We start from the raw sequence: 67,421 nt of genomic DNA on the forward strand, positions 1-67,421 counted from the left end.
TCTTTGCCCCGCTGGATCCCGGCGGGAAGGGGCAGGAGCCCGTGGGGATTTTTCCCTTTGGATTCTCGGGGCTGGAGCGGCTCCAGGGCGGGGAAATGTCCCGGGGGAAGCGGGAGCGAACCCCGGAGCCGGAGAGTCCCAGGCTGAGGAGGGAATAAAAGAACTCCCTGAAAGAATTCCCAGAAATATCTGCCCGGAAGGATTCCCTGACAGAATTCCCCGGCATTCCCCAGGAGGGGCCGGTGGGGCAGGGTCGGGGGAGCCAGGGAAGGTCCCAGAACCGCTCCGAGCTCTGCCCTGCGACAGAATTTTACCAAAACGAGCAAAATCCCGAGTTTCGGGGCTCTGCCTCCGGCACGGGGACAACGTGGCACCGCCAGCCTCCAGCCCGGGCGGGCGCGAACCCAGCGGCTTTTTCCCGACCTTTGGAATCCTGGCCGCGCCTTTCCACTCCTGGACGCTTTTAATTAAAAACCAGCAAAAAACCCCGAGCTCTGCTGGGATTTGGCTCTCCCCGCCGCGTTCCCCCGCCCGGCCCGGCGGCTCCGAGGGCGCTGCCCGGGTATTTTTATCTCGGCGGCTCCTGCGGCCCCCGCGATAGCGGCGGAGCCCGGGCGGGGCGCGGGGCCGGCGGCCGCTGCCCGGGCACTGCCACCCTGCAATTGCCGGTCCCGGCTCCCAAAATTAGCGCGGGGGCCCCGCGCCCCGCCCGCTGCGGCCGGGGCCGGGCCGGGCACGGGGCGCGGCGGGGCCGGACCCCCCCGCCCGTCCCCGGCGTTATTTTGGGGACAATTCGGGCGTTTTTCTCACACAGAGCCTCGGCGCCGCGCTTGGCTTCGGGGGCAGAACGCTCCCCCAAGCGGCTCCGGTTACACAGCACCGGAGCGGTTACCGGGGGGCGGGCGGAACCCGGGTTTTTGTTGGTTTTTCCCGATTTGGCAACTTTTGGCAGCGGGGCGGGGGCGGCGGCGGGACCCGCGCGGAGCGCTCCCCCCGCCCCTCGGAAAGGGGGCGCGGCCTGGACTGGCCCCGCCCCCCAGCGGCGGGGAAGCTGCGCCGCCATTGGCCGCGCGGGCGATGACGTCGGCGCACTGCGGCGGCTCCGCGCGGCCCCGGTGGCGTCGCTTTAAAGGGGCCGCGCTCGCGGCAGCGGCGGCACCGGCCCCGAACCGGCCCCGGAGCGGCCTCGAGCCCGGGCTGCCCCCGCGCCGCCCCCGCGCACTCCGGCACCGGGGCGGACCGGGCGCTCCCGGCAGGTTCCGACCCGGTAAGGAGGCGAGAGGCGGCACCGCGGCGGTACCGGGAGATGCCGGATCCGCCACGGCTGCTGCCGGTACCGGTGGGTTTCTCCCCAGCTGGACCCTGCCGGGATCGGATGGTGCCGGTACCGGGGGTGCCGATACGATTGGACCCTGCCGGTACCGGGGCGGCTTCTGCCGGTACAGGGGGGTCCTGATTTGGTTGGACCCTGCCGGGACTGGGGCGGATAGTGCCGGTACCGGGGCGGTCCCCACACGGTTGGACCCTGCCGGTACCTCTGCGGCTGCTGCCGGTACCGGGAGGTGCCACCCGGGCACGGAGCGGCCGCGATTCAGCCCCGCCGGTACCGGGGGGAGCCGCGGAGCTCGGGGAGGGGCTGTGCCGGTACCGGAGCCGCAGCCGCAGCCGCTGCCGGCCCGGTGGCACCGGGCGAGAGGCCACGGCCGCGGCGGGATCCGGGATCCGCGATCCGGGGCTGGATCCCCCGAACCGCCGCGTTCCGGGGCCGAACCCGGGGCTGCGGTAACGCCGCGGATTCCCGGCAGGAAAAACAAACACCGGGAAAAGCCGGAGCAGCCCCGTCACCCGAGGTGACCTGGAAGGCTCTGCCCGTGCCCGTGCCCGGGAATTCACGGGGAAAGCGGAGCCCGGGAAGGGACGAGGGGACCCCGGGGCTGGCGGGACCCGCTCCGAGCGCTCCTTTCCGGGGATTCCCGTTAATTCCCGCATTTTCTCCTCTTTCGGGAGCCGGGGTTCGCCGCAGGTCGGGTTCCATTCCAGCGGCGGCGGGATCGTGTCCCGGTCCCGGTTCTCCCCTCGCGGCTTTTGGGGCAGAAGGGTTCTCCCCGCTCGGTTTCCCGGGAATTCTGCCCCGGAGCTGGAGTTCGCTCGAGGGCAGAAGCTGGGTTTGGGGTCGTTAAAATCCCGAAAATTTAACGCACCAAAATCGGCTTTGGGGTTAAAAACCTCCAAACCGGGCACGCTCAGAGAGCGCCGGGGCCAGGGCGCCGCTGCCCCGGGAATCCTCCCGGTATCCCGGCACTTCCAGGCGCGGCACTTCCCGGCTCCGGGAGCGGATCCCGGTCCCGGCTCCCCGCGGCCGCTCCTCTCCGGTGCCGGGGCGGGACCGAGCGCGGCGGGGCCGATTTCGGGGAAGCCGCGGGGACCAGGAGGGCGCGGGCGGCTCCGGCCCTTCCTCCCTCGGCGCTGGGGACAGAGATCCCCCAAACCCCGAAATCCGGGCCATGAACGGCGCCGGGAAAGGATTCCCAGCATTTCCCGGGCGTTTTCCGACCTCAGCCCAAACTCGGGGAGTTGAAACCTTTGTTCCTGAGCAACGATCCCGTTTGTTTTCCGTCCCTCCGGCTGCGCTTTTTTGGGGGGAAATGCGGCTGCTTCTCTTCCCGAGGGAGCCCCTTTTATTTGCGGAAAGGCGCTCCCGGCTGCTCCAGCCCGGCCCAAAATTCGGGATCCGCTCCCGCCGGGATTTTCTTTCCCTCTGCCCCATCCCAGACCAAAATTCGGGATCCGCTCCCGCTGGGGTTTCTTTACCCTCTGCCCCATCCTGCACCAAAATCTGGGATCCGCTCCCGCCGGGATTTCCATTCCCTCTGCCCCATTCCAGACCAAAATTCGGGATCCACTCCCGCCGGGATTTTCTTTCCCTCTGCCCCATCCCAGACCAAAATTTGGGATACTCTCCCTCCGGGGTTTCCTTTCCCTCTGCCCCATCCCAGACCAAAATTCGGGATCCTCTCCGGCCGGGATTTCCCCTCCCGCTGCCCCTCGGGGGCCGGCTGGCTGTGTCCGTGGATTCATTTAGGTCCGGCAGATTTCCTAAAGTGTTTTTTCCCCTCCCGTGGAAGCGGGATCAGGGGTGGAGCTGGGAATTGCAGACCCCGGGCTGGCTGAGCTCTGGTTTATTGGGGTGGGATTTCCTTTTTCACATCCCAAGGATTTGGGGTTTTGTGGGATGCCAGAAGCCCCACAGCCCTCAGAGGAATTCAATCCTGAAATAACCCGCCTGGGACTTAATCCCCAAATAACGCTGGCTCTGGTTTTGGGGCCTATTTTGATCCCATTCATCGTGGGTTTGGGGCCGTTTTTGGGACGGGTTTGGGGCCGTTTTTGGGGCGGGTTTGGGACAGTTTTGGGATGAGTTTGGGGCCGTTTTGGGGGCGGGTTTGGGGTGAGCAGCTCCTGCAGCCGCATCCTGGGGATGCTCCGAGCTCCTGCGGGGAGACGGGGCCGGGATTGTCCCGCTGCTCCCTGGATTCCCTGGATTCCCCAGAAATCCCATGGGAACCGTCCCGCTGGGCTCTGCCCTGCCCGGGGGGGACGGACACCGGGACAGGGAGGCTCGGGTTGAGTTTTCCAGGGGTTTGGAGCAGCGGGAGAGCCGGGAGGTGGGAATTGCTGCGGGAACGGTGCTGAAAGCCGGGCTGGTCCCGGAGCTGGGGATGAGCCCAAAGGGGCCCCGGGGGATCTGGCCCAGCTCGGGCCGGGTTTTGATGTCCAGCACAAATGTCCGGGAGAGGCGGCTCCGTGGGAGGGTGCCCAGGGGCTCTGTGTGACCTCACCCGCCCCAAAACCCCGAGCTCTGCCCCTGGGACCTTTCCCACCCCACAAACCCCAAACCCTCGGGCCCAGAGGAATTTTTTGGGGGCAGTTTCACTCCCGGTGCCCACGCTGCCCCCACAGCTCCTGGTCCGGTGTCCCCAGTGTCCCCCAGCCACCCCAGGGCTCTCTCCCTGAGGTTTCATCCCAAATTATTTCCTCGCTGCTAGCAGTGACCAAAATTCCAGTTCCTCTTTCCTGTTCAATCCCTAATTTTTTCCATCTCTCCCACTTTGGAAGCCGCTCCCAGCCTGGCTGTGCCATTGTTTGGCTCCGGATTCTGTCCGTAAATAAACCCTCAAGTTCTGATGGGCTTTTTTTAGCAGAGAAACACCCAGCGTGCGGTTCCAGGCCTCACAAAAAAGGGATTTTTCCAACATTTCCAGCCCAGGTTCCAGCCCCGGCTCCGTTTCCCTGCGCCAGGTGCCGCCGCAGCCGCGGGTTTTTATTCCAGCCGAGTCATGGGTCGTGTTCGTGCCCAAAATAGTCGGGAGCCGGGCTCCGATCCAGCCAAATCCCCCACAAATCACCTTCAGCCGCAGAACCCTCCTGCTCTGCTGCCAAATCCCCGGGATCCTCGCAGCCCCGCCTCCAATTCCCAGCGGGAATTCCCGAATTTCCAGCGGGCTCCGTGATTTTTGGGGAGGTTTCCCCTCGCCGTGGACCACCAGGGGTCGGCAGAATCCCGCTTTGGTCTCATCCCAGGGGAATCTCTCCTTCCAAAGGAAAACCCCAAATTAATTACGCTGGAAGAAAATCGAGGGGGTTTGGAGCAGGACCACTGCTCCCGGGTTGTTTTTTTTTTGCTATTCCCATTTTTTTTTCAGTTCCCAGGTTTTTTGCTATTCCCATTTTTTTTCCTGTTCCCAGGTTTTTTGCTATTCCCATTTTTTTTCCTGTTCCCAGGTTTTTTCCTATTCCCATTTTTTAATTTTTTCTGTTCCAGTTTTTTGTTGTTGTTGTTGTTGTTGTTGTTCCCGTTTTTTGTTGTTGCTGCTGCTCCCATTTTTTGGTTTTTTTTTTTTTTTTTTTTTTTTTTTTTTTTTTCCTCTTCCCGGGGTTTTTTGCTTTTTTGCTCTTCCCGGTTTTTTTTTTTGGTTCTTAATTTTCTTGCTGTTCCCTCGCTGCCCTCACGGGGAATCAGGAGGGATCAGAGGCTTTACACGGGCTCTGCTCTCCTTCAGTTCCCCCACCGTGGAACAGAAGCTTCCGAACTCGGGAATATCCAGGGAAAAGCCCCGGGATTCACGGAATTCCCTCTTTTCTGTGCCTTGCAGCCCTCGCCCCGGGGATGGTGCCAGCATGAGGAGGTGCTGCCAGGGCGTGGGGCTGCCATGCCTGTTTAAGGTCAGTGCCACTGTCCCTGCCAGCCCCCAGGGGACCTCGGCTCCCCGCAGTGCAGAATTCCACCCTGGAGCGGCCGGGAAGGGCTGAGGGGAGCAGGGGGTGCCAGGCCGGGCCGATTTTGGGTTCATGGGATGTCCTGAGCTGGGAGGGATCCCCCAGGATCGCCCAGCCCAGCTCCCGGCCCTGCAGGACGCCCCAAAATCCCACCCTGGGCATCCCTGGGGCCATGGGAATGGGGCCATTCCCTGGGGAGCCGTGCCCGTGCTTGTTCCACCGCCCGGGGGAGGAACTCGTCCCTAAAAATCCCACCTGACCCCCCTGGGCTGTCCCCCTGCTGTCCCAGAGTGGGCACAGGAGGAGCAGGCTGGGCTGTCCCCACCCTGTCCCAGCCCAGGTGTGCCGGGTCCAAGGTCGGCCTCGCTGATCCCGGAGCTCTTTCCCAAGGCCAGAAATTCCCTGATCCCAGGGACGCGCTGTCCCCGCTGTCCCCCGCTGTCCCCCACTGTCCCCCGCTGTCCCCGCTGTCCCCACTGTCCCGCACTGTCCCCGCTGTCCCCGCTGTCCCCCGCTGTCTGCCACTGTCCCCCACTGTCCCTGCTGTCCCCGCTGTCCCCGCTGTCCCCCACTGTCCCCCGCTGTCCCCCGCTGTCCCCCGCTGTCCCCTGCTGTCCCCAGTGTCCCCCGCTGTCCCCGCTGTCCCCCGCTGTCCCCCGCTGTCCCCACTTTCCCCCGCTGTCCCTGCTGTCCCCAGTGTCCCCCGCTGTCCCCACTGTCCCCCACTGTCCCGCACTGTCCCCGCTGTCCCCCGCTGTCCCCTGCTGTCCCCCACTGTCCCCCGCTGTCCCCGCTGTCCCCCGCTGTCCCCTGCTGTCCCCAGTGTCCCCCGCTGTCCCCGCTGTCCCCCGCTGTCCCCCCTGTCCCCCGCTGTCCCCCGCTGTCCCCTACTGTCCCCGCTGTCCCTGCTGTCCCCCGCTGTCCCCGCTCCCGGGGCGGCACAGTGACCTCCGGCCCGGATTAGCCCGGCAGGGCGATCCCTTTACGGGCAGGATGAGGGTTTAGGCCGGGCCTGGCAGCGGGGATTAACCCCTCCCGGCCCGGCTGGGCTCATCAGCCCGGGCTCAGGCAGCCCCGGGTGGGGCCGGCCCGGTGGCCTGGTGGTGGCCACCAGGTCCCGGTGCCAGCGGGGTTTGTCCTCCCTGGCAGGGACTGGGAACGGCTGGTGCCACCACACCCCAGCGACAGCGGGGTCTGTCCCAATGACAGCAGGTCTGTCTGTCCCACACCCCAATGACAGCGGGGTCTGTCTGTCCCACACCCCAGTGACAGCAGGGCCTGCCTCAGTGACAGTGGGGTCTGTCTGTCCCACACCCCAGTGACAGCGGGGTCTGTCTGTCCCACACTCCAATGACAGCGGGGGTCTGTCTGTCCCACACCCCAGTGACAGCGGGGTCTGTCCGTCCCACACCCCAGTGACAGCGGGGTCTGTCTGTCCCACACCCCAGTGACAGCGGGGTCTGTCTGTCCCACACCCCAATGACAGCGGGGTCTGTCTGTCCCACACCCCAATGACAGTGGGTCTGTCCATCCCACACCCCAGTGACAGCGGGGTCTGTCTGTCCGTCCGTCCCCCGCAGGGTGTGGGCATGGCTGGCGCGCGGCCGCCCCGGTTCCTGCTGGTGTTCGACTTCGACGAGACCATCGTGGACGAGAACAGCGACGACTCGGTGGTGCGGGGCCGGGCGCTGCCCGAGGCGCTGCGGCAGAGCCCGCGCGGCGGCTCCTACAACGAGCACATGCAGCGCGTGCTGGCCTTCCTGGGCGAGCAGGGCGTGCGCCCCGCCGACCTCAGGGCCGTCTACGAGAACATCCCGCTGTCCCCCGGCATGGCCGAGCTCTTCCAGTTCCTCTCCAAGCACCACGAGCTCTTCGAGCTGGTGCTCATCTCCGACGCCAACACCTTCGGCATCGAGGCCAAGCTGCGGGCGGCCGGCGTGCGCTCGCTCTTCCGCAAGATCTTCAGCAACCCGGCCAGCTTCGACCGCCGCGGCGTCCTCACGCTGGGGCCCTACCACAGCCACAAGTGCCTCGAGTGCCCGGCCAACATGTGCAAGAGGAAGATCCTCGGCGAGTACCTGGCGGAGCGGGCGCGCGAGGACGTGGAGTTCCAGCGCGTCTTCTACGTGGGGGACGGCGCCAACGACTTCTGCCCCGCCGGGACTCTGACGGCGGCGGACGTGGCTTTCCCCAGGAAGGGCTACCCCATGCACAGGCTGATCCAGGAGAGCCAGGAGAAGCAGCCCGGGGCTTTCCAGGCCGCCGTGGTGCCGTGGGAGTCGGCGGTGGAGGTGGCGCGGTACCTGCAGGAGCTGCTCCGCAGGAAATGCTGAGGGACGCGGCCCCCCTGGGCTCCGCTGGCTCTGCCCCGCTCCCGGGCTGTTCTCCTGCCTCGCCCAGATCCGTTCCTGGCCAATGAAGCACTTTCTGCGGGCCCCTGGCCCTGCCCGGCCACGGAGCCACGGCCGCGGCCGGCCCCTGCGCCCTTTGCCGTCCTGACGGGGATTTTTGGTGCAGTTGTTGCTTCCTTTCCCTTTTGAGCTCGAAAGAGAATTCCTAAAAATCCAGCAGCCGGCTCCTCGTGGGCTGGGTACGTCCCTGCTCCTGCCATCCTCCCCCTGGCCCGCCTGGCCCTGGGCTCCTGATCCCACCGGGAATTCCGGCGGGGAAATCCCTGCTCCCTGGCCCCCCACACCCCACCCCAAGCCTTGCTCTGGGGTTCGCTGTCCCTGGGGGTTCATTTCATTTCATTCTCAGGATAAACTGTGCCGGGAGCACCAGGAGAGCTTTGGGAAGGGGGCAGAGCCTCTCCAGCCCCATCCCGCCGGGCACAGCAGCCGCATCGCCCGTGGGAGCAGGGCCCAGCCCCGCTCCTCTCCCGCGGTGTCCCCGCGGTGTCCCCGCGTCCCCTCCCTGCCCCGAGCCGCTTCCTGGATCGTGCGGGGCCCCTCCATCCCCAGGGAGGGTCAATTCCCCCTGACCTGGGCACCTGCGAGGTGCCACAATCCCCCCGGGGGACACTTCTGGCACCGGGTCCCCAGAGGCCAAACCCCCCCCGCCGTCCGTGTCCCCCTCCCCAGCGCAGTATTAATTACCCCTTCTAATTGCACTCTGCAGGGGCCACCTCCAGGACCCGCTGCTCTCTGGGGTTGGCTCCTCCTGGATTTATCCTGGGTTTATCCTGGGTTTATCCACAGCCTTAAGGGCGGCCCTGACCCCCCCCCAAAAAGCCCTCGGAACCCCAAACCCCAGCAGGAAATAACCAAAGCAGCCCTGAGTTGTTCCTCCTCCGTCCCACCCCCTCTCCCTCGTCCCTCCTCCTCCTGTTCGACTGTGTGGAACTCAAAGCCATGGAATTAAAGATACAAAATCCGTGTCGTAAAGACAGCGCTCCTGTATTGCAGGAAGCAGAGCGCAGGGCACGAGCCTGGCTGGGGAGCAGCTCCGAGCTGCACCCGAGTGTGGGTTCTGCTCCTTGGCAGGGTGGGGCCAGGGGGAGCAGGGGACGCCCTGGGGTGGGTTTTGGGGCTGGAGCATCCCTGGAGCGGCAGAGTGGGGTCGGGATGAGCAGGGGATGAGCAGGGCTGGGGCATCCCTGGAGCCCACGGGGACAGCAGGCTCTGCTCCGTGCCCAGGGTCCCGTTCTGGGCCGGGATCCAGGGCTGGGATCCAGGGCTGGGATCCAGGGCCAGGATCCAGGGCCGGGATCCAGAGCTGGGATCCAGGGCTGGGATCCAGGGCCGGGATCCAGGGCCGGGATCCAGAGCTGGGATCCAGAGCTGGGATCCAGAGCTGGCATCCAGGGCTGGCATCCAGGGCTGCCCCCCAGGATCAGCCCCCTCCCCGCCGCGTTCCCAGCTCCCTGTCCCAGCTCCAAACCCTCCCAAGGAGGCCCGGGGCAGGAGAGGGAACGTTCTGGAAGCTGTGCCAGCAGCGCCACCCGGCCCGGCTGCCATCCCCGGGCATTGCCAAAGCCGAAATCCCAAGGAAAGGCGAGGCGGGGCGGGCGCGGGGCTCACAGGGGCTGCACGTAGGCTCCGGGGAAGAGCCCGCGCCGCTGGCCCCGCACGCCCTCGCACCAGCCGTCCGGGAGGCGCCGGGTGACGAACAGCAGCGCGCCCGGCTCCAGCGACAGCTCCGTGTCCTTCTGCCGCGCGTACGGGAACAGGGCCACCGCTGCGGGACGGCGACACGCGGCACGTGGAGCCGCCGCCAGCGGCCACCGCACCGCCCGCCGTGCCGGGCAGGGGCTGGCCCGGGGGATCCAGGGGCTTTGGGACCCGCTGTGAGGGGGTTTGGGAGCCCTGTGCCTCTCCCCAGGGGGTTTGGGACCCGCTGTGAGGGGGTTTGGGAGCCCTGTGCCTCTCCCCAGGAGGTTTGGGACCCTCGTGCCTCTCTCCAGGGAGTTTGGGACCCCCTATACCCTTCTCCAGGGGGTTTGGGACCCCCTGTGCCTCTCTCCAGGGAGTTTGGGACCCCCTATACCCTTCTCCAGGGGGTTTGGGACCCCCTGTGCCTCTCTCCAGGGAGTTTAGGACCCTCTGTACATTCCTCCAGGGGTTTTGGGATATTCTGCACCTTTCTCCAAGGGGTTTAGGACCCTCTGTACGTTTCTCCAGGGGTTTTGGGATATTCTGCACCTTTCTCCAAGGGGTTTAGGACCCTCTGTACCTTTCTCCAGGTAGCTCTCCGGGGCCCACGGTGGGTCCTCTGCAGCTGGTGGCGGTGGCAGGTCCAGGTCCCCAAAGTCAGGCACAGCTGAGGGTGGTGGCAGCGGCTCGAGGTCATCGGGGGCTGCGGAAGCCCCGGAAGGGGTGAGGGATGAAGGGGCTCGCCACCCCCCAGAATGGACGGGGACGGGTCACCCGCTGCCCCCCGTGTCCCTGTCACCCCCCCGGAGCACTGAGCACTCACCTGGGGGCGGGAGGTGCGGTGGGGACACAGGCAGGTCCCCAGGGAGGGGTGGCGGAGGTGGGATGGCAGTGGCAGGCGGGGGTGGCGCCGGAGGGGACGGCGCCAGCAGCGGTGGCCCTGGCAGAGGTGGCGGGGCAGGAATCCCGTCCCCAGGAGCTGCCGGGGCCCCGCTGGAGCTGTGGGCGAGGAGCAGCAGTGTCACAGCGGGGGCTGGCTCTGTCCCCACCCTGAGCGCAGGCACTGTCCCGTGCCAGGACAAGGTGGCACCGTGTGGCACGAGACTCTGCAGCCGTGCAAACCCTTCCTCGCCGCGTGCCCCATTTCCTCCCACCCCGTGCCCCATTCCCCACCATTTCCCACCATTTCCCATCACTTCCCACCATTTATTTCCCACCATTTATTTCCCATCATTTCCCACAATTCCCCACCATTCCCCACCATTTCCCACCATTTCCCACCATTTCCCACCATTTCCCATCATTTCCCACCATTTCCCATCATTTATTCCCCACCATTTCCCACCATTTCCCATCATTTCCCACCATTTCCCATCATTTATTCCCCACCATTCCTCACCATTTCCCACCATTTCCCATCATTTCCCACCATTTCCCATCATTTATTCCCCACCATTTCCCACCATTTCCCATCATTTCCCACCATTTCCCATCATTTATTTCCCACCATTTCCCACCATTCCCCACAATTCCCCACCATTTCCCACCATTCCCCATCATTTCCCACCATTTCCCACCATTCCCCACCATTCCCCACCATTGGTTCCCCACCCTCCCCCCTCTCCCTAAGGGACCCCCTTGCTCGGGACACGAGCCCTGCCGGCGCAGCGGATCCCCCAAATCCCCGTATTTGCCCCCAAACGCCGAGCCCCAGGAGCTGCCCCGGTACCCGGGGGGCAGCGGGGAGGAGCTGCAGGAGCTGCTCGGGAGCTTCCCCACGGGAACCACGGGCGGCTGCACGGGCTCGGGGACACGGCTGCTCCTCCTGCGGGGACGGGATGGGATCGATGGGATCAATGGGATGGGATGGGATCAATGGGATGGGATCCATGGGATGGGATCCATGGGATGGGATCCATGGGATGGGAAGGGATCAATGGGATGGGATGGCATTGATGGGATGGCATGGGATCGATGGGACCAATGGAATGGGATCAATGGGATCAATGGGATCAATGGGATCAATGGGATCAATGGGATCAATGGGATGGGATTGATGGGATGGGATCAATGGGATGGGATGGGACGGGATTGATGGGATGGGATCCGTGGGATGGGATGGGATTGATGGGATCAATGGGACGGAATGGGATCGATGGGATCAGTGGGATCAATGGGATGGGACAGGATCAAGGGGATGGGATGGGATCGATAGGATCGATGGGGTGGGATGGGATCAATGGGATCAATGGGATCGATAGGATGGGATCAATGGGATCGATAGGATGGGATCAATGGGATTGGATGGGATTAATGGGATCAATGGGATCAATAGGATGGGATCAACGGGATCAATGGGTTGGGATGGGATCAGTGGGACTGGATGGGATGGGACAGGATGGGTTGGGATCAATGGGATCAATGGGATCAATGGGATGGGATGGGATCAATGGGATCAGTGGGATCAGTGGGATGGGATGGGACCCCGACAGAGCCCGCACCACGTGCCACCACCCCTCGGTGACACAGCAGGGCCACTCGCCACGGCCTGGCCTGTCTCACCCCAGCGTTCCCGCAGCCTGTGCCGAGGAGGATTTGGTGCTTTTCCGAGCCAGGGTGCCGGTGCGGGACAGCTGCGTGCTGGTGTCCTGCGGCACGGGGACACGGGGACATGGGGATACAGGGACACACGGACACGGGGACACGTGCAGGTGACATCCCTGCCCCGTGACCTCTGGGCACCCCAGGGCTGTGACATTCCCCCCGCAAGGGAAGCAGCCCCCGAGGCTCGGGGGAGCGAGCGGAAGGAGCCTCCGGGGCTGCGGGGGCGGCCACGAGGCAGCGGCACCGTGGGAACCGCGGGCACCGCGGCACCGCTTCCCCAGCCCTGCTGGGGCTGGGAGGCCTCTGAACCCCTCCCGTGGAGGTTTTCCGGAGTGGGGGAGGTTCTGTGGGGCTGAGAGGCCTCCGAACCCTCCCATGGGGGATTTCTGCAGTGGGGGAGGATCCATGGGGCTCCAAAAACCCATCCTGTGGGTGCCTTCTGGAGTGGGAAAGGATCAGAGGAGCTGCAAGGCTTCAGAGCCCTCCTGTGGGGGTTTTCTGCAGTGGGGAAGGATCTGTGGGGCTGTGAGGCCTCCAAAACCCTTTTGTGGGCAACCTTTCAGAGCTGGGTAAGGGTCCATGGGGCTCTGAGGCTTCCAAACCCATCCTGTGGGGTTTTCCAGAGCTGGGAAAGGCTCCGTGGGGTGCCACGCCCCCAGAGCTGAGTGAGCACGGACAGACCCCAGCGCTCCATGGAGGAGGGCTCTGAGCCACCCGTGCACCCCTCAGGGCAGCGCTGGGGACACTGGCGACACTGGGGACTGGGAAACGCCACCCAAGCCCCCCGTGGGACCCCTGGTGCTGACCTTGACCCCGTGGCCGATGTCGTCCAGCACGCTGAAGTTGAGGGGTTTCCTGTAATAGGGCTCCAGCACGGGGGGGTTTTGGGGGGCCACGATCTTCTGGTAGCTCAGGAACCTCTTGGTGACGGTCAGCGTGCCGATCTCGCGGCGCGCCACCTTCTCCTTGTGCATGTCCACGCTCTGCCGAAGTGACACTGTCCCCAAAGTCCCATCCCAGGCTCTCCCCCCTCCCCCGGGTGCCACCGTCCCTGCCAGCCCCGCGTCCCTGCCCGGGAGGGAGGGGATGGGGGATCAGGATTGCTACGGGGCAGCTCCTGCCGTGCCCCATCACAGCCCCGATGTCACCGCAGCAGCGGCGTCCCAAAGCAGGGAGTGGGGGACATGGCGCTGGGAGGGGGACGTGAGGGGCTCAGCCACCCCCCGAGGCCTCCGGGTCCTGTCCCCTCCCGTGGCTGGACAGGCTCCGGGTGGCTCCCAGGTGCCAGGAAGAGGCCGGGTGGCCACGGGACACTGCAGCAGTGTCCCCAAGCTCCGTGAGGACAAGGCCAGGCGCCGGCACGGGGACAATGTGGCAGCCAGGCCAACGCTCTGAGCTGCCGCTCGGAGATTCGGGGGCAGTTTGGGATTTGCAGGTGTGACGGGAAAACACCCCCGAGACCAATTCCTGCCCACCCCGGAGCTGGTTCTGCATTGCCACTGCACAGGGAGGGTCTCCAGCCCCTCGGAGCCGCCCAAAGCCCAAGGCCACCCCCCGGGACGGTCCCACCTGTGCCACGCAGGTGATGTCAGCCTCCACCTGGCGCAGCTGGGCCGCCTGCAGGTCCAGCAGGCGCAGGAAGGCGGTGGCCAGGCTGCTGACCTGGTAGGTGACACTGGCCAGGGACTGCGTGCTCAGAGCCATCGTCTCCTCCAGCGCCTTCCTCTTGTCGCCGGCCTGCAGGGGACAGCCGGCCGTGGGACGAGCCCCCCCCTGCCTGGCACCGCCACCGGAGGTGTTTCCTTCTGCTTTCCAAATGCTTCAGACTTCCCCCGGCTCCACCGCGCCGGCGGGCGGGTGAGAGGATCCAGGGATTCCCCGGGATTCCTGCCGGGAATGATGCCCCGGCAGGTCCGGAGGTCACGGAGTGCCCGGCTCAGCGTCCGGCCACCCCAGGGGACAGCCAGAGGAGCCACGTGTGGGACAGCTGGTGGTGGCAGCAGCCGAGCTGGGCTCTCAGCCGAGCTGGGGCTCTCAGCTCTCGGAACAGCTCAGCTCATTTCCCTTCGGTTCTGCCCCGCTGGCTCCGGGCCCTTCGGAGCCGCCTCGGGGCCGGCAGGGGCCACGGCCACGGCCCTGGTGGGGACACGGGGACCCCTGTCCCGCAGGGAGGGCCAGAGCGGGCATTTTCCTTCTGCCTTCATCTCCTAAGCTCCTGCCCCCGGCCCTCCGTGGGCCAGGCAGGGAGGAGGAGGAGGAGAAGGGATGCACCAGCAGAGCTTCACACTCGCCCTGCGTGTGCAGGCCCTGCCAGGTGCCACCTCCCAGCCCCTGTGACACGCTGCTGGCCCCAGCCCTCTCCCAAGGCTTCTCCAGCGGCACCGACCCCCTGGAGAACCCTCCCTCCACCCCAAACCGCCGCGAGAGCTGCTGGGGAGCAGAGGAGAACCCGAGGCACGGGCAAAACGCAGCACAGAGCGGCAGGGGCGGCCGGGCCGGGAGCCGGCGGGGATGCTCGGGCTCCCGGGACACAACTCCAGCAGCCACCCCGCGGGGCTGGCATCGCCCCCAGCCCAGCCCAGCCCGGCCCGGCCCGGCGCTGACCTGCAGGTAGTTGCTGTGGCAGTACTCGGCCACCCGCAGCAGGTTGCCGTGCTGCTCCCGCAGCCGCTGCCGGCCCGCGGGGATGTCGCTCTGCCGCAGCCGCTCCAGCTCCGACATCGCGCCGGGCTCCGCTCCCACTTCCTCCCCGCTGCCGCGTTTTGAAGCCGCTGCCGGTGCTGACGCAGGGCCCGCGGGCGCCGCGGTGTCCCCGTCCCCCACCAGGGACACCCCGCCCTGCCTGGGACAAGTGGGGGGCCGGCGGGGAGGAAGCCACGGGGTCCCGGCCGTGGGGACGGCTGTGGGGACAGCAGCCCCGGGCCGTGGCGGGGATGGCAGCGGGGAAGGATGTGAGTCACGGGGAACCGGGGCTGCAGGTCGGGGAGTGACCCCGAAAGGATCCCGACCCCGAAAGGATCCCGACCCCAGAAGGATCCCGAGCCCAACAACATCCTGACCCCCATCTCTGGCACCTGTGCCCACCACCCCCGAGCCAGCGCCGCCCTCCCGGGGCTGGGGCCGAGCCAGGCTCGGACACATCCAGGAATCCACGGAACTCTCGCTGCCTTTGGCTGCGCGCCTCGCCCGCCCGGTGAAGGCAAAGGGAAGGGAGTGTTCTTGGATGCTCCCGGTGCCAGGCGCCCCTCCCGGAACAGCCCCGTGCAGCCTCTCCCGGCGCTGGCAGCGCGCAGGGCACAGCGGGACGTGCACGGTGACCCCCGAGGTGCCCGGCCCGCCTCGCTGGCGACAGCGCGTCCTTCGCTAGGGACGTTTCACATCCCCGCAGGAAATTCCCACTTCCCCGGTGCTTGGAAAGTCCCTCCGGCCTCTCCTCGGCTCCTCCTCCACCCCCAGGTGCTTCCTTGGGGCCTCTCCGGCTCTGTCCCCAGCCCTGGGGCCGGGCCCTTCCTGAGCCCATCCCGAGGGAAATGATGGATTTCCTGCGGTCCCGCTCCTCGCAGCCCCGGCACCGGCACCGAGCTGCCCCCGGACCGCCCCTGGGCCTAGGACCCCTCCCGAACCGGGGGAAGCAGCCGTGATCCCCGGGGGTCAGTCCCGGGGTCAGTCCCAGCAGACAGTCCTGGGGGTCAGTCCTGGAGTCATTCCCAGGGGTCATTCCTGGCGGTCACTCCCAGGGGTCACTCCTGGGGTCACTCCCGGGGGTCACTCCCGGGGTCACTCCCATCGGTCACTCCCAGGGTCACTCCCGGGGGTCACTCCCGGGGTCACTCCCATCGGTCACTCCCAGGGTCACTCCCGGGGGTCACTCCCGGGGTCACTCCCGGGGTCAGTCCCAGTGGTCATTCCTGGGGTCACTCCCGGGGTCACTCCCAGGGGTCAGTCCTGGGGTCACTCCCAGGGTCACACCCGGGGTCACTCCCATCGGTCCCTCGCGGGGTCACTCCCGGGGTCACTCCCAGGGGTCAGTCCTGGGGCCACTCCCGGGGTCACTCCCGGGGTCACTCCCAGGGGTCACTCCCAGCGGTCACTCCCGGGGTCACTCCCTGCTCCGGGCAGGATCCGGACACAGGCCCGGCCGCCCAGGGCAGGGCCGGGGGGGCTCCCCGGCTGTCCCGGCCGGACCCCACCCACCCTCGTGGCCCGGCCCCTCCCCGGCCCGATTAGGCCGGGCTTTGGGGCTAATTCCCAACACCTGACCGGCTTAGGCTCCTGAGTCCATTATCAGCTTAGGAGCAAAGACATCTGCTGCCGGCCCTGGGGGCGCAGAGCCGCCGGAGCAGCCTCTCCTCTCCCCTCCATGGGGCTCTGAGCGGCCCCAGCGCGCACAGGGGCGGCCCCCGGCCCCCCAGGTGAGTGCCTCTGCTGCCTCCGGGGGAATCTGGGCACCAGCAGTTGCTTTCCCCCCGTTTTTGGGAGCTTTCGGGGCTGGCGGTGACCCCAGGGATGCCTGCGTGCCATGGGGGTTTTTGGGAACAAGAGATGGGTTTTCCCAAACCTCCACGGTCCCAAAAACGTTCAGGGGAGTGCAAATAACGGAGCTCAGGGCGATGGAGGAGCCGTGCTGTAAAAAGCTGGGGGAAATGAAAGCTGAGATGTGGTTTAGTTCCTTAGAAAAGCTGGGAAGATGTTCCTGGGCAGTGGTCGGGGACGCTGGGGGGGTCACAACCCCATTGGCACACAGCAGTAAATCCCAAAAATCAGCTGTCCCTCAGTTCCAGGGCACAATGGCTCAGGACATGACCGAGAAGGAGCTGCTGAAGATGGAGCTGGACCAGCTGAAGAAGGAGGTGAAGAACGAGAGGCAGATGGTGAGTTCCTCATTGCACCCACAGCAGCGCTGCCACCTGAGGGGGACTGTCCTTCCTGACGGCAAGGAAAAGGACCCCAGGCCCTGAAATCCACCCCCAAAACCCGGCAGGAGCACCCACAGTGCCCCTAAAAATCCCACAGTGCCTCCAAAGCCAGGCAGGAGCACCCACAGTGCCCCTAAAAATCCCACAGTGCCCCCAAAACCCAGCAGGAGCACCCACAGTGCCCCTAAAAAACCCACGCTGCCCCCAAAGCCAGGCAGGAGCACCCACAGTGCCCCTAAAAAACCCACAGTGCCCCCAAAGCCAGGCAGGAGCACCCAGTGTCCCTAAAAAACCCACGCTGCCCCCAAAGCCAGGCAGGAGCACCCGAAGCACCCACAGTGCCCCTAGAGCTCTGGGATGCTCTGGCACACGCCAGGGATTCTTTGGGACGCCCCAGGGATGGTTTTGGGACACCCCAGGGATTATTTGGGATGCTTCAGGGGCAGTTTAGGGACTCCCCAGGGATTATTTGGCACACCCCAGGGTTCGGTTTTGGGACTCCTCAGGGATTATTTGGGATGCCCCAGGGCTGGTTTGGTTTTGGGATGCCCCAGGGATGGTCCTGGCACACCCCAGGGATTATTTGGGACACGCTAGGGGCGGTTTAGGGACTCCTCAGGGATTATTTGGGATGCCCCAGGGCTGGTTTGGTTTTGGGATGCCCCAGGGATGGTCTTGGCACACCCCAGGGATTATTTGGAACACCCCAAGGCTGGTTTGGTTTTGGGATGCCCCAGGGATGGTCCTGGCACACCCCAGGGATTATTTGGCACACCCCAGGGTTCGGTTTTGGGACTCCTCAGGGATTATTTGGGATGCCCCAGGGCTGGTTTGGTTTTGGGATGCCCCAGGGATGGTCCTGGCACACCCCAGGGATTATTTGGGACACCCCAGGGCTGGTTTGGTTTTGGGATGCCCCAGGGATGGTCCTGGCACACCCCAGGGATTATTTGGCACACGCTAGGGGCGGTTTAGGGACTCCTCAGGGATTATTTGGGATGCCCCAGGGATGGTTTGGTTTTGGGATGCCCCAGGGATGGTCCTGGCACACCCCAGGGATTGTTTGGGACACCCCAGGGCTGGTTTGGTTTTGGGATGCCCCAGGGATGGTCCTGGCACACCCCAGGGATTATTTGGGACACGCTAGGGGCGGTTTAGGGACTCCTCAGGGATTATTTGGGATGCCCCAGGGCTGGTTTGGTTTTGGGATGCCCCAGGGATGGTCCTGGCACACCCCAGGGATTATTTGGGACACCCTAGGGGCGGTTTAGGGACTCCTCAGGGATTATTTGGGATGCCCCAGGGATGGTCCTGGCACACCCCAGGGTCGGTTTAGGGACGCCCCTCCCGGTGCCGGTGCCCCGCTCGCCCGTCGCGGCCCCGGGCGGGTCCCCGGGCGGGTCCCCGGGCGGATCCCCCCGCACTGGCAGCGTCTCGCCCCGGGCAGGTCTCCAAGACGGGCAAGGAGATCAAGGAGTACATCGAGTCCATGGCGGGCGAGGACCCGCTGCTCAAGGGCGTGCCCGAGGACAAGAACCCCTTCAAGGAGAAGGGGGGCTGCACCATCAGCTGACCCCCGTGCCCACCCCAGGACTGTCCTGCTTCCCCTCTAGTCTGGCCTCGGCCCCGGGCAGCCCAGAACCGAACCCTGGCGCAGCACAAAAGGAGAAAAAGAAGGGAAAACAAACCACTAAAAAAAAATAAATAAAAGGAAAAATAAAAATTAAAAACCCCCAAAAGCCCCACCCTCCCCCCCGCTGCCGCCCGGGGCGCCGCAGCTGAGCTTTGGTTTCCCACGAGCAAAATAATAATAATAATAAAAAAAAATTAAAAAAAAAAAGGCAAAACTTCTGCATTTTCAGCAGCGGGGGATGGGGGAAGCACCGAGCTGCGGCTGCTCCGAGCCTCGCAGGGATGCCAGCTTTGTCCTTTATCCCGAAGATTCCGGCTGGGATGGGCTGGGGAGGAGGGAGATGCCACCAGCACCGCCTCACTCTGGAAAACGCCTGGAAAACCGGCGTGTGACCGTGGAGTCACCTGCAGCCATCCCCCAGCTCCGCAGGGCTGCGGCCCCTGCTGCTCCCAGGGGTTTCTTTTGGGATAAATTTAATGCCCTGCTTGACAGAGAAAACCCCGAGGCACAGCCAGCTCCCGAATTCCGTGGGGTAGGTTTTGCTGTTCGGAGCCGTTTTGCTTTTTATTTTTTTTATTTTTTTTTAAATCCCTTCCCAGGATTTTTTTTTTTTTCTTCTTTCCCCCCCCCATTTAATCTTGAGGAAAAACTCCCCCAGAACTACCCCAAGACCATCGAGCCCAAAGGAGAGGCAGCAGCAGTTTGGATTTCGGAGTCCCTCGCGGCGCTGTCCCGCTCTCGCTCTCCTCCCAGCCGGGTTGAATCCCAAGGAAATCCCGCTGGATCCCACCTGGAGCGGTGCTTTCCTGCCTCTGGATCCCTGCTCAGCCTCGCCGCGGGGCAAAGGCGCTCCCGGCGCCCTAAAAACGGGAGGAGAAGACAGAAAAAAGTGGATTTTCCTCAAGCAGGGAGTGCCCAGTGCTGCCAGAAGCCCCTCCCCGCAACCCAAAGCCCCCCAAAATCGAGGTGGTTTTTTTTGTTCTTTCTCGCAGATGCTCAATAAACCCGCCAGCACCGCCACGGCCTCTGCTTCTTGCAGGAAATACTCTCCAAAAAGTAGAATTTGTGGGCTTTATTTCCGCTGCGAGGTGGATTTTATTCGCTAGAGCTGCACACATCACGGGCCCAAGAGCCAGCTCGTGACTGACATTATTCTTTTAATCCTCCCTCTTCCAACACCTTTGTCTTTTTGCCTTTAAAACCTGGCTGCACAGTGGGGCTGGATCCTGATTCTCGGAGGATTTTTTGATGGCTCTGCTGTTTTTATTTTTTATAATTTTTTTTTTTGGAGTGCAGAATCCTATGTTTTGATGGAGCTGGTGGGTTTTTTTTTTGGATGGAGCCGAACGTGAGATGCTCTGTAATTAATTTTGGGCGCACCCAAAGGTGCTGCTTCTTCTCCAAGACAATTTCAGGCTATTTAGGTAAAAAAAAAAAATTAAAAATCATAAATTCCTGTCATGGCCTTGAGGTGATCACACCCAGCGGAGCCTGAGCTGCCCCTAATCCGGGGCGATAACCGGGCCGCGGCCGGAGGGGATTGACCCGTTAATCGACGTTAAACGGCTGGGAACGTGCGTCAGAGCCGGCTAAGCCGCCTCTGAGGGGATTCGGGACAATGCCGGCCCTGCAGCGTCGTGAGGGCTCGCACCCGCCATGAGGGCTCGCACCCGCCATGAGGCCTCCGGGCTGCTGAGGGGGAGGCGGGCCACAGCGCGCTCCCAGCCAATAGCAACGCGGGATTGGCAGAGTGGCGTCCGCTCAGCCAATCAGCGGTGGAGAACGGAGGGCGCGAACCCGCTCCTGGGGGCTCGCTGAAGCGGGAGGCGGTACAAAGCAAGGTCTCGGCCAATAGAAACGCGATATTGAGAGTGACAGTAGATGGAGCCAATCAGCGGTGGGGAGCCGAGAGCGCGAAACCCCTCCGGGGGATACGGATTGCGGAAGAAGGGGGCGGTGCAAAAAGCGCTCTCAGCCAGTAAAAATAAGAGCTTGAGAGAGTGACAGACGGATCAGCCAATCAGCGATGGAAAACGGAGACGGCGAGTCTCCCCGGAGGGCTCCGGGCCTCGCCGGTGGAAGGCGGGGCGAAGCGCGAGGCCAGCCAATAGAAATATGGGATTGCCAGAGTGACATCCAGCTCAGCCAATCAGCGGCGGAAGACGGAAGTGCCCTCCGGCTTCCATCAGCCGCCTTTCTCCCGCGCCTGCGCCGTGAAGCGCGGGCGCCCCCGCACAAAATGGAGCTCGGCGGGCGCCGGTGCGGGCCCGGCGCTCCCGGTGCGGCCCCCGCGGCCTCTCACCCTCCTCCGGTCCTTTCCTCTGCCTTCCTCGGCCCCGGGGCGGCGGCGGCGGCGGGCAAAAAGAAACGCGAGGTCCCACCGAGATTTGAACTCGGATCGCTGGATTCAAAGTCCAGAGTGCTAACCATTACACCATGGGACCGCTGGATGTAGCGGGAGGCGCCGCGCGCCCTCCCTATCCCTCCGCCCGCGGGAAATAGTCCGCGCTCCCGCCGGCCGCGGGAATCCCGGGAATCCCGGGAATCCCGGGAACCCGCGGCATTCCCGGCCCTCAAAACCTCCTGAAGTCCCGGGACCGCCGCCGTCCCACCCTCTGGGCCAGCCCCCAGCTCCGCCGCTGGCGCCCTCGTGCCCGGCGCGCTGATTTCCGCCTTTATTTTTGAATTTTTTTTTTTTATTTTTAATTAATTTTTGGATTTTTTAACGTATTTCTGCCTTTATTCCTCTGGGGATTTCCCCTTATTTCTCCTCTTTTCTTTCTCTGTTTTCCTTTACTTCCCACTTTATTCATTTTCCACTTCATTTTCCATTTAATTCCTCTGTTTCTCCTCTACTCCCCCTTTCTTTATTTCCCTTTTATTTCTCCTTTTCCCACTCTATTTCCCACTCTATTTCCCTATTTTATTTATCTCTTTTCCCTTTATTTCCCTTTCCCCCTCCATTTCCCTTTATTTAATTTTCTATTTCTCCTTTAACTTTACCCCATTTACTTTTTTCATCTGCACTCCGTTTTCCCCTTAATTTCTCTTTCCCCCCCCCCATTTTCCTCTTTTTATTCCTTTTCCCCTCTAGTTCTTATTTCTTTTCCTCTTTATCCTCCATTCCCCCTTTTCTTCTTGCTTTCCCCTTATTTTTTCCCCTCTATTTCCCATTTTTCAAAGTTTTTTTCCTCTATTTCCCTTTATTTCTCTTCCATTTTCCCTCTATTCCTTAATTTCCCCTTTATTAATCCATTTTCCTTTTATTGCCTCCATTATTTCTCCTTCCCCTCCATTTTTTCTCTTTATTTTCCCCTCAGTTTCTTGGTTTTTTTCAATTTCTCCCTTTATTTTTCTGCCTCCCATTTTTTTCCTCTCTTCCCTTTATTCCTTCCTCCCCATTTCCCCTTTAATTTCCCCATTTCCCCTATTTATTTTCCTATTTCCCCTCTATTTTCTCCCTTTTAATTTTAAATATCCCCTTTATTTTTCATTTCCCCCTAATTCCCCAATTTTCCCCTTTCGTCCCTCCCCAGTCCCACAAATCCACACAAACACTTGGAATTTTTTTTTTTTTGTTTTTTTTTGCTTCTTTCTCTGCTTTTGCTCTTTTATTTTTCACAGCGAAACAGTGGAAATAAAGCGATTTGTGGCCGAAAAAAAAAGATTTAAAAAATAAGGAAAACCCTCCTCCCCGGAAAAGGAATGGAGCCCGCATCCATCCCAAATCCTGGGAAAAGGGAAGGACGTGCATCAGGAGAGGTAAGAGGAGGAAAAAAGGTGAAAACAACTCGAAAAAGAGGCAAAACAACATTCCAGAAATCACAATTTTTACCTAAAGAGCCTGAAATTTCCTGGGAAAAGCAGCACCTTTGGATGCTCCCAAAATTCAGCTCCACCCCCCTCCCCCCCTGCTGCCATCACACCCAAAAAAAAAACCAAAAAAAACCAAAAAAACCCAAGCCATTGGAAAAATAGAAAAAAAAAAAAAAATTATCAACTTGGATTCCCCCAGCCCTGCGGGGAGGCCGGAGCGGTGAGAGGCAAGGAGGAAAAATCCAAGGGAAAAAAAAAGAAAAAGAAAAAGAAAAATCGAGTATTAAAAATGAAAATAAAGACAAAAATAAAAATAAAATCGGTCACAGCCCGAATCTGGGACTGGTGAGGTCTGGAGCTTCCAAGGACTCAAAAACCACTTTCCTCGAGGGAAAGCAATCCCATAAATCCTACTTTTTTTTTTTTTTTTAATCCTATTTTTTTAATCCTATTTTTTTGTAAAAGAACGTTTTCTTTGGAAAAAGTGTAAATTTTAATTCTTTTTTTTTTCTTTTTTTTTTTTTTTTTTACTTTTTTTTTTTTTAACTTTTAAAAAAAAATTTTTAAGGTTTTTTTTTAATTTAATTTTCCTTTTCTCCCTAAAACTACGCCCGGGGAGTCGCCCCTACCTAGAGTCACCTATGGCTAAGAGGTAGATAAAAAAAACGGGATTGGTGGTGGATGAGGATTCGAGGATTCCAGCGGTCGTTCCCGGGATCATTCCTGGATTGTTCCCAGGATCATTCCTGGATTGTTCCTGGGATCATTCCTGGATTGTTCCCAGGATCATTCCTGGATTGTTCCCGGGATCATTCCTGGGTTGTTCCTGGGATTATTCCTGGATTGTTCCCAGGATTATTCCTGGATTGTTCCCGGGATCATTCCTGGGTTGTTCCCGGGATCATTCCTGGATTGTACCTGGGATTATTCCTGGATTGTTCCCAGGATTATTCCCGGGATCATTCCTGGAGTGTTCCTGGGGTCATTCCCAGGATCATTCCCAGATCCATCAGGGATCATTCCAGGATCATTTCTGGGGTTGTTCCTGGGATCATTCCTGGATCTTCCTGGAATTGTTCTCAGGATGATTCCAGGGATCATTCCCGGATTATTCTTGGATCATTCCAGGATCATTCCTGTGATCATTCCTGGATCGTTGCCGGGATAATTCCTGGATTGTTCCTGGGATCGTTCCCAGGATCATTCCTGGGGTTGTTCCTGGGATCATTCCTAGATCGTTCCCAGGATCGTTCCTGGAATCATGCCTGGAATCGTTCCCAGGATCATTCCTGGGATCATTCTAGGATCACTCCCAGGATCATTCCTGTGATCATTCCTGGGATTGTTCCCCGGATCATTCCAGGATCATTCCTGGAATCGTTCCCGGGATCATTCAAGGATCACTCCCGGGATTGTTCCTGGGATTGTTCTCAGGATCATTCCAGGGATCATTCCTGGATTATTCTCGGATCATTCCAGGATTGTTCCCAGGATTATTTCCAGGGTCATTCCTGGAATAGTTCCCGGGATCATTCCAGGGATTGTTCTCAGGATCATTCCCGGATTATTCTCGGATCATTCCTGGGATCCTTCCCGGATCGTTACAGGATCACTCCAGGGATCATTCCTGGATCGTTTCCGGCTCGGTGGGCGCTACTGCGCGTTCCAGACTCTTGGAATCATCTCCCGCTCCCCTCCCATTTCCCGGGATTTCACAGATCCCAAATCTGGAGCAGCGGGGTCCTGGGTTAAGGCTGAGTTTCCTCCTGGAATTCTGGACCCTGAGTGAGGCCGCATGCGCGTCCGAGGAGCCGATCGCAGATCCCTGAGGATGAATTCCTGCCCTGGTTCCGGTCGATCCTGCGGATTTCCTGGGATTTAATTTACCCTGAGAGGTGCTTCTGGCACAGGTCAAGGTTGGATTTCCTCCAGGAATTCCATGGAATTCTCCATCCCAAGTGAAGCCGGATGCGCGTCCAAGGTGCCGATGGATTTTGGGGCCGATCGCGGATCCCTGAGGATGAATTCCCGCCCTGGTTCTGGTCATTCCCGCAGATTTCCCAGGATCAGCTTTGAGAGAGGCGTTCCCTGCTCGGGATCAGCTCTTCCCACCTTGAAAATTCCCTCCCCCAAAAATTCATCCCATTCCCAGGATCTGGAAAACCATCCCAATGCTGGCATGCAGGAATTCATCCTGCTCCTGGGATCTGAAGGCATCCCAAAGCATCCATGAAATCATCCCACAAATACTCCACACATTCTGCCGGCGCATCCCAAAATCCTCATGGCTCAGGAGAACTTCCCAAACCCCTGGGGTCCATCAGAGCATTCCCAAAATCCTTCAGAACGTCCCAGCCTGGCTCATCCCATGATTTTTTTCCCATCTCATTCCATGATTTTGGCGGAACATCCCACCCGGCTCCAAGAGCTCCTGGGAATTCCTCTCCCACAAAAAAAACCCGGGAATTCCGGCCCGCGGATGAAGAGCTGGGATCGAGCAGGTGCTGGAGACTTTTCCAGGGGATTCTCGGGAATTCTCTCATCCCACCGCCCTCCTGGAGTGTTCCAGAGCCTTCCCCACAGCTCCCCCTCCTCCTCGGAGCGATCCCAAAATTCTGCCTCCAGCAGGAAGATCCCTGCAGCTCTGAGGTAGTTCCAGGTGTGTGATCCCAGCTGGAAGCACTTCCCCAAAAAAACCCCAAAAATCCAGGATGGAAGAGCCTCCAGATGGTTCCGGAATCTCCTCCGCCAGAAAACATGGGAAAAATCCAAATAAAGCTCGGAGAAAAGCTGGGTTAGGGAATGGGGGCTCTCCTCCCTGTGGGAATTCCCAAGGGAATTCCAGCCTGGATTGGCTTTTCCGAACCATTCTGAGGTTGATCCGCATGGAAAAATCCGACCAAGCTCCAGTGCCACCATTCCCAGAGCGAATCCAGAACCGAATCCCGGCCAAAATCCCAGGAAAAGCCTCCCGGGGTGTCGGGATCCAGCCGTGCCCTCCCGGGAATGAAGGGATTTCCCGGGATCCAGGAGATTCCATCCAGACGAAAAAAATGGTGACAGGAGAAAGAAAAAACCAAAGGAAATTGGGAATGAGCCAAAGAAATAAATCCAAACTAAAGGAAAATAAAAATCCACAATTTTCTGGGAAGATTCCCAGTGTCCCAAAAAATGGTGGGTGGAGCAGCAGGGACAAGGAGGGAAAACCTAAGGAATTAAATTAAGGAAAAGTCTTGGAGCAAATCCCATCCTGGCGTGATTTCCTGAAAACCCCAAAATCCCAAAAAACTTCGAGCTGGGAATTCAAAAAATCCCCTTTTTTTCCCTGGCATCGCTGAGCTTTTGCTTTTCCTCTTTTTTTTTTAGAATTTTTCCTTTTTTCAGCCCTAAAAAAAACCAACCCAACACCAAATCCCCGGGAATTCCCAGGAAATGGAAAATCCAGTGGGGAGGGAGTTCCTCTTCCAATATTTCTTCAGGATTTTCGCTCCGGTGGGATCCCGGGAATCCATCCCATGCCCTTCATCCCCATCCAGGCAATTCCAGAAAGTCAGAAGAGAAGAAAAATCTGCTGGGATTTGGGATCCTTTTTTCCCTGTTTTTCCGGCGGAAGGAGGCGCCGATCCCGTTAAATCCAAGTTTTCCCAAGGCTCATCCCGGCGATATTTTCCAGCGGTTCCAAGGTGGGAATTCCTTCCTGCTGATCCCAGCCCTGGGAATCCGGACATTCCTGGCACGGGGAAAGGGGTTTGCTCCTCCCAGCATCCCCAAATTCCTTTTCCATCTGCAAAATTCCTTTTCCATCCCACAATTCCTTTGCCCTCTTCCCAACCCTTCCTAATTCCATGGACAAGGGAATTCCAGGATCCCACCTTCCTGGAAGGGGGAAAAATCCCAAGGGATAAAACAATCCCAAATTATTCCGGCCGGAATGAAAACCCCCCGGAGCTGCTGGCGCCACTCATCCCCGGATTTCGCTTTTTTCTGAATTCCAAGTTGGATCCGTCTCATTCCCATTTTCCTGCTGGTTTTAGGGAATTTTTCCTTTTTTCCAATCCAGTCCGGATCCATCTCATTCCCATTTTCCTGCTGGTTTTGGGGAATTTTCCCTCTTTTTTCCATTCCATTCCAGATCCATCTGATTCCCATTTTCCTGTTGGTTTTAGGGAATTTCTCCTGGATTTTCCATTCCAGTCTGGATCCATCTCATTCCCATTTTCCTCCTGTTTTTAGGGAATTTCTCCTGGTTTTTCCATTCCAGTCCGGATCCGTCTCATTCCCATTTTCCTGCTGGTTTTGGGGGATTTCTCCTGGTTTTTCCATTCCAGCCAGATCCATCTCATTCCCACTTTCCTCCTTTTCCCAATTTTCCGGCTTTTTCCAGAGAAGAGCGGGAGTTGCTCTGAGGTCTCTTCCTTCCCACGGATCTCTTGGATATAAATTGAATTTCCCTCCGGGAATTCCCCGACGAAATTCCGACAGCGCTGACGGGACCCGGGAATGGGAAAAGGGTGGGAAAATCACCAAAGATTCCCTGAATTATTGGGATTTTAGGTCGAGATCTTCCCAGAGATCCCAGAGATTGGATTTGGGAACGGCTGTTCCTGGTTTTTAGCGCTGCCTTGGAATGGGGTGGGAAAAGTTTGGGATCCCCGAGGTTGGGATTCGCCGGGAAGTTTCAAGTATTCCAAATCGTTTTTCCCTGGCAAAAATTCCAAGGAAAACCAGGAAAACGACCCCGAGGGACGAGAGCTGCTGAGCCCAAATCCGGCTCCTTTCACCCCAAAATTTTTGGGAATAAAAGCTCAGCACTCCCCTCCCGCCGAAGTGGGGATCCCACATTCCCCAATCCCAAATATTATTGGCTCATTTGGGTTATTTTGGAATATTTTTTGCCGAACATTTCACCAAAAAATGGATTTTCCTGCAGGGCCAAAAAAAAGGGGGGGGGGAAAGGATTTTACCAAGAAAAATCGGGATTTCACCAAGCAAAAAAGTGGATTTCGGCAAGAAAAAATGGGATTTCACCATGAAAAATTGGGATTTCACCCCAACAATATGGAATTTCATCAAGAAAAAAAAAAAGATTTTTCCAAGAAAAATTGGGATTTCACCCAAAAAAAAGGGATTTCACCAGGAACAATCACCCTGTGATGGTTTTGGAGCAGGGAGAGGCCGATCCCTGCCCGGGCTCGGTCAGGAATTCTCCTCTCCCTCCTCCCTGTGCGTTTGTAGGGAATAAAAATTGGCTCCCACTTAACGAAGGAATTCATTAATTAATTACTCTCCCTCCTCTTCCATTTTTAAAAATTATTTTTAATATTTTTAAGCTTTTTTCCCCCTTTTTAAAAATTATTTTTTCCTTTTTTTAATAAATTTTCCTCTTTTTAAAATTACTTTTTTTTTCCTTTTTTCTAGATTATTTTTTCCTTTTAAAAATTATTTTTCATTTTAAAAACTTATTTTCCCTTTTTTAAAAAGAATTTTTTCCTTTCTTTTATTAACATTTTTAATTAATTTTCTTTAATTAATTTCTTCCTTTTATTAATTTTTTTTTCCCCCTCGGTAAAACGGAGGGGAAAAAAAATCTCTTTTAAAATAAAATTTTTTGTGGGTTTTTTTTTTGTTTGTTTGTTTTTTTCATTTTTTATTTTAAATTTCACAGCACCATAGTGGAGAAGATGGATGGACACCGCACCCCTGGAATTCCAGGAAGGTCGAGATCGCCTTGGGATTCTGGGATCTTTAGGAATTTTCTATCAAATATAGAAAAAAATCTCTTTATGGCTTCTGAGAGCACAAAAAAACCCTTTTTTTACCCCACTTTGCATAGAAAACGCTGCCCAGGAGTGGAAAAATTCCCAAAAAATCCACAGATTGGGCTGGATCCAATTGGGAAAATCCTTTCAGGCAGCGCCCGGGTTCAGGTTTGGTTTTTATTTCTTGAAATCCCCGGAAAAAATAAAGAATTTAATTTTTTTTTTTTTTTAACTGAAAAAAAAAATTTAAAATCAAACATTTTAAAAAAAGGAAAAAAAAAAGGAAAAAAAAATTCAAGTTTTTCCCACTGGGAAGATCAAATTTGGAATTTTCCCGGATTTTTTTGGAGAGCGACGATGCCTGAGAGCTGAAATTCCTCTGGGAAAGGGCACAAAAATTCCATAAAAATATCAAAAATAAGGAAGCTGCTGCCATCTTTTCCACTAGGTCCAGAATTCCCGGCGTTCTCTCCGGAACGCCCGGATTCTTCCGTTAAAAAAGGAAAAAAATTCCGAAAAATTATCTTTTTTTTTCTCTTTTTCATTAAAAAAATAAAATCTCCCCCGTTAGCACCTCTTATATAAAATATCAGCAAAAAGCCCCGAAAAAACCCCAAAATAAAGTGAAAACAACCCCAAAAAAATCAGAATATTCCGTAGCTGAGGTAATCACACCTGAGGTAGCTTTTTTTGAGCTTTTTTTGTGGTTTTTTTGTCATTCCCGGGGTTTTTTTTGTTGCCCTGGATTGGCAGAATTCCAGGGAATTCCCGCTGCCACCTTCCCTTCCCTAAATCTGCTTTTCCCGCTGTTCCAGGCGGTTTTTTGGGAGGATTTTCCCCCAGAATTCCCGGCTGGGAAGGGTTGGGCTCCGTTCAATCCACGGCAAAAGCGCCAGGGCCGGCTTTGTCCCGAATTCCCGAATTTCAGTCTCATCCCAATTTTCCTCCCATCACTCCCGGCCCTCAAAACTCATCCCAATTTCACTTTTTCTCTCCCAAATTCCCACTTTTTAACCTCATTTGGGAGCCCTTCCATCCTCCCTCTTCCTCAGAATTCATCCCAGTTTTGCTTTTTTCCCCAAATTCCCAATTTTCAGTCTTTTCTGGGAATCCTCCCATCACCCTTCTCCCTCAAAATTCATCCCAATTTCACTTTTTCCACATTTTGTCCCAAATTCCCACTTTTTCACATCGCCTGGGAACATCCCAACTTTCCTTCCACCATTCCTGTCCCTCCAAACTCATCCCAAATTTCCCTTCTTCTCCCAAATTCCCATTTTTTCCCGTCCCCTTGGGGTCATTCCCAGATTTTCCTCCAATTCCATCCCAATTTTCCTTTCCTGTCCTCCCCTTCTCATTTTGGGGGAAAACCCTGGAAAATCCCCAGTTTTGGGGCTGGAATCCCTGGAGCCCAGCCCTTGGCGGGAAGCGGCGGCTTCGGGCCCTTCCCAAAATCCCAAATCCTTCCAACCCCCGCGGAGTGCCAGGAATCCGCGCCCGCTGACATTCCTGAAATCCGCTTTTTACTCTCTTGGGAGCTGGGATTTTCCTGCAGAAATGAGGAATTTGGGGATTTTTTTTTTTCCTTAAATCAGGAAAAATCCCAAACATTTTTAGCCCCAATCTCAAATTTTTTGGGAATTTTTTCCCTGCTGGAGGGGTTTGGGAATGAGGAGCCCCAGATTTAAGTGGATTCAGAATTCCCGGGGGATTTTCCTGCTCTTTCCATTTCCCCCCAGTCCCTCCTGCATGGAATTCCCAAATTCTGATGATCGAGATGAGGAATTCTGTGGGTTTTTACCAAAAAACGGGGATTTTTTTCCCTTTTTCCTGTTTTTTTGGTCATTTTTTGGGTGGTTTTATTGCTGTTCCCGATGGGAAAAGACGAAGCTTTTCCCAGGATAAATTTTCCTCATCCTGAGGAAAGGTCAGCACCGCCACAGCAGGAATTTTCATGGGAAAAAAGAGGGGAAATTGGGAAAAATGAGAAAAAAAGAGGGGAAATTGGGAAAAATGAGGAAAGAATGAGGGGAAATGTCTCGTGTTCCATTCCCAATGGAATTCCCAATTCTCTTGGGGGTTGACATTCCCAATCCCTGTGGGAGTGATTCCCAGTCCCTGCGGATTCCCGATCCCTGTCCATTCCCGATCCCTGCGGATTCCTGATCCCTGCGGATTCCCTATCCGTGCGGATTCCCGATCTTTGCAGATTCCCGATCCCTGCTCATTCCCCATCCCTGTCCATTCCCGATCCCTGTCCATTCCCGATCCCTGTCTCCCTGCGGTTGCTGATTCCCAGGCACTCGGAGCCCGGCCTGGCCGTGCCGTGTCCTCGTTCTCCCGGGATTTGGGCTCCGGGGGGTCCCTATTTCCTCCGGGATTGGCTCTGGCTGCCCTGGCCCTTCTGGTGCTGCTGCTTCACCTGCGCCAGGATGTCCCGGATCTTGCGCTGAGCCATCTGGGAATGACAGCCAGGGATTCATGGAACGCCGCAATCCCACCCCAGGCTGCTCCCAGCCCCAGCCCAGCTTCCCTATCAAACCCCTTTTATTCCAAATTTCCACCCAAATCCAGTTCCTGTCCCGAGGTTCTCCCGGGATTTTTATGGGAATAACGGGTGGGATAACGACCAAGAATGTGCGGTCTGAGCAACCCCTGGAGCACCCCCAGAAAAGCCCTGGGGAACCCCTGGAGAACCTCTGGAGAAGCCCTGGATCACCCCAGGATCACCCCAGGATCACCCCTGGAGAACCTCTGGATCACCCATGATCACCCTGGGTCACCCCAGGATCACCCTGGATCAGCCAGGATCACCCCTGGAGAACCCCAGGATCATTCTGGATCACCCTGATCACCCCAAGATCACTCTGGATCACCCCAGGATCACCCCTGGATCACTCCAGGATCACCCTGGATCAGCCCAGGCCGTACCTGGCTGGCGTAGAAGTGCCCGATGATCTTGACGATGACCTGCTCGTTCTCGTCCGGGGTCTGCTCCCGCGGCACCACCACCTCGGCCGCCGTCAGGTTCTGCAGCTCGTTCACCTGCCGGGACACGCGGCGGGGATGAGCCCTCTGGAGAATCCCAGCCCTTCTCCCAGGAATTCTGTCCCCGTTCCCACTCACGGTCTTGCCGCCCTTGCCGATGACGCGGCCGGCAGCCGAGGCCGGCACGCGGATGTGCGTCTCCAGCTTCACCTCCTCCTTGGGCCCAAAGAAGTTCTCCTCCTTCAGCTTCCCATAAATCCTGCCCTGCGCCTGGAGAAGGACGAAGTTGGGAATGTCCCACCCCAAACTCCATCCCTGGATTTGGGATCCCGTAAAATCCCAGTTCTTTGGAATTCCAAACCCGTTTGGCCCCTGGGAAACCCGATCCTGGAATTACCCCACTGTGGATTGGGGTTCAGCTGGGGTCACCCCCTGCCCTCCCTGCCAGGGACACCCCGAAGTCCCCAAGGAGGTGACAGCAGTGACAACCTTGAACTGCGCCTCGGGCGGGCCGGTGATCACCACCATGCGCACCTTGGAGTCCGGCGTCTCCGGGGGCGCGATCTGCAACGGGATGGACACAGATGGACACGGGATGGACACAGATGGACATGGATGGACATGAGATGGAAAAGGGATGGACAAAGAATGGGCATGGGATGGACAGGGGATGGACACAGATGGACATGGATGGAGATGGGATGGACACGGGATGGACACAGGACGGACCTGGGATGGACACAGGACGGACCTGGGATGGACACGGGATGGAAATGGGACAGACATGGGATGGACACGGATGGAAATGGGACAGAGATGGGACGGACATGACGCTACAGCCCCGCCCGGGCTTCCCAGGGCTTTTCCTGGGAAAAACGGGACAGCTGGGGACAGAGGGCCACCCGAGGGCCACCGAGGGCCATCCCCACCTTGATGGAGGCGCTGGCGAAGCGCGAGAGCTGCTTGATGTGCTGGCCCTTCTTGCCGATGATGGCCCCGACCGCCTGCGCCGGGATGAACACGTGCACGGTCTCCTGCTCGGGAGGCTGCGGGACGGGATCGGGGCTGGGGTCACTGTCACCGTTTGGGGTCATTGCCACCATTTTATGGTCAGAGTCACTGTTTGGGGTCACTGCCACCGTTTGGGGTCAGTGTCGCCATTTGGGGTCACTGTCATTATTTTGGGGTCACTGTCGTTATTTTGGGGTCACTGTCACCATTTGGGGACAGTGTCATGTCCCCAGGCTGGGAGCGGGAGCTGCCAGGGGTCACCTGCCCATCCTGGGTGTTCCATCGGGAATGTCCCCGCTGGAATCGGGGTCACTGCCCATCCTGGGGGTTCCATCGGGAATGTCCCCGCTGGAATCGGGGTCACTGCCCATCCTGGGTGTTCCATCGGGAATGTCCCCGCTGGAATCGGGGTCACTGCCCATCCTGGGTGTTCCATCGGGAATGTCCCCGCTGGAATCGGGGTCACTGCCCATCCTGGGGGTTCCATCGGGAATGTCCCCGCTGGAATCGGGGTCACTGCCCATCCTGGGTGTTCCATCGGGAATGTCCCCGCTGGAATTGGGGTCACTGTCCATCCTGGGTGTTCCATCAGGAATGTCCCCGCTGGAATTGGGGTCACTGCCCATCCTGGGGGTTCCATCGGGAATGTCCCCGCTGGAATCCGGGTCACTGTCCATCCCGGGGGTTCCATTGGGAATGTCCCCACTGGAATCGGGGTCACTGCCCATCCCGGGGGTTCCATTGGGAATGTCCCCACTGGAATCGGGGTCACTGCCCATCCCGGGGGTTCCATCAGGAATGTCCCAGGGGTCACTGCCCATCCTGGAGGTTCCATCGGGAATGTCCCCACTGGAATCGGGGTCACTGCCCATCCCGGGGGTTCCATCGGGAATGTCCTGGGGGTCACTGTCCATCCCGGGGGTTCCATCGGGACCGGCCCCGCTGGAGTCAGGGTCACTCACCAGGAAGGAGCTATAGGGAGCGGCCCCGGAGACGCCACTCGGGGGCGGCGGCACCGCCGTGGAGGAGGCCGGGAAGAGCCCGACGGCAGCCAGGTTCAACCCGGGAATGAGGTGGGACTGCAGCTGAGGGCACCAAAATATGGGGTCAGGGATTGGGATTGAACCGAGGGCACCAAAATATGGGGTCAGGGATTGGGATTGCAATTGAGGGAACCAGAATATGGGATCAGGGGATTGAACTGAGGTGAGAAATAGGATTGGAGACGAGGGGGGATTGAACTGAGAGGAACCAAAATCTGGGATCAGGGGCGATTGAGATTGAACTGAGAGAAGAAATGGGATCAGGGTGAGAGGGGATTGAATTGAGGGGAGAAATGGGATCAGGGATGAGGCGGGATGGTGCCGGGGATGAGCGGGGCGCTGGTTTATGGGATCCCCGCCGGCCGGCCCCACTCACGCTCATGGCGGCCACGTCGTTCTCGTAGGCCTCGCGCACTTTCTTCATGATCTCCTGCTCGGCGCGGCAGCAGCTCTCGGGGCAGCCCTTCACCGTGATGGTGCGCTCGGGGTTGTACAGGGTCAGCTCCTGCAGCCTGGGGACACCGGCCATGGGGACAGCCGGGGCATGGGGACATGCCTGGGGGAGACGGGGACACGCCCAGGGGGAGAGGGACATGCCCAGGGGAGAGGGACACGCCCAGGGGGGACGGGGACACATCTGGTGGGAGGGGGACACACCTGGGGGGATGGGGACATGCCCCTGGGGACAGGGACACACCTGGGGACAGGCCCAGGGACACAGGGACACACCCAGGGGTACAGGGACACGCCCAGGGACACACCCAGGGGTACAGGGACACGCCCAGGGACACACCCAGGGGACAGGGACACGCCCAGGGAACAGGGACAAACCCAGGGAATGGGGACATCCAAGGGCACCCCAAAGCAGTGGGAAGGTCCCCAGAGGGGATCGGAAAGGGGAGCACGGAAAATCCAACACCAAGGATTCCCCGGAGAACTTTGGGGACTGAAACGTCTGTCCCCACCCCCATCCCCATCCTGCCTCTGCCTCCTCCTCCTCCTCCTCCTCCTCCCCAGCGTGAGGAGCTCCTGCCCCATCCTTACGAGGAAATGGTGATCTTGGTCTCCGTGTCCTGCTCCACCTTCTTGAGGTTCCGGCCCTCTTTGCCGATCAGGCGCCCCACAAAGTTGTTGTGGGCCAGGATCTTCAGGGGGACCTCGTCAGCCCTGAGAATGGGAACGGGGACGGGAATGGGAACGGGGATGGGAATGGAGAGAGGGATGGGAATGGAGAGAGGGATGGGAATGGGAACGGGGATGGGGATGGGAACAGCGATGGGAACGGGAATGGGAAGGGGAATAGGAATGGGAATGGGAGGAAAACCCCACAGGAGGGATTAGGGCAGCTGGAAACAGGGAGAAAAACCCAAAAGGAGGGATAGTAGAACTTGAGAAAGGAGGGAAAACCCAAAAGGAGGGATTGTGGGAACTGGAAAATGAGGGAAAACCCAAAAGGTGGAACCTGGGAACGGAGGGGTTGGCACAGATGGCCGGACGGGGGAAGCCCAAACCCCAGGGTTTGGAGTCCCCAAACCCAGAATTCCTGGGGCACAGGGCCAGGAGGATCCTGGGGTGGGATCTGTGGGGTTCTCACGTCTTGGTGTCCTTGGCCTCCTTGTGCATGATGTCCAGGATCATCCTGCAGGCGGCCGAGCAGCCCTCGGGCGTGGAGTGGATGCTGATGGCCTTCTCGGCCGCGCCCGCATTCTCCTTCCGGTGCACATCAATCCTAAAAACCACGGGAAGGGCGCTGGGAGAGGCCCCAGAGCTTCCGGCCTCCCCAAAAGTCACATCCCATCACGAGGAGGGAAATCGAGGCGGGGTGTTCCGCAGGCATCCCAAAAATCCCAATGGGATTTGAAGCAGTGGGAGGAGGGGTGAAGGAGCAGCACCGGCTGCGGGGTGGGATGGGGTGGCCAGCACCTCAAATCCCAAATAAATCCTGGACGGGGTGGCTAGCACCTCAAATCCCAAATAAATCCTTCTGGAGAAACCCTAGAGAACTTCTGGAGAACCTCTGGAGAACCCCTGGATCACCTCTGGAGAGCCCCTGGAGAATTCTGTGGAACCCTTGGAGAAACTCTGGAGAACCCCTGGAGAACCCTAGATCACCCCTGGAGAACCTCTGGAGATCCCTTGGAGAATTCTGTAGAACCTGTGGAGAACCCCTGGAGAATTCTGGAGAACCTCTGGAGAACCCTGGATCACCCCTGGAGAACCTCTGGAGAATTCTTTAGAACCCCTGGAGAACCTCTGGAGAATTCTGTAGAACTTCTGGAGAACCTCTGGAGAACCCCTGGACCACCCCTGGAGAACCTCTGGAGAATTCTGTAGAACTTCTGGAGAACCTCTGGAGAACCCCTGGATCCCCCCCCGGATCCCCCCGGATCCCCCCACAGCGCCTCTCACTTGGACTGGGTCTGCTTGGTGATGTTGCGGATGGTGGCCCCCTCCTTGCCGATGATGGCCCCCACGAACTGGGTGGGCACCAGGAGCCGCAGGGGCACGTCCGGGGGCGGCGGCTTCGGGGGAGCCCCCGCGGGCGGCGGGGAGCCCGGCCGGGCCCCGCCGCGCGCCCCGGCGCCGCCCCGGCGCCCGTTCTCAGGCTGCTCGTCCGGGATGTAGGAGACCTTGAGCGCGTGGCTCTCCAGCTGGTGCCCGTTGAGCTTCAGGATGGCTCTGGAGGGACACGCCGGGAGTCGGGGCCGGATCGCGGGGCCCGGGAGCCCAAAAGGGCCGGGCTGAGCCCGAGGAGGGGAAATTGCCGGAAGGGTTTTATGGGGAAACTGCCCCAGCGTTCCCGTGTAGGAAGAGATTCCCAAATCCCTTCTGAGGGATGGAGTGAGATCCCGAATCCCCGTCCCAGCAGGAATCTGACACAGGGAGTGATTCCCAAATCTCCTCTGAGGGATGGAGTGACAGATCCCAGATCCCTGTCCCAAAATTCCCTCACAGGGAGAGATTCCCAAATCTCCTCTGAGGGATGGAGTGACAGATCCCAGATCCCTGTCCCAGAAGGCATCCCATGTAGGGCGAGATTCCCAAATCCCTTCTGAGGGATGGAGTGAGATCCCAAATCCCTGTCCCAGCAGGAATCTGACATAGGGAGTAATTCCCAAATCCCTTCTGAGGGATTGAGTGAGATCCCAAATCCCTTCTGAGGGATCAAGTGAGATCCCAAATCCCTGTCCCAGCAGGAATCCCATGTAGGGCGGAGGAAAATCGATCAGATTTAAGGGGTGTCCTCAGGGATTTGCTGGTTTTGCCGGAATCTCGGGATCTGGGGAAATGGGAAATCCTCTTTCCTGCAGGTGGGGAAGGGAGGGAATTCCCGATTTCCCAAATAATTCCCGGATTCCCAGGGCACTCACTGCCGGGTCTGCTCCCGGTTGGCGTAGGTGACATTGACCACGGCGGTCTCGCTGTCTGTGTTCACTGCAGGAATTCGGGAAAAGAGGCAGGGATTAGGGGAAAGGAGCTGGGAATTCGGGAAAAGGAGCCGGGAATTTGGGAAAAGAGACAGGGATTACGGAAAAGGAGCCAGGAATTTGGGAAAAGGAGCCGGGAATTCAGGAAAAAGAGGCAGGGATTAGGGAAAAGGAGCTGGGAATTTGGGAAAAGGAGCCAGGAATTCAGGAAAAGGAATTGGGAATTTGGGAAAAGAGACAGGGATCAGGTTTTTATTCCCGCCCTGAAGAGGGGCAAGAATCCCCGAAATCCAGGTTTTATTCCTTCCTCTCCCTGAAACGTGGCAGAATCCCAAAATCCGGATTAAATTCCCAAAATCTGGGGTTTATTCCCTCTTCCTGCTGAAATGGGGCAGAAATTCCAGAAATCCAGGGTCTACTCCCTTCTCCCCCTGAAACAGGGCAGAAATTCCTGAGATCTGGGGTTTATTCCCTTCTCAGGAGCAGAAATTCCCGAAATCCAGGTAAAATTCCCGAAATCCGGGTTTCCTCCCCTCCTACCTTGCTCGCAGCTCTCCACGGTGCCGTACTGGGCCAGCAGCCCGTCCAAAACCTGGGAAAAAGGGGAAAATCAATCCCGGGAAACCCCATCCACCCCTCGGGGTCATCGGCATCGTTAAGAATTCCATCAGGATCATCAAGAATTCCCTCAGGATCATCAAGAATTCCATCAGGATTGTAAGAATTCCCTCAGGATCATCAAGATTTCCCTCAGGATCATTAAGAATTCCCGAGAAATTAAGGCTGAGAAGCTCCAGGAGCCAGCGGGAGGGGGAAGCAGAGGCAGGGAATTCCCAGCGGGAAGCGAGGATCCGTTTTATTCCCTGTGCAATGGAGGAATCACAAATTAACAGGAATTAACGGGAATTGGGGAATTAACGGGGGTTCCAGGCGGTGCCGCTTTCCCGGGATTTCCAGGGACGGTCCGGGGTAATTAGGAGCCAATTAACGACAAAGAGGAGGAAAATCCAGCTCTGGTGCCGAGGGTGGAATCCCGGGCGCGATCCCTGCCCTTACCTCCCATCGCAGCTGCGGCGGAATGTTCCGGATCTGGATTTTCCGGCTCCTGCAAGGATGGAAAAAAGCGGAATTTGGGCTGGGGCAGGGGCATATCCCTGGATCTGAGCGAGCCCTAAAATTCCCGGTGCTCCCGGGGATTCCTGGTGCATCCCAGTTGGTTGTGGGGCTGGAATTGCACCAGGAGTGGAATTCCAGAATTCTGCTGGGAGCAGAATTACGGAATTCCTCTGGGAGCGGAATTCCTCCAGGAACAGAATTCCAGAATCTCTCTGGGAGTGAAATTCCATAATCACATCAGGAACAGAATTTCAGAATCCCTCCAAAAGCAGAATTCCAGAATCCCTTTTGGAGGAGAATTCCAGAATCCTGTTGGGAGTGAAATTCCAGAATTCCTCCAGGAACAGAATTCCCAAATTCCTCTGGGAGTGAAATTCCAGAATTCCTTTGGGAGCAGAATTCCAGAATCCCTTTGGGAGCAGAATTCCAGAATTCCTCCCGACCCCGCTGGGCTCGGCTGCTCCTGAATTCGGCTCTTCCCGGCTCCCTTTTCCCAAACCAGCAGCTCCCGGTTTGATCCCGAGGTTTAACTGGAAAGTTTCTTCCAGAGCAGTTCCTCATCCCAGCACAGATCCCAAAACACTTCCCAATGCCCCCAGAATCCCTGGATTTCCCCCTCCACCTCATCCCTGGATAAAACCGGGATTAAAGCCGGCCCCAGCAGGAATATTCCAGATTTTGGGGAATTCTGCCCATTTGGGAGACCCCGGGCTGAGCTGGAGCGGGAAAACCCCAAATGTGGATCCCGCCCTGCGCCTCCCTCTGGGAACCTGGGAACGATCCCAAAATCCTGGAATTCCTGGCTAATTGAGCCTCATTATCTGGGTGATTGACAGCTGTCACTCACACCTCACTCAGATTTACGATTCCTGGCATTCCGCCTGCCCCGGGGAATTCCCTTCATTCCCGATTTCCAGCCCCTGCACAGCTGGAACAATTCCATCCAAAATCCATCCAATCCCTTGGGACTTTCCTCCTCGGGGATCCCAATCCGCCCCGGGGGGTTTGGGGCTCCTTTGGTCGATTTTGGGGAGATTTTTATGGGAAGAGGAGCCACAGGAGGCTCCCAGAATTCCCCTGATGCACTCCTGGGAAAGAAAACACAAAATCCCAGAAATTCCCACAGAAATATTTATCAAACAGAAATCCCAAATTCCCCCCTCAGGAGATCCCAGCTGGATGGGATCCAGGAATTCCAAGGAATGTTTGGGATAAGGATGGACAGCCCTGGAGGAAAGGGGAGATCCCAAATTCCAGCCCCTTTTCCCAACCCCCAGCAGGTGAAGGCTCCAGGAGTTTGGGATCCCTCAAGCTGGGAATGATTTGGATTGATTAATTAGGATTGATTAATTAGGATTGATTAATTAGGATCGATTAATTAGGATTCTTGAACTGCAGGGAGCTCCCTGCACAGCCAGGGCTGATCCCACGGCTCCAGAATTCTGCGGGAATCGAGGCAAAGCCAGAGCTCAGCTGGCGAAATTCCAGGAAAAGCGCGGAGCTGGGCTGGAGATCGGAGCCTCCCTATGCCCCTCATCCAGAAAAACCCTGGAATTCCCAAAGTCTGGAGCACTAAAGCCAACATTTCCCAAGGCAGCAAGGAGGGAAAATTGGGAATTCCTCCGGATCCCCTCGGCATGGAGGGAACAGGAGCCGGGAAGAGCTGGAATTTCCCTGTGGGGACAGGTGGATCCCAAATCCCTCGGGATTCCCGGGAATCCCGGAGTCTGGGATTTCTGGGAGTTCTCGGAACCTGTGGGGACAGGTGGATCCCAGATCTCCCGGGATCCCAGGGAATCCTGGAGTCTGGGATTCCTGGAATGCTCAGAACCTGTGGGGATGGGTGGATCCCAAATCCCCCAGGATTCCCAGGAATCCTGGAGTCTGGGATTTCCGGGAGGTCGGGGCCGGGCACTGATGGGAATGCGGAGTTTTGATCCCGCTCCGATCCTGGCTCCAACTGCGGGTGGAAACCTGGGAACCTCTTTGGGAATGGGACACCAGGAATTCCCTGTGGGAATGGGACACCAGGAATTCTCTGTGGGAATGGGACATGAAGAATTCCTGAGGGAATGAGACACCAGGAATTCCCTGTGGGAATGAGAATGGGACACCAGGAATTCCTGACAGGAACGGGACACCAGGAATTCGTCCCTTTCTCCATGAAAAGAACTCCTTGAAATCAGTGGATTCCCTAAAAAAAGGCAGAAAATTCCCAAATCCCACCTGGATCAGAGGCACCTCCCACTCCCAAATCCAGCAAACCTGGAAAAGAGGCGGAAAAACCCCGGAAAAAATCAGGGAAAACTCCCAAAAAAAAGCTGGAAAGGGAGCAGGGATCCCTCATCCAACCAGAATTCTTCCCAGAATCCCTGGAAAAATCCCTGGAAACTTCAGCACCGCCAGGAATTGGGGCTGGAAGGGGCAGAAATTCCCTTTTTTGGGGGGGAATTTTTCATTTAAATCCCAAAAAAGTCCCGATTTCCAAAGGAGGAATTTCCCCCCATTCCCTCCCTGGATTCATTCGCCTGAGCTTGAACCCAAATTCCGACAGAAATCCCATTGGAAAACCGGGATCAATCCCGGAAATTCCCACTGGAGTTCCAGAAATTCGATTCTTTCTCCTTTTCTCACCCAAATTCCTCCCCCGTGCCTTCCAGATTTCCAATTTTCCCCGAAATCCAAATTTTTTGGGAGGTTTTTCCCACATTTCCCACGGAGAAGGAAGGAAATAAAGGAGTTTTCCTCACTTTTGGCCATTCCCAAATTGAATTTTCTCTCCCTGAGATCCGGAATTTGATGGAATTCCCAGAGTTTCCGACCTCAGGGATGAGATTTAGGGAAAAATCCTCGAAGAGTCAATGAATTTTTTACTTTTCTGGGCTAAAAATGCTCAAAAACCTCAGAATTCCCAAATTTCTTTGGTTCCCAGAAGTGGAAATCCGGGAGCAGCTGGGAACTGGGAGCTCAAAGGAGTAAAAGAATTTTAAATTTTTAATTTATTCCCTTTTTTGCTCTTCAAAATTTCAATTTTCCGGCTTTTTTTTTTTTTTTTTTTTTTTTTTGTTATTTTTTATAAAAACTCCCAACCCAGCCTCGTTTGAAGACAAAAAGCGAGATTTTCAACTTGGATTAAATGCAGAATTTTAGCCCCAAAATCCTCCTGGGTTTTCATTTTCCATGGAAAAGAATTTCCCAATTTTTTTTGGGTTCATTTTTGGAGTTGTTTTGGTTCATTTTGGGTTCCATTTCCAGCAAATCCAATCCCAAAACGGGGGAAAAAAAGCAAAATTTGGGGTGAAAAGTGACAAAAAAGGAATCTCAACCTGGGTTTGAATGTTTTTCATTGGGAACAATTAATTCCAGGATTTTCCCTGTGGAAAATGAGGATTTTTTCTGATGGGAATCCCCAGATTTGAAGCAAAATCCAAGGGAATTTTAGGATTTTTCCAGCATTTCTTTGCCCCGAACTGAACTTTGATGCCACCACAATCATTTAAAATATTAATTTTTATAATGATAACTAAAATTAACGCCCTGAGCACAACCCCAGGAGGAGCTGGGGGTGAAAATCCCTTTTAATTCCCATTTTTTGGGTTAAAATCCATCCCAAATCCAGCCCCAACCCCCAAATCCCGACCCAAGAACCTGAATTTGGAATTTTTATTTCCTTTAAGAATAATTTCTTTTGAAACTGCCCCAGTGACTCCAAACAGGAGAATTTTGGAGATTTTGGGGTTGAAAATTTCGAGTTTCTCCCCAGTTTTCTCCATCAACAATATCCAAGGAAAAAACAACTCCCAAAAACCCAAGAGAATGCTCAAAATGACCCCAAATTAACCCAAAATCTCTTTTTTGGTTGATAAAATCACATTTTTATCAACATTTCTTCACAATTTAAGACTTTGAAGGAATTCTGCTGCAATAATTCCCCAAATACTGAAAATAATTGGGAGAATCCCAGGAATTAATCCCAAATAAATCAGTTTATTCCTCTTGGAGGCACGCACCCCAAATCTCTTTTTTTGGGTGCTGTTTTAACCCATTTTAGGGTTTTTAAAATGATTTTTGGATATTTTGCTTAGGAGAGGTTTGAAAAACTGGGAATAAACAGAGAGGAAAAGAATTCCTTGGGATTTTTTAGGCACTATTGAATTAAAACCACCCAAATTAAGTTTTTTTACATCATTATTTCCACTTTAACCTAAAGAAAAAAAGAAAAAAAAAATTGGGGTTTTTTTTGCTGCTTTTTTTAAAATAAATTAACTGGGAAGGGCAACCCCGCTCCTGACTCGTTTTCCCACATTTTTAAAGGGATCAAAAAAGAAGAAGAAGAAAAAAAAAAATTAATCTCAGGTTTGGGGGAGGGGAAAGGGGAGGAATTTCACTTTGGATCCCGAAATTCTCCCCTCATTAACCATTTCCTGCTCCCTGCCGCTCCAAACTGGAAATTCCAGTCTGGAAAAATGAAAGGAGGATTCAAAAAAAAGCCCCAAAAAAACCCTCAAAAATTCCTTTTCAAGGCAGAGTCTCCCTCTTTCCCCGGGATTGGAGCAGCCAAAATCCCCCAGATTCCCCCCAAAAATTCCATTTTCGGCTCCCAGCCCTCCCCATTTGAAGGGAAATGCCCCAAAATCGCTTTTTCCACACCCAAAATCACCAAATCCTTCCCCAAAGTGTCCGGGGCGTTCCCGAAATGCCCCAAAATTCCCTCCAAATATTCCAGGAGGGAAAAGTGGGAAAAGCTGCGCTGGCCCTTTAAGAGCAGCCCCGGCGTGGGGGGGATGCGGATTTTAACCCCCAAAAATCCCCAAAATCCCCAAAAATGGGATTTTCCAGCCAATCCAAGCATTTTTAGGGACCCCCAGGAGGAAAACAAATCCAAATCCCGAAATATTTTAAAAGGTTTTTGTTTTTTTTTTTTCCCAGCACTTTAAATCCCAGATCCCAAAGGAATATTCTCATTTTTAGGGAATTTTTTTGGGGCAAAAAAGGGGGAAATCTGCTCCTCCCTCCCCAAATTATTGATTATCCAAAGTGGGAGGGGGGAAATAGGATTTTCCAGGGGTTTTTTAAAGGGATATTTTTAACTTCTCATGGAATTCCATCCCAAAATTCCCCCCATCACTGGCGACCGAAGCCACAGGAAGAAATATTGTTAGGGGAGGGGGAAAAAAATTAATAAAAATTATAATTATCCCCCTAAAATCCGGGAATTCGGGCCGGGAAAACAGGGTTGGGGAATTCCCAGCTGGATTTGGGATTGCCCTTTCTGGGATCATCCCCCTCCCAATTTTTGGGAATTTTGAGGCGAGGCCAAAGGGGCGGGGAAGGGTCGGGAAAAGGAGGAATTTGGGGATTTTGGGGCTGGGATTTTGGGGAATTTGGGGCCAGGATTTTGGGGAGTTTGGAGCTGGGATTTTGGGAATTTGGGGCTGGGATTTTGGGAATTTGGGGCTGGGATTTGGGGAGTTTAGGGCTGGGATTTTGGGGAATTTGGGGCCGGGATTTTGGGGAGTTTAGGGCTGGGACTTTGGGAACTTGGGGCTGGAATTTCGGGAATTCGGGGTTGGGATTTTGGGAATTTGGGGCCGGGATTTTGGGGAGTTTGGAGCTGGGATTTTGGGGAGTTTGGAGCTGGGATTTTGGGGAGTTTAGGGCTGGGACTTTGGGAACTAGGGGCTGGAATTTCGGGAATTCAGGGCTGGGATTTTGGGAATTTGGGGCCGGGATTTTGCAGAGTTTATGTCTGGGATTTTGGGGCCGGGATTTTGGGAATTTGGGACTGGGATTTTGGGAATTTGGAGCGGGGGTTTTGGGAATTTGGGGCCGGGATTTGGGGCTGGAATTTTGGGAATTTGGGGCGGGGATTTTGGGAATTTGGGGCCGGGAAGAGCCGGCATCGTTCCCTCCCCTCTTTTTTCCCCTTTGGAAAAGGCGCCTCCGTCACGTGGCGATGGATTCGGGTCCAACGTGGAATCTTTGGGATCGGGAATTCCGGGAATTCCGCGAGTTTGGGGGGTGAAAAACGGGGGGAAAAAGGGGGGAAATTCTGGGAAAAACCCCAAATGCGGGCGGGATTGGACGGATTTTCCGGGAATTCGGAGCGCGGGGAGGATTTTCCCGAGCGCTCCCGGCTCCAGCCGGGAACAACAAAGGCCAGGGAAGATGGAGAGGGATGGGCTGGGCGGGAGAGGCAGATCCTGGGAAACCCCAAAAGCGCCGCTTTTCCCCCCAAAATCCCCGGAATTCAGCCAGGATTTCATCCCTGCCCGCCCTCAGCCGCCGCGTGCTGGTTTTGTTCTTTTTATCCCAGCAAAATTCACTTTTTAAAATCAGATTTTTAAAAAAATATTAATTTTTTAATTTTTTTTTTTTAATTTTCCTTCTCCCAAAACAAAGGATTTTCCCTCCTTTCCCAGCCCAGGCGCCAAAAGGAGCCGGGAAATTCTTCCACAAGTTTGGAAATCCCAGCACAAACCCATCCATCACCTTGGGCAGCGCGTGGAGAATTGTTTATTTCACCTTTTCTCCCCTTTTTATTCTAATGAAAAACCCCCAGACTGAGTTTTCTTCGGAAAAAAAAAATCAATTAATTCATGAAATGTTTAATGAATTAATTAAACTCAGCTCGCTGGGGGCAAATCCCAGCCCAGAATCTCCGACGCTCCTTCATTTTTCACATTTTTCGGTGGAAATTTTTGCCTTTTTTCTCTCCCATTTCCCCCCTCCCAACGCAAATTAATAATTCCGATGATAACGATTAAAAACCAATCAAAAATCTATTAAAACTCGATTAAAACTCCACCTTTACCTTTGCTTTTTGGGCACCGAGTGTTCGATCTCCAGCTGCTTCCCATGGAGCTCCACTTTCCCTAAAAACAAAACCCGGGGTTGGAAAATCTGGGAGGAAAAACTCGGGATAAACGGGAATTCCCGCGCGAAATTCGTCCCAAATCCTCCCGAATTCCACCCAAATCCAGCCCTCGGCTCCTCACAAGTGCATTTTTATGGAATGCGAGCTTCCAGGGGGGAGTGGTGCCTCTGGAATTGTTCCTTGGGAATATTTCATCCCTCGCTCCCGCCTGGAAGGATTCGAGGAATGAGATTTGGGGGTTTTTTTCGGTGGATTTGGAGAATTCCCCCCTTTTCTTTCAGCCCTCCAGGAAAAGTCTTTGGAGAAAATTCCCTCTCTTTTTCCCACCGAAAGGCTCCGGTTTCGGGATTCCACAGGAATGGATTTCTCCCGGAAAATGGAGCGGGATTCCCTGGCTGCTGGCTCATTCCATGATTTTTAATTTTTTTTTTTTTTAATTTTTATTTTTTAGCGGGGGGAATAGCGAAGGAAAAGAATCAGACTGGGGAAGAGCCCGGGCGGAAGGAGATGGAGAGGACGGGGGGAAAAAAAAAAAAAAAAAAACAACAAAATTTAAAAAGCCCCCAAATCGCCGATTTGCTCCCAAATTCCCTCTTCCCGAGCTCTTCCCAGCATGGCGACCTCGCCCCCCGAGCGCGGCCCGGACCCGAACGGGCAAAGTCCGGGGGGCCGAACCCGGGGCGGGGGGCGGCTCCTGGGGACCCCCGCGAGGCTCTGGGGTCGCTCCGCGTCCCCGTCCCGGGATTTTGGGGAAGGGACAAAAAGCGGGGGCGCGGCCCCGACGGGAATCCCATGGATTGGAGGGGGGAGGGGCGGGGGGGTCGGGACTGGGGGGTCCGGAGGGATTTTGGGGGTCGGGATTCCGGGGTCGAGAGGGATTTTGGATGTCGGGATTCAGGGGTCGAAAGGGATTTCGGGGCTCGGGATTCGGGAGGGATTTCGGGGTCTGAGGGGATCGGGAGGGATGGAGGGGTCGGGATTTCGGGGGTCGGGATTTCGGGGGGCAGGAGGGATTTCGGGGGTCGGGATTTCGGGGGGCAGGAGGGATTTTGGGGGTCGGGATTGAGGGGTTCGGGATTGATTGAGGCGCTCGGGAGGCTCTGAGAGGCCGGGACTGAGGGGCTGGGAGGGACCGGGAGGGTCGGGATCGATCGAGGGTCGGGATTTCGGGGCCGGGAGGAGCCCGAGGGGCTCGGAGGAGATGGAGAGCTCGGGGTGTGGGGATGATCTGGGGGGGATCTGGGGGGGATTTGGGGAGGGGCTCGGGCTGGGTCGCGCGCCTCACCCGAGAAAGTTTCGATGGCTTTCATGGCCCACTGCTCGTCGGGGCAGTCCACAAAGGCATAGCCGGACTTGACGAGGAACTGCCCGCTGAAGGAGATCTGGTGCTCGGCGAACACTTTCTCCAGCTCGGCCGCGGTGACGCCCTCGGGCAGGTTCCCGATGTACAGCTTGTTCATGGTGGGCTCGGGGGGCTCCGGGGGCTCGGGGGGCTCCGGGGGGCTCCGGCCGCGCGGTGCCGGCGCGGGGCGGCTCCGCTTCGCCCCCCGAGCTTCGCCCCGGCTGGTTTTTTCCGCTTTTTTTGGTGCCTTTTTGTTGTTTCTTGGGGTTTTGGGGGTTTTTTTCCCCCCTTCTGCCGAGCGGATTTTTGTGCCGTTGGGGAGGGGGGCGGCGGCCGCTGGAGGAGGAGGAGGAGGAGGAGGAAGGAGAGGAGGGGAGGGGGCGGCCCCGGCGGGCAGGGCGGTGGCGCCGGTGGTTGCGGGGCCCCCGGGCCGGCCCTGGAGCGGCACCGGACACCGGGACGGGGGAGGGACGGGGCCGGTGGGGAGGAGGGGACGGGGGTGGGGGGCACCGGCCGTGGATGAGCCCCGAGCTGGGGAAAGGAGAGCGAAATGTGGGAATGTTTGCGGGAGGAAGCCACGTGGTGATGCGGGAGGGAGGGGGGAGGGCCGGGGGGAGGGGCCGGCCAGGGGGGAGGGGGCGGCCGCCGCTCCATTCGTTTATTTATTTATTTATTTATTCATTTATTCATTTATTCACTTATTTATTTATTTATTCGTTCCAATTCCGTTCCGTCCCTCCGCGGGATGGGGAGCGCGTCCCTCCCCACCCCCCCCGTCCCAACACCGGGATCCCCCCCCCCCCCGTCCCCGCCACCCCCACCGGGGGCTCGATCCCATCTGCTGCGCCCCCCGCCCCCACCGCGCCCCTCCCCCCCCGCCGCCCCTCCCCCCCCCGCCGCCCCCTCCCCTTCCCCCCGGAGCCTCAATGGGATTTTCTGGGTGTAAAAAACTTCGGCATCAAAGGCGCCGGGAGGGCCCTGGCGCCAGCCCGTGGCGTGGGGAGGGGTCCCGCCGGGCTCGCCCCCCTCCGCCGGGGCTGCCGGGACCCCCGGGCTGGCTCTGGGGGGGTGGGGGGCACAAAGGGAGCGACGCCCCCCGGGCAGCGCTGCCTCCCCGCCCCGGCATCCGCCCGTCCTCCCCCGCCGCCTTCTCGGGACGCTTCTTATTTTTAGGTCGGAGCTGGGTTGAAAATAGCAGCGAGCCCACCGCCCCAAAACAACTCCCCGAGCCCACCGCCCCAAAACAACTCCCCCGAGCCCACCGCCCCAAAACAACTCCCCCGAGCCCACCCCCCGAAAACAACTTCCCCGAGCCCACCGCCCCAAAACAACTCCCCGAGCCCACCGCCCCGAAACAACTCCCCCGAGCCCACCCCCCCAAAACAACTCCCCCGAGCCCACCGCCCCAAAACAACTGCCCGAGCCCACCGCCCCAAAACAACTGCCCGAGCCCACCCCCCCAAAACAACTCCCCCGAGCTCACCCCCCCAAAACAACTCCCCCGAGCCCACCGCCCCAAAACAACTCCCCCGAGCCCACCCCCCCTAAAACAACTCCCCGAGCCCACCGCCCCAAAACAACTCCCCCGAGCCCACCGCCCCAAAACAACCCCCACCGCGAGCCCACCCCCCTAAAACAACCCCCCCTAAAACAACCCCCACCGTGAGCCCACCCCCCTAAAACAACCCCCACCGTGAGCCCACCCCCCCAAAACCGACACCCCCCGAGCCCACCGCCCCAAATCAACCCCCCAAACCAACCCTCCCGGAGCCCACTCCCCCAAAACCAACCCTCCCCCCCCGAGCCCCCGGCCCGCTCTGCTTGCCCCCGAACCCGCGGGGCGGCCGCGGGCACCGGGGCTGGGCCGGGGGCACCGGGGGCTCTGGGGGCACCTTCGGGGGCTCGGGGGGGGCTCCGGGGCTGGGCTGGGGGCTCGGGGGTACCGGGGGCTCGGGGGGGCTCCGGGGCTGGGCCGGGGGCTCGGGGGTACCGGGGGCTCGGGGGGCTCCGGGGCTGGGGGCTCGGGGGTACCGGGGGGCTCCGGGGTTTTGCCGGGGGTTTCGGGGCTGGGCTGGGGGCTCGGGGGGCATCGGGGGCCACTGGGGCTGGCGGCACCGGGGGGACACCGGGGGCCGGGCCGGGGGCTCGGGGGGTACCGGGGAATCCCGGGGGGCACCGGGGGCCGGGCCGGGGGTACCGGGGAATCCCGGGGGGCAGCGGGGGCCGGGCCGGGGGCTCGGGGGGTACCGGGGAATCCCGGGGGGCACCGGGGGCCGGGCCGGGGGTACCGGGGAATCCCGGGGGGCACCGGGGGCCGGGCCGGGGGCTCGGGGGGCTCCGGTCGCGGCTCCCCCGCCCCCTCCCCGTCCCCCCCCGCGCTGTAATTAACGCTTAACGAGGGCAGCGCTTAATGAGCGCGGCTCTTAATGAGAGCGGCCCGCGCCGCCCCGGCCCCGCCCGCAGCGGGAGCGGGAAAATCCTGGGAAAACGGGGGGGGAAATTCTTTAAAAATGTGGGAAAATTCCTGAAAAATGGGGGGAAATTATTTTTTAGAATGTGGGGAAAATTCTAAAAAAAAAAAAAAAAAAAAAAAAAAAAGGGAAAAATTCTTTTAAAATGATGGAAAATTCCGAAAAAAATGGGAAGGAAATTCCTGAAAAATGTGGGGGAAATCCTTAAAAAAATGTGGGGAAATGTGTGGAAAATGGGGAAAAATTATTTTTAAAATGTGGGGAAAATTCTTTAAAAATGGGGGGGAAATTCCTGAAAAATGTGGGGAAAATTCCTGATGAATGGGGGAAAATTCTTTTAAAATGTGGTGGAAATTCTAAAAAATGTGGGGGGAAAATCTTTTAAAATGTGGAGAGGGAAAAAAAAACTTTAAGAATTCCGAAAAAATGTGGGAAAAATCCTAAAAATTGTGGGAAAATTCCTAAAAAATGTGGGAAAATTCCCAAGTTGCCCCTAGAGGATTGAGCTGGGGTCCGGCTGGTTCTGCGGCCACCCCCAAAAAATCCGGGAGGATTTTGGGGTTCCCTCAGTGCTGCCCCAGTGGGTTCCAGGGGCAATTTATTTTATTTTATTTTATTTTATTTTAGCTGCATTTCGGGATTGATTGGTAATTTTTTTTTTAATTTATCTATAATTCGAGATTGATTGGTGATTTTTTTTTTAATTTTATTTTATGTATATTTCGAGATTTATTGGTTATTTTATTTTATCTGCATTTTAGGATTGATGGGTGATTTTTACTTTATTTTATTTTTACTTTATTTTATTTTTACTTTATTTTATTTTTACTTTATTTTATTTTTACTTTATTTTATTTTTACTTCATTTTATTTTTACTTTATTTTATTTTTACTTTATTTTATTTTACTTTTTTTGCTTTTTTTTTTTTTTTTTTTTTAATTTTTCCCCCCGGCTGAGGGGGGAATTCACCGCTCAATAAATCAATTTACTGCCACTCCGGACACCCAAAAATGCCTTTTTCAACTTCAAAAAAAGCGACGCAGCCGCGCCCCCCGCCCGGACCTGAGCTCCAAAGGAATCCCGAAAATCCCGGGAAATGCGGATTTGTGGGAAAACCCCTCCCGCCCATCCGGGTGGAATCCCGGGAATTTTTGGGTTTAATAGTGGGAAATTCGGGATCCCAGCGCTCCGAGCCCATCCCAGTTTGGGGGCGAATTCCAGGTGGGAATTCCAGGGGAAGGGAAGGAAGCGATGGAACCGCGGGGGAGGGAAATTCCCCGGAGGCTCCAAAAGGGAAATTTGAGCTTTTCTGGATGAAAATCTTAAAATTCAAAATTAAAAAAAAAAAAAAAAAAAAAAAAAAAGTAAAAAAAAAATCTCAAAATTCAACTTAAAAAATCAAAAATCAAAGCTCAAATTAAAAAAAAAATCAAATTAAAACCACAAATTTCAAATTAGAAAAATTAAAATTGAAATTAAAACCTCAAAATTCAATAAAACCCCCACAAAATTCAATTGAAACCCTCAAAATTCAATTAAAAAACCTCAAAATTCAATGAATTCACCCCTTCCCAATTAATTCGTGGGGGCTCCCCAAAAATACAGGCAGGGGAGTTAAAAAATCCATTTCCACCTCGGGATCCATCCCCAGTTCCCAGCTGGAATTTTTTGGGATTTGCTGGATGCGGAGCAGAATGCTGAGAAATGAGGGGGAGAAACCCCAAAAAATGGGGGGAAAAACCCAAAAATGGGAAAAAACACCGAAAAATGGGGAGAAAAATACCCAAAAATGGGGGGAAAATCCAAAAATGGAAAAAAAATTCCAAAATTAAGGGGGGGGGGGAAATCAATAAATTGGGAAAAAAAGGAAAAATAAAAAAACAAAGAATGGGAAAAAGCACCCAAAGAAATGGGAATTTTTTTCCCCACCACTCCCAAGGGGTTTTGGTGCCGCTGTGGAAATTCCTGAAGGGAGGAATTTGGGGCTGGGGGGAGAAAAATCAGCTGAAATGGGGATTGGATCCAAAAATGGGAATTTTCTGCCCTTTTCCTGAGGTCTTGATGAGCTCAGGGGGGAAAAAAAAATTCTGAAATTCAAATTATTGTAAGGAAATTCAAGGAAAGGAAAGGAAATTCAAGGAAAAGAAATTCTGAAATTCAAGAAAATTCATGGAAAGGAAAGGGAAGGAAAAAGGAGGATCCATCCCGAGATCCCTGAGGTCGTTCCCAACCCTGTTTTCCATGATTCCAGCGCCTGATTCCCTTTGGAATCTGAGGATTTTCTCCGGGAGCTTTCAGGACCTTCCCAAGGCGTTCCCGATTTCCCGGAATTCCCGCTCCTCCAGCCCCAGCTGGGTTTTCTGGGATGGAAATTCCAGGGCTGGGTGGCCCCGAGGTCTCTCGGGAATGACCCCGGGAAGGAGCTGGGGCTGGGGAAGGGCGAGGTTCGGGCCAGGATTTGGGACAATTCCTGCTTTTCTGGGAATTCCCAGGGAATTCCTCGAACTGGGATTCCCAGATCCTCTTTTGGGATTCCCAAATGTCATTTAGGAATCACCATGGATACCCCATTCCCAGATCCCATCCCCATCCCAGGAAAAGCTCCCTGCTCCATGGATACCCCATTCCCAGATCCCATTCCTAATCCCATATCCCATCCCAGGAAAAGCTCTCCTATGGATACCCCATTCCCAAATCCCATTCCCAGATCCCATTCCTAATCCCATATCCCATCCCAGGAAAAGCTCTCTCTGTTCCATAGATACCCCATTCCCAATCCTATATCCCAGATTCCAATCCCAGTCCCAGTCCCACATCCCACCCTGCTCCATGGATACCCCATTCCCAGATCCCATTCCCAATCCCATATCCCAGATCCCAGATCCCACTCTGCTCCATGGATACCCCATTCCCAGATCCCATTCCCAGATCCCATTCCCAGATCCCAATCCCATCCCAGGAAAAGCTCATTGCTCCATGGATACCCCATTCCCAATCCCATATCCCATATCCCATCCAGCTCCATGGATACCCCGTTCCCAGATCCCATTCCCAGATCCCAATCCCATCCCAGGAAAAGCTCTTTACTCCATGGATACCCCAATCCCAGATCCCATATCCCAGATCCCACCCTGCTCCATGGATACCCCATTCCCAATCCCAGATCCCACATCCCACCCTGCTCCATGGATACCCCATTCCCAATCCCAGATCCCACATCCCACCCTGCTCCATGGATACCCCATTCCCAATCCCATATCCCACATCCCACCCCGCTCCATCGATTCCCCATTCCTGGGATCCCTGGGGTTCCCACCCGGGGAGTCGCACACATCTGGTGCCAAATCCCTGCTTTCCTTCGTTCCAGATATTCTGGGAAATGCGGGAACGCTGCTGCTGCTGCTTTTCCCGGGATAACCGGGAATGGCTCCAGCTGGAAATTCCTCTCACCCTATTAACTTCCCGCCCTGATGAGGGGAAAACCGGGATCGCTGCACCCGGAGCCCCCCCAGAGCACACATTGTAAAGATCTCGGGATAAAAATTCCCGCTTTTCTGTGACGCTCACAGCCCGGACAACGGCCCGGCTTCGGGAGCCCGGGAAAAGGGAACGGGGTTAATTGGTTAATTAACTCCGGGGAGGGTAATTAGTGCCTGATGGCCCCAGTCACGCCGGGAGGCGGATCGGGGTTCGCTGGGAATGGGGTATCCATGGAGCGGGGCGGGATATGGGATATGGGATTGGGAATGGGGTCTGGGAATGGGGTATCCATGGAGCAGGAGGGGGTATGGGATTGGGAATGGGGTATGGGATTGGGAATGGGGTATGGGATGGGGAATGGGGTGTCCATGGAGCTGGGTGGGATTGGGAATGGGATCTGGGATTGGGAATGGGGTATTGGATCTGGGAATGGGGTATCCATGGAGCAGGGGGACATCTGGGAATGGGAATGGGGTATCCATGGAGCGGGGCGGGATATGGGATCTGAGAGTGGGGTATGGGATCTGGGATATGGGATCTGGAAATGGGAATGGGGTATTCATGGAGCAGGAAGGGATATGGGATTGGGAATGGGATATGGGGTATGGGAATGGGGTATCCATGGAGCGGGGCGGGATATGGGATCTGGGATTGGAAATGGGGTATCCATGGAGCAGGATGGGATTGGGAATGGGTAATCCATGGAGCAAGATGGGATATGGGATCTGGGCATGGGAATGGGGTATGGGATTGGGAATGGGGTATCCATGGACCTGGGAGAGCCTTTCCTGGGATAGGGATGGGATCTGGGAATGGGGAATCCGTGGCAAATCCTAAATGAGATTTGGGAATCCCAAAAGAGGATCTGGTAATCCCAAACTGGATTTAGGAATCCCAGATCAGGATTTGAGAATCACAGACCAGGGTTTGTCAATCTCAAAATGGGATTTGGGAATCCCAAAAGAGGATCCCAAACAGGATTTGGCAATCCCAGACCAAGATCTGAGAACCCAAACCAGGATTTGGCAATCCCAAAACCTCGTGGCAATCCCAAACTGGGATTTGGCAATCCCAAACTGGATCTGCCCCTCTCCATCCCAAATTTCCTCTTGGAGATCCCATTTTCGGGGAGGAAACGCTGGATTTGGGGCTGGCAGAGCCCTGGATTTGTGACAGGATCCAAGGATTTCACCAAAGAAGGAGCAGACTGGGGTTTTTCCATGGCAAAAATGGGAATTCCGGGGGGTTTTTCCATGGAATTAGGGCTGGAACAGCCCCATTAACGCCCTGATGCAGAAATGTTTAATTGCCATTAATGTCAATATTTTCCGAGGTGATTTCCTGCTGGGAATTGCCCCAATTCCAAGCTGGATTTCCTGGTTACCCTCTGGAATCGGGATAAAAACGGCCCCGAGCGGCTCCGGGGCTGCAGAGCCACCAGGAATCCGCACAGGGAGGTAAGAAGTCCTGGGGAAAATGGGAATTCCAGGGGAAAATCGGAATTCTGGGAGAAATGGGAATTCCAGGGGGAAATCAGCATTCTGGGGGAAATGGGAATTCCAGGGAAAATGGGAGATCCAGGGAGAAATGGGAATTCCAGGGGGAAAATTGGAATTCTGGGGAAAATGGAAATTCCAGGGGAAATGTTGCAATTGTGGAGGAAGTTTTGGGCAGGGTGGAGCTGGAAATGTTGGAAGCATGGGGGAATTTTTGGGATGTGAGGCGAGGGAATGGAGCCTGGATTTTAGGGAATGGCAGCGGTCCCTTCTGTGCAGGATTTCCCTGGAAGGGAGGGAGAGCCAGCCCCAATTCCACGGGTTATTGGAAATCCTTTTTTTTTTAAACCCTTGGGAATCTCAGGATTCCATCCCATCGCTGTCCATGTTTCCCGTAACTGATATTTCCCATCCCAAACTTTATCCATCCCAAAAAACCCCCCAGGAGTTGGATCGGGCTCCCAAAGCAGGCGGGGACAGTGGGGATTCCCTGCGGAATTCCCTGCTCCAGGGACGTTCCCATTCCCAGGCCGGGCTGGGATGGAGCCGGAGGGTTGGGAGAACCCCACCCCGTTCCCGCCGGGAATTCCCACCGGGAATTCCACGGTCGGAGTCCGGCGAGCAGAGCAGGAAAAGCTGGGAAGGAGCTTTGGGATGGAGGGATTCGGCTGGCAAGGGCAGGAGGTTTGCGGGATGGAGGGAAAATTCCCAGCCCGATCCCGCTGGAATCACATCCCGAGCGTCCCGCGTGCTGCAGCTCCCGGTTATCCCGCCCGTTATCCCGGTTATCCCGAGGGAATTCCGCCCGGGAAGATGTCCCTGAGGTCCCTGCGGGCGCTGCCGCTGCTGCTGGCCGGGCTGAGCGTGGTGTGCGCGGAGGAGAGCGGCCCGGGGTGAGCGGGACACCGGGAACGCGCCCGGGGAACCGGGAATGTGCCCGGGGCGAGCGGGGCACCGGGAATGTGCCCGGGGAACCGGGAATGTGCCCGGGGTGAGCGGGGCACCGGGAACGTGCCCGGGGAACCGGGAATGTCCCCGGGGTGGGGAGGGACACCAGGAATGTGCCCGGGGAACCGGGAATGTGCCCGGGGTGAGCGGGGCACCGGGAACGCGCCCGGGGCACCGGGAGCCTCCTCCTGTCCCCCGGGGCGGAGCCCGTGGGTTCGGGGCGGGTTCCACGGATTTGGGGTGGATCCCATGGACTGGGGGGCAGATTCCCTGGATTTGGGGTGGATTCCATGGACTGGGGGGCAAATTCCCTGGATTTGGGGTGGATTCCATGGATTCAGGGGGCTCTTCCCCTGGATTTGGAACCGATCCCATGGATTTGGGGTGGATTCCATAGATTTAGGGGGCTGATCCCATGGATTTGGGGTGGATTCCATGGATTCGGGGCTGATCCCATGGACTGGGGGCTGATCCCATGGATTTGGGGTGGATTCCATGGATTCAGGGGGCTGATCCCATGGACTGGGGGCTGATCCCATAGATTTGGGGGGCTGATCCCACGGATTTGGGGTGGATTCCATGGATTCAGGGTGCCGATCCCATGGATTTGGGGCCGATCCCATGGATTTGGGGCAGACTCCCTGGGCTCGGCCCAGCACTGGGGAGGTGGGAACAGCACGGGAGGAGATCTGGGAGCGATCCCGATTCCGATCCCGATCCCAGCTCGGAGCCAGGCAGGAGCAGCAATGAGCAGCCGATAACGGGAGATCAAACCCAAACCCCGGAGCAGCGTTCCGGTGTTTTCCCAAACCCAAACCCAAAGCCCAGAGCAGCGTTCCAGAGTTCCAGCGATCAGCAGTGACCCCATCCCATGGGATCAGGAGTGACCCCATCCCATGGGATCTCCCACGGGATCAGCTCTCAGCCCATCCCACGGGATCAGGAGTAACCCCATCCCACGGGATCAGGAGTGACCCCGTTCCTCGGGATCAGCGCTCATCCCGTGCCGCTGTTCCGGTCCCAGGGCCGGCCTGGCCGTGGCGGGCGCGCGGCCGCTGCGGCGCCGTTACTCGGAGGCCACGCTGGCCAGCGACTACAGCCGCACCATGGACCACGTGCTGGGCAGGAACTTCGTGGAGTGGCTGCTGGCCCGGCGCGAGAGGAAAAGCCCGTGAGCTCCCGAATCCCCAGTTCCCGAATCCCCGGTTCCCAAACCCCACATTCCTCAATTCCTGAATCCCCAATTCCTGAATCCCCAAATCGCCCAATCCCAGAATCCCCAAGTTCCTGAATCCCCAAATCCCAGAATCCCCAAATTCCCCTGAATCCCCAAATCCCCCAATCCCAGAATCCCCAAATCCCAGAATCCCCAAATTCCCCTGAATCCCCAAATCCCCCAATCCCAGAATCCCCAAATCCCCCAATCCCAGAATCCCCAAATCCCCAATCCCAGAATCCCCAAGTTCCTGAATCCCCAAATCCCAGAATCCCCAAGTTCCCCAGAATCCCCAAATCCCCCAATCCCAGAATCCCCAAATCCCTAATCCCAGAATCCCCAAATCCCCCAATTCCAGAATCCACAAATTCCCCGAATCCCCCAATTCCTGAGTCCCCAAATCCCCCAATTCCTGAATCCCCAAATTCCCCAATTCCCAAATCCCCATGTCCCCCAATCCCAGAATCCCCAAATCCCCCAATTCTGGAATCCCCCAATTCCCGAGTCCCCAAATCCCCCAATCCCAGAATCCCCAAATCCCCCAATTCCTGATTGCCCAAATTCCCGAGTCCCCAAATCCCCCAATTCCCAAGTCCCCAAATCTCCTAATGCCCGAGTCCCCCAATTCCCGAATCCCCAAATCCCCCAATTCCAGAATCCCCCAATTCCCGAGTCCCCAAATCCCCCAATCCCAGCAGCGCGGGTGTTTTTTCCTCTCCGAACATCGGGATTTGGGATTTTCCCATTTTCCCCCAATTCCCCGCCCAGGAGGGGAGCCGGGATTTTTGGGAAAGCGGAATTCGGGCACCCTCTTGTGGATTTTTGGGATTTTTTTTTTCCCGGTTTTCCTTTCCCAGCGACACCACGGAGCCCCTGGAGAGCGAGGCCGGGACCCCAAAAGGGGATGGGGGAAAATCGGATTTTGGGGCGCCAGGAGGCAACGATTTCCTGGGATGGCTCGGGAAAAACCGGGAAACCCGGAGGTGAGGCGGGAAGGAAAATCGGGATGGGGAATTGGGGCAGGATTTGTGAGGTTTTTGTGGAAATTTGGGATATTTTGGGGTTTTTTTAGTGGAATTCGGGGATTTGTTGGGTTTTTTATGGAAATTGGGGGATTTTTTTGGGTTTTTAAAAATGGAATTCAGGGATTTATTGGGATTTTTGTGGAAAATTGGGATATTTTGGGGGGGGTTTTATGGAATTTGGGGATTTGTTGGGTTTTTTATGGAAACTGGGGGATTTTTTGGGGTTTTTAAAATGGATTTAAGGGATTTGTTGGGATTGGGGCAGGATTTGGGGGATTTGTGGGGGTTTTGTGGAAATTTGGGATATTTTGGGGTTTTTTAAATGGAATTCGGGGATTTGTTAGGGACTTCATGGAAATTCGGGGCTTTTTTGAGGTTTTAAAATGGAATTTGGGGATTTCTTGGGATTTGTGCAGAATTTGGGAGATTTGTTGGGATTTTAATGGAAACTGGGGGGAGTTTTTGGGTTTTTAAAATGGAATTGGGGAATTGTACAGAATTTCAGGGTATTTTTTGGGCTTTTAATGGGATTTATTTGGGTTTCGTACAGAATTTGTGGCGATTTTGGGGTTTTTTACATCATTTAGGGGATTTACTTTGTTCTTTTACAGAATTAATGAATTTTTTTGTGTTCTACACAAAATTTGGGGATTTGTTGTGCTTTTTACAGAACTTTGGGATTTTTTTCTGTCGCTGTTTTTTTATGGAGTTTGGGGATGTGGAATTTTTATGGAACATGGACACGGAAATTTTACGGCTATGGAAATTTTATGGAATTTTGGGGCCAAACCCTCAGGAAACCCCGCCCCAGGATTCCCAAAACCACCAAGAATTTCCCCATTTCCAGACAAAATTAAACCTTTTGGGTTCGTTATCCCAGCGGGAAATATTAAAAACCCAACAAAATCCCCCGTGAATTTAGGACTGGGAGAAGGGGATGTTAAAACCAGGAATTTTTTCCCCCTTTAATTCCATTTTCACTGTATTTTATTTTTTATTTCCCTGCAGTTTTCCAGCTCTGGAAGGCTCCGAGGGCCTGAGGGAATTTTTGGAGCAGGAATTCCTGACGTGGCTGATGTCGGGCGAGCTCTGCAGGGCCACGTGAGTTCCCAAAAATCCCAAAAATGCCCCAAAATTTAGGATTTTTTTTTTGGGTTTTTTTTTGGGGTATGACATTCCCTGAGGACGCAATTCTCCGCCCCGTCCCTGGAAGTGCCCAAGGCCGGGGAGAACTGGATGGGATTTGGGATTTTTCTGACCCAACTCAGGATTCTGGGATTTGATTGATTTTCTGAAATTATTTCAGGAATTCCACAAAAAAAAAAAAAAAACCAACAAAAAAAACCCCAAAAAAACGAAACAAAACCTAAAAAATAATCCAAAAAACCCAACAAAACCAAAAAAAAACAGACTTGGGACTCAGATATTCGGGATATGGACAATTCTGGGAATTTGGCGGGAAAATGGGAGGTGAGGAGCAGAATCCCAGGAAAATCCCAGAATCCCGAGCTCTGTCCTGCAGGAAAGCCCTTTTAAAATTCCATTTTTTAAATTCCCTTTTTAAAATCCCTTTTAAAATTCCCTTTTTAAAATCCCCTTATTAAACCCCCTTTTTTAAAACCCCTTTTTTTTAAATCCCCTTTTTAAAATTCCCTTTTCTAAAACCCCTTTAAAAACCCCTTTTAAATTTCCTTTTTTAAAATACATTTTTAAACCCCCTTTAAAATCCCCTTTTTAAACCCCCTTTTTAAAAATATCTTTTTTAAAAATCTCTTTTTAAATTCCCCTTTTTAAAACCCCTTTTGAAAATTCCCTTTTTAAACCCCCTTTTTAAAAATATCTTTTTTAAAAATCTCTTTTTAAATTCCCCTTTTTAAAACCCCTTTTGAAAATTCCCTTTTTAAAGCCCCTTTTTTTAAACCCCTTTTTTAAAATTCCCATTTTAAAATCCCTTTTTTTAAATCCCCTTAAAAAACCCCTTTTAAAATCCCTTTTTTTAAAAATCCCTTTTTTTAAAAATCCCTTTTTTTAAAAATCCCTTTTTTTAAAAATCCCTTTTTTTAAAAATCCCTTTTTTTAAAAATCCCTTTTTTTAAAAATCCCTTTTTTTAAAAATCCCTTTTTAAAAAATCCCTTTTTTAAATCCCTTTTTTTAAATTCCCTTTTTTAATCCCCTTTTCAAAAATCCCCTTTTTTTAAAAAAACCCTTTTTTAAACCCCTATTGAAAATCCCCTTTCTTAAACCCTTTTTAATTTCTTTCCCCCCCAAATTCCCAACTTTTTTCCCCCAATTCCCGCTGGGAATCCCTTCGGACGCCCACTGGGGAGGAACAGCCGAGATCCCACCCCTGCTGGGCTGAAATCACATTTTTATCGGGAAATTCTGGGGGGATTTTTAGGAATTTTTAGGATTTTTAGGAATTTGTCGGAATTTTGGGGTTTTTTTTCCCTGCCAGGGCCGCGTAGCTCCAGGATTTCCCTGGAATTCCCTCCCGGATTCCTGGCCGTGCTGAAATAAAGAATTTTCTCCCGCTGAACTTTTCCCTCCGAGCCGGGGCTGGGATCGGGGAGGGGCTGCGGGTGCCCCGGGATCCCAAAAACGCCCCGGGAATCCCGGGAAGGGCCCGCAGGGGATCCTAAAGCACCGCGGGGCAGCCGGGCTGCTCCAGGTGGGATTTGGGAACCCCGGGAGGAATTCGGGGAGGAATCCCAGCCCGAAATCCCAGCGGGGATTCCCCTCCTTGCACCCCAACATCCCCTGGGGTCTCTGTCCTGCTCCCTGCCCCTAAATCCCCTGGGAAGGGTCTCCTCCCTGCTCCTAAATCCCCTGGGAAGGGTCCTGCTCCTGCTCCCTGCCCCTAAATCCCCTGGGGTCTCTGTCCTGCTCCCTGACCCTAAATCCCCTGGGAAGGGTCTCCTCCCTGCTCCTAAATCCCCTGTGGAGGGTGCCGCTCCTGCTCCCTGCCCCTAAATCCCTTGGGGTCTCCTCCATGACCCTAAATCCCCTGGGGTCTCCTCCCTGCTCCTAAATCCCCTGGGAAGGGTCCTGCTCCTGCTCCCTGACCCTAAATCCCCTGGGGTCTCTGTCCTGCTCCCTGACCCTAAATCCCCTGGGGTCTCTGTCCTGCTCCCTGACCCTAAATCCCCTGGGGTCTCTGTCCTGCTCCCTGACCCTAAATCCCATGGGAAGGGTCTCCTCCCTGCCCCTAAATCCCCTGTGGAGGGCGCCGCTCCTGCTCCCTGCCCCTAAATCCCCTGGGAAGGGTCCTGCTCCTGCTCCCTGACCCTAAATCCCCTGGGGTCTCCTCCCCGACCCTAAATCCCCTGGGAAGGTTCCCTCTCCTGCTCCCTAATCCTAAATCCTCTGGGAAGGGTCTCTGTCCTGCTCCCTAACCCTAAATCCCCTGGGAAGGGTCTCTGTCCTGCTCCCTGACCCTAAATCCCTTGGGAAGGGTCCCACTCCTGCTCCCTGCCCCTAAATCCCCTGGGGTCTCCTCTCTGACCCTAAATCCCCTGGGCTCTCTGCCCTGCTCCTGCTCCCTGCCTCTAAATCCCCTGGGGTCTCCTCCCTAATCCTAAATCCCTTGGGAAGGGTCTCTGTCCTGCTCCATAACCCTAACCCTAACTCTTCCCCTGACCCCATATCCCATCCCTGATCCCATATCCCATTCCTGACCCCATATCCCATCCCTGACCCCATATCCCATCCCTGACCCCATATCCATTCCTGACCCCATATCCCATCCCTGACCCCATATCCCATCCCTGACCCCATATCCCATCCCTGACCCCATATCCCATTCCTGACCCCATATCCATCCCTGACCCCATATCCCATTCCTGACCCCATATCCCATTCCTGACCCCATATCCCATCCCTGACCCCATATCCCATCCCTGACCCCATATCCCATTCCTGACCCCATATCCCATTCCTGACCCCATATCCATTCCTGACCCCATATCCCATCCCTGATCCCATATCCATTCCTGACCCCATATCCCATCCCTGACCCCATATCCCATCCCTGACCCCATATCCCATTCCTGACCCCATATCCCATTCCTGACCCCATATCCCATTCCTGACCCCATATCCATTCCTGACCCCATATCCCATCCCTGATCCCATATCCCATCCCTGACCCCATATCCCATCCCTGACCCCATATCCCATTCCAGACCCCATATCCATCCCTGACCCCATATCCCGTCCCTGATCCCATATCCCGTCCCTGACCCCATATCCCATCCCTGATCCCATATCCATCCCTGACCCCATATCCCATCCCTGACCCCATATCCCTTTCCTGATCCCATATCCCATTCCTGACCCCATATCCATTCCTGATCCCATATCCCATTCCTGACCCCATATCCCATCCCTGATCCCATATCCCTTTCCTGATCCCATATCCATTCCTGACCCCATATCCCATCCCTGATCCCATATCCATTCCTGACCCCATATCCCATTCCTGACCCCATATCCCATTCCTGATCCCATATCCATTCCTGATCCCATATCCCATCCCTGACCCCATATCCCATCCCTGACCCCATATCCCATTCCTGACCCCATATCCATTCCTGACCCCATATCCCATTCCTGATCCCATATCCCATTCCTGATCCCATATCCCATTCCTGACCCCATATCCCATCCCTGACCCCATATCCATCCCTGATCCCATATCCATTCCTGACCCCATATCCATTCCTGACCCCTATCCCATTCCTGACCCCATATCCCATTCCTGACCCCACAAACCCTTCCCCTGACCCCATATCCCATTCCTGACCCCATATCCCATTCCTGACCCCATATCCCATTCCTGACCCCATATCCCATCCCTGACCCCATATCCATTCCTGACCCCATATCCCATTCCTGACCCCATATCCCATTCCTGACCCCATATCCCATTCCTGATCCCATATCCATTCCTGATCCCATATCCCATTCCTGATCCCATATCCATCCCTGACCCCATATCCCATTCCTGACCCCATATCCATTCCTGACCCCATATCCATTCCTGATCCCATATCCCATCCCTGACCCCATATCCCATCCCTGACCCCATATCCATCCCTGACCCCATATCCATCCCTGACCCCATATCCCATCCCTGATCCCATATCCCATTCCTGACCCCATATCCCATTCCTGACCCCATATCCCATTCCTGACCCCATATCCCATTCCTGATCCCATATCCCTTTCCTGATCCCATATCCATCCCTGACCCCATATCCATCCCTGACCCCATATCCCATCCCTGACCCCATATCCCATCCCTGACCCCATATCCATCCCTGACCCCATATCCCATCCCTGACCCCATATCCCATCCCTGACCCCATATCCCATCCCTGATCCCATATCCATCCCTGATCCCATATCCCATTCCTGATCCCATATCCCATTCCTGACCCCATATCCATCCCTGACCCCATATCCATCCCTGACCCCATATCCCATCCCTGACCCCATATCCATTCCTGACCCCATATCCCATCCCTGATCCCATATCCCATCCCTGACCCCATATCCATCCCTGACCCCATATCCCATCCCTGACCCCATATCCCATCCCTGACCCCATATCCCATCCCTGATCCCATATCCATCCCTGATCCCATATCCCATCCCTGATCCCATATCCATCCCTGATCCCATATCCCATTCCTGACCCCATATCCATCCCTGATCCCATATCCCATTCCTGACCCCATATCCATTCCTGACCCCATATCCATTCCTGACCCCATATCCCATCCCTGACCCCATATCCATTCCTGACCCCATATCCCATCCCTGACCCCATATCCATCCCTGATCCCATATCCCATTCCTGACCCCATATCCATTCCTGACCCCATATCCATTCCTGACCCCATATCCCATCCCTGACCCCATATCCATCCCTGACCCCATATCCATTCCTGACCCCATATCCCATCCCTGACCCCATATCCATTCCTGATCCCATATCCATTCCTGATCCCATATCCCATTCCTGACCCCATATCCCATTCCTGACCCCATATTCCATTCCTGACCCCATATTCCATTCCTGATCCCATATCCCATTCCTGATCCCATATCCCATTCCTGATCCCATATCCCATTCCTGATCCCATATTCCATTCCTGACCCCATATCCCATTCCTGATCCCATATTCCATTCCTGACCCCATATCCATTCCTGACCCCATATCCATTCCTGACCCCATATCCCATCCCTGACCCCATATCCATTCCTGATCCCATATCCATTCCTGACCCCATATCCATTCCTGATCCCATATCCCATTCCTGACCCCATATTCCATTCCTGACCCCATATCCATTCCTGACCCCATATCCATTCCTGATCCCATATCCCATTCCTGATCCCATATCCCATTCCTGACCCCATATCCATTCCTGATCCCATATCCCATCCCTGATCCCATATCCATTCCTGACCCCATATCCATTCCTGACCCCATATCCATCCCTGACCCCATATCCCATCCCTGATCCCATATCCCATTCCTGACCCCATATCCATCCCTGATCCCATATCCATCCCTGATCCCATATCCATCCCTGATCCCATATCCCATTCCTGACCCCATATCCATTCCTGATCCCATATCCCATCCCTGATCCCATATCCATTCCTGACCCCATATCCATTCCTGACCCCATATCCATCCCTGACCCCATATCCCATCCCTGACCCCATATCCATTCCTGACCCCATATCCCATCCCTGACCCCATATCCCATCCCTGATCCCATATCCCATTCCTGACCCCATATCCATCCCTGATCCCATATCCATCCCTGATCCCATATCCCATTCCTGACCCCATATCCATTCCTGATCCCATATCCCATCCCTGATCCCATATCCATTCCTGACCCCATATCCATTCCTGACCCCATATCCATCCCTGACCCCATATCCCATCCCTGACCCCATATCCATTCCTGACCCCATATCCCATCCCTGACCCCATATCCCATCCCTGATCCCATATCCCATTCCTGACCCCATATCCATCCCTGATCCCATATCCATCCCTGACCCCATATCCCATTCCTGACCCCATATCCCATCCCTGACCCCATATCCATTCCTGATCCCATATCCCATTCCTGACCCCATATCCATCCCTGATCCCATATCCATCCCTGACCCCATATCCCATCCCTGACCCCATATCCCATTCCTGACCCCATATCCCATCCCTGATCCCATATCCCATTCCTGACCCCATATCCCATTCCTGATCCCATATCCCATTCCTGACCCCATATCCCATTCCTGACCCCATATCCCATCCCTGATCCCATATCCCATTCCTGACCCCATATCCCATTCCTGATCCCATATCCATTCCTGATCCCATATCCCATCCCTGACCCCAAGCCCCGCCTCTTCCCCCACCCCGAACCTCCCTCAGGCGCCACCGACCCCGCCCACCTCCGGATTGACAGCCGCTCCACCCAATCAGCGAGCGCCCACCGCCCCTAACCCACCAATCACCCCCCCGCGTCCCCGCCCCTCCCTCCCTTCCTTCTCCCCCGCCGTCCCCGGATGAGGGGAGGCGGGGTTTCCTCGGGGCTCGGCCAATGGGGAGGGCGGGCGCGGGCGCGCGCGCGCGGCGGCAGCCAATGGGCGCGGAGGACGCCGGGGGGGACACGGCCAAGGTGACGCTGCCCACAGAGCCGCCGCCGCCGCCGGCCCGAGCGGACCCCGCGCAGGTGCGACCCGGCCCGGGCCGGCCCCGCGCCCGCCGCTGCCCCCGCGCCTCCCGGCCCCAGCCTCGGGCCCGGCCGATCCTCGCTGGGGTCGTGCCCTTCGCCGCCCGGCGGGCGGTGGGGCCTGCGCGGCCCTGGCGGGGTCGTGAGGGAGAAAGAGCGGGAGGAGCTGGCCGGGGGAGGCACCGAGCGGGGATTGACGGGGGAGGGAGGACGCGGAGCTGTGCGAGAGCTGAGGGGACTGAGGGTGCAAAGCCTAGGGGACACGGGGGGGGTTTAAAACCGTGGGGACACGGGGGGGGGGGTTAAAACCGTGGGGACACGGTGGGGACAGTCGGGGACACGGAGGGGTTAAAGCCTCGGGGACACGAGGGGGTTAAAACCTTGGGGACATGGTGAGGACAAAGCCTTGGGGATAGTCGGGGACAAGGCAGGGTTAAAACCTTGGGGACAAAGCCTTGGGGACAGATGGGGACACAGTGGGCTTAAAGCTTTGGGGACAGTCAGGGACACAGTGGGGTTAAAACCTTGGGGACAGTTGGGGACAGTCACTGTGGGGTTGAAACCTTGGGGCCACGGTGAGGACAAAGCCTTGGGGACACGGTGGGGTTAAAACCTTGGGGACAGCTGGGGACATGGTGGGGTTAAAACCTTGGGGATACGGTGAGGACAAAGCCTTGGGGACAGCTGGGGACATGGTGGGGTTAAAACCTTGGGGACACAGTGGGGTTAAAGCCTTGGGGACATTTGGGGACACAGTGGGGTTAAAACCTTGGGGACACGGTGAGGACAAAGCTTTGGGGACATTTGGGGACATGGTGGGGTTAAAACCTTGGGGACACAGTGGGGTTAAAGCCTTGAGGACAGCTGGGGACATGGTGGGGTTAAAACCTTGGGGACAGCTGGGGACACGGTGGGGTTAAAGCCTTGGGGACATGGTGAGGACAAAGCCTTGGGGACAGCTGGGGACATGGTGGGGTTAAAACCTTGGGGACACAGTGGGGTTAAAACCTTGGGGACAGTTGGGGACACAGTGGGGTTAAAGCCTTGGGGACACAGTGAGGACAAAGCTTTGGGGACATTTGGGGACATGGTGGGGTTAAAACCTTGGGGACACGGTGAGGACAAAGCCTTGGGGACAGCTGGGGACACGGTGGGGTTAAAGCCTTGGGGACAGCTGGGGACACGGTGGGGTTAAAACCTTGGGGACACGGTGAGGACACAGCTTTGGGGACAGCTGGGGACACGGTGGGGTGAAAGCCTTGGGGACACGGTGGGTTTAAAGCCTTGGGGACAGCTGGGGACACGGTGGGGTGAAAGCCCCGGGGACACGGCGGGGTCAGTGGGACAGAGCCATGGGGACACAGCCTCGGGGACAGTGCCCCGCGGTGGGGACAGCAGAGGAGCTCCCGCGGGGCTGTGACAGGCGTCCCGTGGCTTTGGGGTTTTTCTTTGTTTTTCACGTGGTTTTGGGGAATTTCTCTGTTTTTTACCTGGCTTTGGGGTATTTCTCTTTTTTTCACGTGGCTTTGCGGTATTTATCTGTTTTTTCACGTGGTTTTGGGGTATTTCCCTGTTTTTTACCTGGCTTTGGGGTATTTCTCTGGCTTTGGGGTTATTTCCCTGTTTTTCACGTGGCTTTGGGGTATTTCTCTGTTTTTTTACCTGGCTTTGGGGTATTTCTCTGTTTTTTTTACCTGGCTTTGGGGTATTTCTCTGTTTTTTTTACCTGGCTTTGGGGTATTTCTCTGTTTTTTACCTGGTTTTCTCGCTGCAGATCCAGCAAAATGCCGGCCCCCATGGCGCTCCTCAGCTCCCCGGCGCTGGTAGGTCCTTGCCTGGCAGGGCTGGGGGAATTCCCGCCAGGAATTTGGGATTTGTGGCATTTCTCCACCCCCGCTACCCCCAGCTGAGCTGGGATCCCGGGCGTTTCTAGCCTGGGTTTAAGGAGGAAGGGAACAAGGTGACCTCTGGTGACACCATGTGAGTGGCTGGCACTCGGCTGCAGCTGCTCCCAGCAGGAACTCCCGGATTTCCACGGGGTCACTCGGGAATCCCTTCCTTTCCAGGAGGAAAACGTGTGGAAATGTGGGGGAAAATTTGGATTTCTGGGGCTGGGGTCTCGCTGTGCTCGGCCTGGGGTGTGTGGAATTGATCCCAGTGGCTGAAATAGAAACCCCCTCCATCCATAACCCCTTGTTTTCCAATTTTTGTGTTGTGTTGGGGTGTTTTAGGGGGATTTCAGGGCTCCATAAAACACTTGAGGGTTGGGAAGGCCGATCTCTGCTCCCAGCAGTGGCTGCAGGGCTTTGGGCTGGGTTTTAGGACAGGCTCTCACGCAGAGGAGTTTGGGCTGGGTTTTAGGACAGACTCTCCACACAGAGGGGTTTGGGCTGGGTTTTAGGACAGACTCTCCACACAGAGGGGTTTGGGCTGGGTTTTAGGACGGGCTGTCCACACAGAGGGTGCTGGGCGTGCTGGGCTGACCTGGCTGTCCCTGTCCCTGTCCCTGTCCCTGCAGTTCCGCTGCTGCTCCAGGGCTCTGGCCAGGCCCGTGTCCGTGGCTGTGTTCAGCAGGCCTGAGGAGAGCGCACAGGTGAGACGGGCTGGGCTTGGGCTTCGTCCCCATCCTGCTCCTTCGTCCCCATCCTGCTCCTTCATCCTGATCCTTCTTCCTCATTCTGACCCTGCTCCTTCCTCCCCATCCTGCTCCTTCACCCTCATCCTGATCCTTCAGTCTGATCCTTCATCCTGATCCTTCGTCTTCATCCCCATTCTGATCCTGCTCCTTCACCCTCATCCTGCTCTTTCATCCTCCATCCTCATCCTCCATCCCCATGCTGTTGATCAGGACCAAAGCCCCGCTTCCCATGCTGGGTGCCAGCCCTGAGGTGTCACTGCCCTGTCCCCTGAGCTGTCCCCTGGGTGTCCCTGCCCTGTCCCCTGGGTGTCCCTGTCCTGTCCCCTGGGTGTCCCTGCCCTGTCCCTGTGTCCCCTGTCCTCTCCCCGGTGTCCCTGTCCTGTCCCCTGGGTGTCCCTGCCCTGTCCCCTGGGTGTCCCTGTCCTGTCCCTTTGTCCCCTGTCCTATCCCCGGTGTCCCTGCCCTGTCCCCTGGGTGTCCCTG

The 67,421-nt window shown here is 56.0% G+C and overlaps 6 protein-coding genes and 1 non-coding gene across 10 annotated transcripts in view; 4 read left to right on the forward strand and 3 right to left on the reverse strand.

Annotated features, from left to right (window-relative positions):
• The first annotated feature begins 1,142 nt into the window (after positions 1–1,142).
• PHOSPHO1 (phosphoethanolamine/phosphocholine phosphatase 1) lies at positions 1,143–7,965 on the forward strand. Its single transcript, XM_068211985.1, has 3 exons — positions 1,143–1,267; positions 5,154–5,223; positions 6,858–7,965. Exons 2-3 carry the CDS (start codon positions 5,179–5,181, stop codon positions 7,608–7,610), a joined length of 798 nt encoding a protein of 265 aa, XP_068068086.1. The 5' UTR covers positions 1,143–1,267; positions 5,154–5,178; the 3' UTR covers positions 7,611–7,965.
• Positions 7,966–10,123: 2,158 nt separating this feature from the next.
• On the reverse strand, positions 10,124–14,738 carry ABI3 (ABI family member 3). 2 transcript variants are annotated; one of them, XM_068211943.1, is made up of 6 exons: positions 14,577–14,738; positions 13,635–13,709; positions 12,779–12,955; positions 11,931–12,016; positions 11,098–11,193; positions 10,124–10,367 (listed from the first exon to the last, which is right to left on the reverse strand). In XM_068211943.1, the coding sequence occupies exons 1-6, from the start codon at positions 14,691–14,693 to the stop codon at positions 10,139–10,141; spliced, it is 780 nt and encodes a 259-aa protein (XP_068068044.1). In that variant the 5' UTR covers positions 14,694–14,738; the 3' UTR covers positions 10,124–10,138. The 2 variants fall into 2 exon arrangements, with proteins under 2 accessions (XP_068068044.1, XP_068068043.1); XM_068211942.1 differs by having other exon boundaries at positions 13,542–13,709; positions 14,577–14,731.
• A 1,918-nt stretch (positions 14,739–16,656) lies between these two features.
• On the forward strand, positions 16,657–18,874 carry GNGT2 (G protein subunit gamma transducin 2). The gene is made up of 2 exons (XM_068212025.1): positions 16,657–16,843; positions 18,336–18,874. The coding sequence occupies exons 1-2, from the start codon at positions 16,760–16,762 to the stop codon at positions 18,459–18,461; spliced, it is 210 nt and encodes a 69-aa protein (XP_068068126.1). The 5' UTR covers positions 16,657–16,759; the 3' UTR covers positions 18,462–18,874.
• Positions 18,875–20,893: 2,019 nt separating this feature from the next.
• On the reverse strand, positions 20,894–20,965 carry TRNAQ-UUG (transfer RNA glutamine (anticodon UUG)). The gene has a single exon. It is a non-coding gene; the product is annotated as a tRNA-Gln (tRNA).
• Positions 20,966–30,358: 9,393 nt separating this feature from the next.
• IGF2BP1 (insulin like growth factor 2 mRNA binding protein 1) lies at positions 30,359–46,052 on the reverse strand. 3 transcript variants are annotated; one of them, XM_068211930.1, is made up of 15 exons: positions 45,845–46,052; positions 44,497–44,557; positions 37,623–37,671; positions 37,107–37,158; positions 36,510–36,573; positions 35,548–35,817; positions 34,733–34,867; positions 34,183–34,305; positions 33,515–33,650; positions 33,089–33,180; positions 32,014–32,173; positions 31,574–31,648; positions 31,223–31,354; positions 31,028–31,141; positions 30,359–30,554 (listed from the first exon to the last, which is right to left on the reverse strand). In XM_068211930.1, the coding sequence occupies exons 1-15, from the start codon at positions 46,017–46,019 to the stop codon at positions 30,462–30,464; spliced, it is 1,731 nt and encodes a 576-aa protein (XP_068068031.1). In that variant the 5' UTR covers positions 46,020–46,052; the 3' UTR covers positions 30,359–30,461. The 3 variants fall into 3 exon arrangements, with proteins under 3 accessions (XP_068068031.1, XP_068068032.1, XP_068068033.1); XM_068211931.1 differs by having other exon boundaries at positions 32,014–32,130; positions 33,058–33,180; XM_068211932.1 differs by lacking the exons at positions 34,733–34,867; positions 35,548–35,817 and having other exon boundaries at positions 32,014–32,130; positions 33,058–33,180.
• An 8,110-nt stretch (positions 46,053–54,162) lies between these two features.
• GIP (gastric inhibitory polypeptide) lies at positions 54,163–57,643 on the forward strand. The gene is made up of 4 exons (XM_068212729.1): positions 54,163–54,242; positions 55,322–55,468; positions 56,371–56,496; positions 57,547–57,643. The coding sequence occupies exons 1-4, from the start codon at positions 54,163–54,165 to the stop codon at positions 57,641–57,643; spliced, it is 450 nt and encodes a 149-aa protein (XP_068068830.1).
• An 8,431-nt stretch (positions 57,644–66,074) lies between these two features.
• ATP5MC1 (ATP synthase membrane subunit c locus 1) overlaps positions 66,075–67,421 on the forward strand; it is a 106,537-nt gene continuing 105,190 nt past the window's right edge. The window contains exons 1-2 of the mRNA XM_068212038.1: positions 66,075–66,123; positions 66,819–66,893. Of these exons, the coding sequence (XP_068068139.1) occupies positions 66,085–66,123; positions 66,819–66,893 (114 nt within the window). The 5' untranslated portion in view covers positions 66,075–66,084. The remainder of the gene's footprint in view (positions 66,124–66,818; positions 66,894–67,421) is intronic.

Source organism: Anomalospiza imberbis, chromosome 22 (genome assembly GCF_031753505.1).
Source record: "Anomalospiza imberbis isolate Cuckoo-Finch-1a 21T00152 chromosome 22, ASM3175350v1, whole genome shotgun sequence".
NCBI classification, from domain to species: domain Eukaryota; kingdom Metazoa; phylum Chordata; class Aves; order Passeriformes; family Viduidae; genus Anomalospiza; species Anomalospiza imberbis.

Bases quoted from the DNA above. Each gene is read 5' to 3' on its own strand.
- PHOSPHO1 (XM_068211985.1), top strand. From the start codon at position 5,179: ATGAGGAGGTGCTGCCAGGGCGTGGGGCTGCCATGCCTGTTTAAG. The intron at 5,224-6,857 runs GTCAGTGCCACT...CGTCCCCCGCAG, and splicing joins GGCTGCCATGCCTGTTTAAG to GGTGTGGGCATGGCTGGCGC.
- ABI3 (XM_068211942.1), bottom strand. From the start codon at position 14,693: ATGTCGGAGCTGGAGCGGCTGCGGCAGAGCGACATCCCCGCGGGCCGG. The intron at 11,194-11,930 runs GTGAGACAGGCC...CCGTCCCCGCAG, and splicing joins CAGGCTGCGGGAACGCTGGG to GAGGAGCAGCCGTGTCCCCG. The intron at 10,368-11,097 runs GTACCGGGGCAG...CCTCGCCCACAG, and splicing joins TCCTCCCCGCTGCCCCCCGG to CTCCAGCGGGGCCCCGGCAG.
- GNGT2 (XM_068212025.1), top strand. From the start codon at position 16,760: ATGGCTCAGGACATGACCGAGAAGGAGCTGCTGAAGATGGAGCTGGAC. The intron at 16,844-18,335 runs GTGAGTTCCTCA...CGCCCCGGGCAG, and splicing joins TGAAGAACGAGAGGCAGATG to GTCTCCAAGACGGGCAAGGA.
- IGF2BP1 (XM_068211930.1), bottom strand. From the start codon at position 46,019: ATGAACAAGCTGTACATCGGGAACCTGCCCGAGGGCGTCACCGCGGCC. The intron at 33,181-33,514 runs GTGAGTGGGGCC...TGGTGCCCTCAG, and splicing joins ACGACGTGGCCGCCATGAGC to CTGCAGTCCCACCTCATTCC. The intron at 32,174-33,088 runs CTCCGGGGCCGC...GGTGGCAATGAC, and splicing joins CCGCCGCCCCCGAGTGGCGT to CCCAAACGGTGACAGTGACC.
- GIP (XM_068212729.1), top strand. From the start codon at position 54,163: ATGTCCCTGAGGTCCCTGCGGGCGCTGCCGCTGCTGCTGGCCGGGCTG. The intron at 54,243-55,321 runs GTGAGCGGGACA...TTCCGGTCCCAG, and splicing joins GCGGAGGAGAGCGGCCCGGG to GGCCGGCCTGGCCGTGGCGG. The intron at 56,497-57,546 runs GTGAGGCGGGAA...ATTTCCCTGCAG, and splicing joins AAAAACCGGGAAACCCGGAG to TTTTCCAGCTCTGGAAGGCT.